Source organism: Gossypium arboreum, chromosome 10 (assembly GCF_025698485.1).
Source record: "Gossypium arboreum isolate Shixiya-1 chromosome 10, ASM2569848v2, whole genome shotgun sequence".
NCBI lineage: Eukaryota > Viridiplantae > Streptophyta > Magnoliopsida > Malvales > Malvaceae > Gossypium > Gossypium arboreum.
The window spans coordinates 119,184,026-119,256,114 of NC_069079.1; the positions used below are offsets into that span (position 1 = coordinate 119,184,026).

The following is a 72,089-nucleotide window of genomic DNA, read 5'->3' on the forward strand; positions in this document are numbered from 1 at the left end:
GATTCATTTCGATCATAGCATCCTAATCTTTGACATAAGCATAAATACATGAAACTGACTCTGCAGGTCATGTCCCTAGAATCAGTAAATTTACAGATCTTATCACCCTAAGCAGTAGGGAAACAGATCGAGGATAATGAGCTTTAACCCCCTAAGCAGTAGGGTAACAAGCCAAATTTACAGGCCTTAACCCCCTAAGTAATAGGGTACTAGGCTGAAAATTACAGATCTGGTCTCCCTGAAGTTGCAGTGGAACAGATCGAATCCAGCGAATCTTGTCTTCCTGAAGTTGCAGTGAAGCAGATTGAAAATTTACAGATCTTAACCCCCTAAGCAGTAGGGAAACAGATTGAAGATGATGAGACCTTAAACCCCTAAGCAGTAGGGTAACAGGCTAAATTCCAGATCTTATCTCCCTAAGCAGTAGCGGAGCAGATCGAAGACGAAGAACCTTAAACCCCTAAGCAAGTAGGGTAACAGTTGAATTGCGATCTTATCTCCTAAGCAAGAGTGGAGCAGATCAAGACGAAGAACCTTAAACCCCTAAGCAGTAGGGTAACAAGTTGAATTGCAGATCTTATCTCCCTAAGCAGTAGTGGAGCAGATCGAAGACGAAGAACCTTAAACCCCTAAGTAGTAGGGTAACAGGTTGAATTGCAGATCTTATCTCCCTAAGCAGTAGTGGAGCAGATCGAAGACGAAGAACCTTAAACCCCTAAGCAGTAGGATAACAGGTTGAATTGCAGATCTTACCCCCTAAGCAGTAGGGAAACAGATGGAAGATGACGAGACCTTAAACCCCTAAGCTGTAGGGTAACAGGCTAAATTCCAAAACTTATCTCCCTAAGCAGTAGTGGAGCAGATCGAAGACGAAGAACCTTAAACCCCTAAGCAGTAGGGTAACAGGTTGAATTGCAGATCTTATCTCCCTAAGCAATAGTGGAGCAGATCAAAGACGAAGAACCTTAAACCCCTAAGCAGTAGGGTAACAGGTTGAATTGCAGATCTTATCTCCCTAAGCAGTAGTGGAGCAGATCGAAGATGAAGAACCTTAAACCCCTAAGTAGTAGGGTAACAGGTTGAATTACAGATCTTATCTCCCTAACCAGTAGTGGAGCAGATCGAAGACGAAGAACCTTAAACCCCTAAGCAGTAGGATAACAGGTTGAATTGCAGATCTTACCCCCTAAGCAGTAGGGAAACAGATTGAAGATGACGAGACCTTGAACCCCTAAGCAGTAGGGTAACAGACTAAATTCCAGATCTTATGTGACAGCCCAAAATTGAACCTAGTCGGAATGTGGTTTCGGTACCACAAAACTGAGGCATAAAAATAATTTAAAATTTATTTTGATGCCTATAATATGTGTGTGCTCATGTGTGACATTTTTTTTGGTGATTGATTTAGTGTTATAAAGGTGAATTTCACTAGAAAGGACTTAGTAGTGAACTTTGAAAGTATGATGGGGAAATGTGTGATGACTAATTAAAGCATGCATGCAAAACAATGGACTTGCATGTCAAATTTCCCCCCCAATAGCTAGTGGCCGGCCATGGCAAGAGTGGATGGGTAAAACATGTCATGAAACATGTTTTGTTGGTGCATTAGGGTGAAATAATAAAATAAAGAGCATGGGCAAAGAAAGAAAAAAAAATGGTCTCATCCATGCTTCCCCCCCCCCTTGGCCGTGAGTTGAGAGAAAGGAAAAGAAAAAAATTTGGTTCATCCATTCTCATTTTCTTTGGGCTGAAAATTCTAAGAAGGAAGGAAATTTTGCTCCATTTTTAGTTTAGAAGAGATCTAGAAGGAGATTTGGCTATACTTGCATCAAGATTAAGGTATGTTGAGGTTGTGTCATGAGATTCATGCTTGTTTTGGTTGCTAACTTGATGTGCATGTTAGCCATGGTTCAAATCCTTGCTATGCCATGAAAAATGGTATTTGGCCAAGGTTGATATTGTGTTAAAGCCATTGCATGTTAAATGTGAAGCTTGTTGATGATGCATGTAATGATGGATTGACTACTCTTGAAATTTCTTTTTAGTATTCTTGAGTAGGACATTGAATTCTTTGTTTAACCATGACCGAAGTTGAAAGAGTATGGTTGTGATGTATTCGGCCATGGTGCATTCATGAGCATGATTTATGCTTGTTACTTGATTGGTAAAAATTTGTGTTTGGATGGGTATGAACCCCTTGAGATTCGGCCTTGCACATGATGTATTGGCATGACATATATACTATTTCAAGGTATATATTTGCTTGTGATGATGTTTCGGTTATGAAGTACATGAGAGATGTTTATTGAGCTACAATATGTAATGCGTTAGTTAGTAAAATGCATGCTGTTTTTGTGTGGTATTAAGTGCATAATTGGCCTCAACATGGACATGCATATTCGGCCACATGAGGGGAAATTGGTGTGCATGCATTCGGTTAGAGGCAAGCATATTGATGCCTATTCTTGGCTTAGAAAATTCGCTAAGAGGAATATTAACTAATGTGTTGAGTTCGATTCGTGATTTCGTACATATGCGACTTTGATGCCTAATGAGCATATATATTGGCTAGGTATCTTGAATTCCTCTTCGATGCTCAAATGATAAAACCAATTTATTTGTTAAATTAAGCTCAAGAGCAAAGGGAGCTAAATCCGATAAGGGAAGGAAAAGTCGTCGAATAGCCGTCGAAATCGTTCGACCACGTCCGAGGTAAGTTTTCGAGTATCGAACTTAGATTTTGATTCGATTGAATGAAGTAATAAGCAATCGAATTTGTGCCTTTGTATGTGGCCATTGAGCGAAATGATATTTTGCTAAGTGAATTGTGCATAAAAGTTGTGTTATGAAATTGAAACAAAGATGTGTATGAATGTTCGAGTGATATCCGGCTAAGCCCGAAAGCAATTGTGCAATTGTGATATCGGGCTAAGCCCAAGGCAATTGTGCGAGTTATGATATCCGGGCTAAGCCCAAGGCAATTGTGCAAATTGTGATATCCGGTTAAGTCCCAAGGCCTTTGTGCGGGTTACCATAACCGGCTATGTCCCGGCGTTTGAACGAGTAGCTATATCCGGATAAACTCCAAGGTATGTGATTCAAGAACTTTGAACTTGCTGGAAAATTTTCAGTTAATGCACTTGTGAAATTCCCAACAACAAGGTATGTTTTGTGTGTGCTTCGACACTATGAGTAAGTGCGTATGAATATTCGCCTAATGATAAATGAGCTATCGGCATTAACTAGGCCGTTATTTGTGTATGAATATAAGAGCTGGGATTGTGAAGTAAGCATGTCTTTGAGAAATTGTGCATATGAATTATTGTTTAGCTACTTGAATGCTATGCTTTGGTTGTGTGTATATTATGGCTCAAAACTTACTAAGCATAAATTGCTTACTCCGCTTTCTTTGTTTCTCTGCTTATAGATTTTGCTCGTTAGCGATCGGATTCGGGATCATAGAAGTTGAAGTCAACCACACTATCAACGCCCTTTTGGTACTCCTTTAGTTGAGTTTTGGATATGGCATGTATAGGACTACCCTCGGTTGTTTTTAAGTACCTTGTGATGTATATGTGTGCGGCCATGCGAAAATGGTTCATAAAAGTGGAGTATGGAATTTGACCATATGTGGTTTGTAATTATATTTGGTTTCATGATGTGATTATGGTTTGGAATGAGAGAGTTGGTCACATGATCAGCCATTGGAATGGCTAAATATGATCATATGTTGGACCTAAGTATGACTAGACTATAGTTGGTCCATGGGAACTACATTATAGGTAAAGCCTACCTTAAAAACAGATGCTGCCAGATGCAGTGACGTGGATGTGGAAAATCACCAAAATTTGTAGGAACGGTGTTAAATAGTGAATAAATTATGTGATCGAACCTTGACGAGCCTATTTTCATATGAAAGTAACGAAACAATCATATGAACAGTATACCGAGAGATATTAAAGTTCTCGTGAGACAGGGCCAGAACGGTTTCTGGGTCCCCTGTCGCAACTTTGAAAATTTACCATAAATTATCCAGAATGAATTAGAAGTCATGCCTTATATTTTCAGATTCCTTTTTGAGTCTAGTTTCATTAGAAACAAACGGCATCAGTATTGAAACCCTGTACAGAGAGATATTTAAGTTGTAACGCGCGAAGGTCAGTGTAGTCGACCCCTGTAATATGGGTGACTTTAACTAATAAACTGTACCAATTGGCCCAACCAAAAATTCTATAAATAAATCCATGGATGGATATATGAGTCTAAATTCAGGGAAAATTTACGGAATCAGTTTCCGAGTTGTGAAACTCGAGATATGCTTTTTAAGGCGATAGCGACGCAGTTTTCCAGCTTGCCTGGAAATGTCAAATTGGTCGGTGCCATAAGTGGTTTTGGCTTGTTAACCCCTCGTGTCCGGCACAACGCAACAGTCTCGGGTTCGGGTGTTACAATTTTATTGGTATCGAGCTACGGTTTAGTCGATCCTAGGACTACCGTGATATGTTTGGGGTCTAGCTATACATGCCATTAAGTGATAATTGATAGTGTGGTGATTTCGACATTTTGAAATTTGTGTTTGTTTATAGCCATGGATCCCGATCCCAACCGAGCAATAGCTGATGATGTGGAGAGTGTGGCACCTGCTCCCGCAAGGGACAGCGCCAAGGACTCTCAACCTATTGCTAGCAATCCGAATGATGAGGCTAAGCAAGCCTTCTATAGCGTGATGAATGATTGGTTCAACCAATACCTTCAACTAACACTACTGTTCCACAACCTCCATTCCCGACTAATGCAACCCAAGACCTACAATACCTCCGAATCGACCAAATAAGGTCAAGTAAGCCCCAATGATGAATTCAAAACATGGGGCTACTGAATTTAAAGCTACGGATAGCGACGATGCCGAGCAAGCTGAATTTTGGTTGGACAACACTATCCGGTGCTCGATGAGCTATCATGTACACCGATGAATGCTTAAACTATCTCCTTGCTACGCGATTCGCCTACTATTGGTGGAGTACTCGACTTCACAGCCTAGGAGCACGTAACTTGGGAGTTCTTTCTAACCGAGTTCAAAGAAGTATATCACCGAGATTTATGGATCAAAACGGAAGGAATTTCTTGAACTTAAACAAGGTTCCATGTCGGTTACCGACTACGAACGAAAATTTGTGAGGCTTAGCAGTGCAGCGAATACATTTCTTCGTAAGTCGTGATGTGTAAACGCTCAAGATGGACCGAATGATGATATAAAGTCTGTATGTTGGCCTTTTGAAATCCGAGAGTTTGTGGCTCTTGTCGAGCGAGCGTGCAAAGCCGAGGAGCTCAAGATGGAGAAAAGAAAAGTGAAGTGGGAGCAAGGGAGTGTCGTAAGAGGTCTTCGGGAAGCCCTTCCCACACATCAAAGAAATTTAGAGATGGCTTAGGCCGGTCTAGAGACACTTCGGGCTTTTCTAGACGAGACCGCGATCGACCCCTATGGGCACGCAAGTCACTTCGATCGCCAAGGTTGGCAATGATCGTCGAGATGTAACGGAGTGCCAATATTGTGGCAAATGGCATTCGGGAGTTGTATATTCCGTGACCGCCTCGTTACAAGTGCGGATCACCGATCATTTCATTAAGGATTGCTCGAGTTTATCTGAACAAAACGTAAATCAAAGTGGGAACCCGGTGCTACCACAACTCGAGGTAGGCCACCTAGAAATATGGGCAATGCTAGTGGCGGTCGAGAGGATCTAGAGATGCTACCATCGATCCGAGGCTCGTGCTCTCTGCTAGGACTTATGCCATACGCCAGACGTGAGGATGCTTCCTCGTCGATGTTATTACCGGTACTTTTACTCTCCTTTACACTAATGTGATTGCTTTGATTGACCCCGGTCCTACTCATTCTTATATATGTGAAACCTTAGCATCCAAAGAAGACTTTGCCCATTGAGTCTCTCGAGTTTGTAATTCGTGTCAAACCCTTGGGTCATTACGTGCTTGTCAACAAAGTGTGTAAGAAAAGTCCCTAGTATTCCGAGGTTCTTGTTTTCCCACGGACTTGATGCTTTTGCCGCTCGATTTAATTCGACGTTATTCTTGGTTTGGATTGGTTGACCATGCACGATGCGGTTGTAAATTGCAAAAGCAAGACTATTGATCCGAGGTGCGCAAATAACGAGATAATTCGGGATGAGTCTACGGACTTAAAGGGTTGCCACCGTAATATCAGCAATGTTGGCCCGTAAATACGTAAGAAAGGGTGCGAAGCATACCTTGCGTATGTTCTAGATGACAAGGAGTTAGAAAAGAAACCCGAATCTGTGCTAGTGGTTTGTGAATACCGGATGTTTTCCTCAAGAATTGCCGGATTACCACCGCTCGGAAATAGAGTTTGGCATCAAATTGGTACCGGTACCACCCTAATTTCGATAGCTCCGTGATCGTATGGCACCAACGGAATTAAAGGAGTTGAAAGCTCGCTTGCAAGAATTGGTGGATAAAGGTTTTGCTCGCGCCTGAATTTTTCACCTTGGGGTGCACCAAAGTGTTGTTTGTGAAAAGAAGGATGGAACCATGAGGTCAGTGATCGACTATCGTCGACCTTAATAAAGCGACGATAAAGAACAAATATCCGCTATCACAGATCAATAATTTGTTCGATCAACTGAAGGAGCCTCGGTGTTCTCGAAAATAGATTTGAGATCGGGCTATTATCGCCATGAATTCGAGTTTCGGACGTACCCAAGATTGCCTTCAGAACGAGATATGGTCACTACGAATTCCTAGTGATGCCGTTTGGGCTTACTAATCTCCCTGCGGTATTTATGGATTTAATGAATCGGATCTTCAGACCATATTTAGATCGGTTCGTAGTCGTGTTCATTGATGACATCTTGGTCTATTCAAGAAATGAGACCGAACATGCTTGAACACCGAGGTTAGTGCTGCAAATTTTACTTAATAAGCAATTATATGCTAAGTTCAGCAAGTGTGAGTTCGGTTAAGAGAGGTTAGCTTCTGGGCATGTGATATCTACATCGGTATTCGAGTCGACTGAACAAAATTTCAGCCATACTTAACCGGAAGCCTCCGAGAAATATTACCGAGGTTCGAGCTTTTGGGGCTGGCCGGTTATTACCGACGATTTGTAAAGGTTTCTCAACGATAGCCACGCCAATGACGGCTTACTCCAAAAGGATGTTAAGTTCGAATGGACGGAGAAATGTCGAAAAGTTTCGATCAACTGAAAACTTATTTGATCAAGCCCCAATTCTAGTGCAACCCGAATCGGGCAAAGAGTTTGTCATTTATAGTGACGCATCCCTACTTGGGTTGGGTTGTGTATTGATGCAAGAAGGGCGAGTTGTGGCCTATGCGTCGAGACAATTAAAGCCACATGAGAAAAAAATTATCCGACCCATGATCTCGAATTGGCTGCCATCGTATTTGCCTTAAAGATATGGCGACATTACTTATTTGGTGAGAAGTGCCATGTGTATTCGGATCACAAAAGTCTCAAATATTTGATGACCCAAAGAGACTTAAATCTGCGACAAAGACATTGGCTCGAGTTGTTAAAAGATTATGAGCTCGTAGTTGATTATCACCCGGGAAAGGCGAATGTGGTTGCGGATGCCTTAAGTCGTAAATCATTATTCGCTTTACGAGCGATGAATGTGCACTTGTCTGTTCGATCCGACAATGTGTTAGTAGCCGAATTGAAAGCCAAACCATTATTGATACATCAAATTCGTGAAGCTCAGAAAGTCGACGACGAGTTGGCTGCAAAACGGGCTGAGTGTGTTCCGAACAAGGACTCGGAGTTTCAAATCAATGATGACGATTGTTTGAGGTTCAAAAGTCGTCTGTGTGTTCCAAAGAATTCAGAACTTATTTCGATAATTCTGAACGAAGCCTATTGTAGCCGAATGGCAATCCACCCGGGGAGTACGAAGATGTACAACGATTTGAAACGTCGGTTTTGGTGGCATGGTATGAAACGAGACATCTCCGACTTTGTTTCGAGAGGTTTAATATGTCAACAAGTAAAAGCGGAACATCAAGTGCCTTCAGGATTACTTCAGCCGATCACGATACCCGAGTGGAAATGGGATCGAGTCACCATGGACTTTGTATCCGGACTGCCATTGTCAGCGAGTAAGAAGGATGCGGTTTGGGTCGTGGTAGATAGATTGACTAAGTCGGCTCACTTTGTCCCCGTACGTACGGATTTTTCAATGGACAAACTAGCCGAATTGTACGTTTCTCAGATTGTGAGATTGCACGGGGTGCCTATTTCCATCGTGTCGGAAAGAGATCCGAGATTTACCTCGCGATTTTGGAAAAAAAAAATTGCAAGAAGCTTTGGGTACCAAGTTGCATTTCAGCACCGCCTTTCACCCCCAAACCGATGGTCAATCCGAGCGGATAATTCAGATACTTGAGGATATGTTGAGATGTTGCATCCTCGAGTTTAGTGGTTCATGGGAACGGTATTTGCCGTTGATTGAATTCGCTTACAACAACAGCTTTCAATCAAGTATTAAGATGGCACCCTACGAGGCTTTGTACAGTCGTAAATGCCGTACACCATTGTTTTGGACTGAGCTCGGTGAAAGCAAAATTTTCGGGGTGGATTTGATTAGAGATGTTGAACAGAAAGTGAAAGTAATCCGTGAAAGTTTGAAGATAGCCTCCGATCGTCAGCAGTCGTACGCGGATCTAAAGCGTAAAGACATCGAGCATCAGGTGGGAGATAAAGTGTTTCTCAAGGTTTCACCTTGGAAAAAGATACTCAGATTCGGCCGTAAGGGCAAGTTGAGCCCGAGGTTCATTGGGCCATATGAGATATCCGAAGCGAAGTCGGTCCAAGTGGCATATCGTCTGATTTTGCCCCCGAACTTGAAAAGATTCACGATGTCTTTCATGTTTCGATGCTTCGACGCTATAGATCCGATCCATCGCACGTGATTAGTCCATCAGAGGTTGAAATTCAAGCCAATATGAGTTATGAGGAAGAACCGATTCGTATCCCGCACGTGAAGTGAAAGAGTGGCGAAACAAGCGGGTTCCGCTAGTGAAAGTGTTATGGCTCAAACACGGGATAGAAGAAGCTACTTGGGAAACCGAGAACTCTATGAAAGAGCGATACCCAACCCTATTTACCGGTAAGATTTTCGGGACGAAAATTTCTTAAGTGGGGGAGAGTTGTGACAGCCCAAAATTGACCCTAGTCGGAATGTGGTTTCGGTACCACAAAACCGAGGCATAAAAATAATTTAAAATTTATTTTGATGCCTATAATATGTGTGTGCTCATGTGTGACATTTTTTGGTGATTGATTTAGTGTTATAAAGGTGAATTTCACTAGAAAGGACTTAGTAGTGAACTTTGAAAGTATGATGGGGAAATGTGTGATGACTAATTAAAGCATGCATGCAAAACAATGGACTTGCATGTCAAATTCCCCAATAGCTAGTGGCCGGCCATGGCAAGAGTGGATGGGCAAAACATGTCATGAAACATGTTTTGTTGGTGCATTAGGGTGAAATAATAAAATAAAGAGCATGGGCAAAGAAAGAAAAAAATGGTCTCATCCATGCTTCCCCTTGGCCGTGAGTTGAGAGAAAGGAAAAGAAAAAATTTGGTTCATCCATTCTCATTTTCTTTGGGCTGAAAATTCTAAGAAGGAAGGAAATTTTGCTCCATTTTTAGTTCGTAAGAGATCTAGAAGGAGATTTGGCTATACTTGCATCAAGATTAAGGTATGTTGAGGTTGTGTCATGAGATTCATGCTTGTTTTGGTTGCTAACTTGATGTGCATGTTAGCCATGGTTCAAATCCTTGCTATGCCATGAAAAATGGTATTTGGCCAAGGTTGATATTGTGTTAAAGCCATTGCATGTTAAATGTGAAGCTTGTTGATGATGCATGTAATGATGGATTGACTACTCTTGAAATTTCTTTTTAGTATTCTTGAGTAGGACATTGAATTCTTTGTTTAACCATGACCAAGTTGAAAGAGTATGGTTGTGATGTATTCGCCATGGTGCATTCATGAGCATGATTTATGCTTGTTACTTGATTGGTAAAATTTGTGTTTGGATGGGTATGAACCCCTTGAGATTCGCCTTGCACCTATATGTGTATACATGTTTGCACATGATGTATTGGCATGACATATATACTATTTCAAGGTATATATTTGATTGTGATGATGTTTCGGTTATGAAGTACATGAGAGATGTGTATTGAGCTACAATATGTAATGCGTTAGTTAGTAAAATGCATGCTGTTTTGTGTGGTATTAAGTGCATAATTGGCCTCAACATGGACATGCATATTCGGCCACATGAGGGGAAATTGGTGTGCATGCATTCGGTTAGAGGCAAGCATATTGATGCCTATTCTTGGCTTAGAAAATTCGCTAAGAGGAATATTAACTAATATGTTGAGTTCGATTCGTGATTTCGTACATATGCGACTTTGATGCCTAATGAGCATATATATTGGCTAGGTATCTTGAATTCTCTTCGATGCTCAAATGATAAAACCAATTTATTTGTTAAATTAAGCTCAAGAGCAAAGGGAGCTAAATCCGATAAGGGAAGGAAAAGTCGTCGAATAGCCGTCGAATCGTTCGACCACGTCCCGAGGTAAGTTTTCGAGTATCGAAACTTAGATTTTGATTCGATTGAATGAAGTAATAAGCAATCGAATTTGTGCCTTTGTATGTGGCCATTGAGCCGAAATGATATTTTTGCTAAGTGAATTGTGCATAAAAGTTGTGTTATGAAATTGAAACAAAGATGTGTATGAATGTTCGAGTGATATCCGGGCTAAGCCCAAGGCAATTGTGCAATTGTGATATCGGGCTAAGCCCAAGGCAATTGTGCGAAGTTATGATATCCGGCTAAGCCCAAGGCAATTGTGCAAATTGTGATATCCGGTTAAGTCCCAAGGCCTTTGTGCGGGTTACCATAACCGGCTATGTCCCAAGGCGTTTGAACGAGTAGCTATATCTGGATAAACTCAAGGTATGTGATTCGAGAACTTTGAACTTGCTGGAAAATTTTCAGTTAATGCACTTGTGAAATTCCCAACAACAAGGTATGTTTTGTGTGTGCTTCGCACACTATGAGTAAGTGCGTATGAATATTCGCTCTAATGATAAATGAGCTATCGGCATTAACTAGGCCGTTATTTGTGTATGAATATAAGAGTTGGGATTGTGAAGTAAGCATGTCTTTGAGAAATTGTGCATATGAATTATTGTTTAGCTACTTGAATGCTATGCTTTGGTTGTGTGTATATTATGGCTCAAACTTACTAAGCATAAATTGCTTACTCCGCTTCTTTGTTTCTCTGCTTATAGATTTTGCTCGTTAGCGATCGGATTCGGGATCATAGAAGTTGAAGTCAACCACACTATCAAAGCCCTTTTTGGTACTCCTTTAGTTGAGTTTTGGATATGGCATGTATAGGACTACCCTCGGTTGTTTTTAAGTACCTTGTGATGTATATGTGTGCGGCCATGCGAAAATGGTTCATAAAAGTGGAGTATGGAATTTGACCATATGTGGTTTGTAATTATATTTGGTTTCATGATGTGATTATGGTTTGGAATGAGAGAGTTGGTCACATGATCAGCCATTGGAATGGCTAAATATGATCATATGTTGGACCTAAGTATGACTAGACTATAGTTGGTCCATGGGAACTACATTATAGGTAAAGCTTACCTTAAAAACAGATGCTGCCAGATGCAGTGACGTGGATGTGGAAAATCACCAAAATTTGTAGGAATGGTGTTAAATAGTGAATAAATTATGCGATCGAACCTTGACGAGTCTATTTTCATATGAAAGTAACGAAATGATCATATGAACAGTATACCGAGAGATATTAAAGTTCTCGTGAGACAGGGCCAGAACGGTTTTTGGGTCCCCTGTTGCGACTTTGAAAATTTACGATAAATTATCCAGAATGAATTAGAAGTCATTCCTTATATTTACAGATTCCTTTTTGAGTCTAGTTTCATTAGAAACAAACAGAATCAGAATTGAAACCCTGTACAGAGAGATATTCAAGTTGTAACGCGCGAAGGTCAGTGTAGTCGACCCCTGTAACATGGGTGACTTTAACTAATAAACTGTACCAATTGGCCCAACCAAAAATTCTAGAAATAAATTCATGGATGGATATATGAGTCTAAATTTAGGGAAAATTTACGGAATCAGTTTCCGAGTTGTGAAACTCGAGATATACTTTTTAAGGCGACAGCGACGCAGTTTTCCAGCTTGCCTGGAAATGTCAAATTGGTCGGTGCCATAAGTGGTTTTGGCTTGTTAACCCCTCGTGTCCGACACCGGCAACAGTCTCGGGTTCGGGGTGTTACATCTTATCTCCCTAAGCAGTAGTGAAGCAGATCGAAGACGAAGAACCTTAAACCCCTAAGCAGTAGGGTAACAGGTTGAATTGCAGATCTTATCTCCCTAAGCAATAGTGGAGCAGATCGAAGACGAAGAACCTTAAACCCCTAAGCAGTAGGGTAATAGGTTGAATTGCAGATCTTATCTCCCTAAGCAATAGTGGAGCAGATCGAAGACGAAGAACCTTAAACCCCTAAGCAGTAGGGTAACAGGTTGAAATACAGATCTTATCTCCCAAAGCAGTAGTGGAGCAGATCGAAGACGAAGAACCTTAAACCCCTAAGTAGTACGGTAACAGGTTGAATTGCAGATCTTATCTCCCTAAGCAGTAGTAGAGCAGATCGAAGACGAAGAATCTTAAACCCCTAAGCAGTAGGATAACAGGTTGAATTTCAGATCTTATCTCCCTAAGCAATAGTGGAGCAGATCGAAGACGAAGAACCTTAAACCCCTAAGCAGTAGGGTAACAGGCTAAATTCCAGATCTTATCTCCCTAAGCAGTAGTGGAGCAGATCGAAGACGAAGAACCTTAAACCCCTAAGCAGTAGGGTAACAGGTTGAATTTCAGATCTTATCTCCCTAAGCAATAGTGGAGCAGATCGAAGACGAAGAACCTTAAACCCCTAAGCAGTAGGGTAACAGGTTGAATTGCAGATCTTATCTCCCTAAGCAATAGTGGAGCAGATCGAAGACGAAGAACCTTAAACCCCTAAGCAGTAGGGTAACAGGTTGAATTGCAGATCTTATCTCCCTAAGCAGTAGTGGAGCAGATCGAAGACGAAGAACCTTAAACCCCTAAGCAGTAGAATAACAGGTTGAATTGCAGATCTTATCTCCCTAAGCAGTAGTGGAGCAGACCGAAGACGAAGAACCTTAAACCCCTAAGCAGTAGGGTAACAGGTTGAGTTTACAGATCTAAAACCCTAAGTAGTAGGGAAACAGATCAAAGATGACAAGCCTTAATAGGCTGAAAATCAAATATCTTCTCCCTGAAATGGTGTTGGAGCAGCTAAAAGCCACGGCAAATCTTTTTGAAGTTTCAGCGGAATTGATTGAAGTCCCATGTCTTATCTCCATAGAGTTGCAGTGGGGCAGATTAAAACAAACCTTGCCTTCTTGAAGTTGCAGTGGAACAGTGAAGTGAAGCGAAGCAACAAGAGTGGAATAAAGCTACCTAGGGAAAAAGGGGTGCTAAACAAGTCTAGACACGATGAGACCAGGCAAAAATTGGTCTTTCTTAAGTCTTTGCTCTGTTCTCGTTACACGACAACAAACAAAGAGGGGCAGCTGTACAAGCCCAATTTTTGGGCCCAAAACCCTCTAACCCGTTTGACCCAAACCCAACCCAAACCTTTAAAGCAAAATAGCAAAAGTTTCAAACCCTAGGTGCGCCGCACCTAGGGTCTTCTGACTCCAACCACTGCCTCAGTGCTAGTGGCACTACCACCGCCGTTTGTCTGCCATACAAAGAAGAAAATATAGTAAATATGTAGATGATAAGCATGTAAATGGCTATTTAAAAGCAAAAATCAAAAACCTTTGGGAGGCACGAAGACACTTTGATGAAATAATAAGCAATATTAGACAAATTTTTTTGAAGAATCACAGCAAAAACAGAGCAATCGGAGACTGAACCGAAGGTTTATCTCTATTTCTTTTCGTTTTTCTTTTTTTGAATCCATTCGTACATATAATTTTCACCCTATTTTAAAGCAGTATATATACTAAACACAAACATATAGAAAACACACAAAAAAAGGAGAAAATTTTACCTTTTTCGAAATTCCTACCACGTGCACGGTGGCCGTGGCGGCGGCCAGCGCCACGGCGATCGGACCGACGTCCCTCCCGGCCGAAATCGCTCTGACCTCCCTCTCCTCTTCCTCTCTTTTTTTCCTCACTGGTCTCAAATGAATTTTTAAAAAAATTAGCTTTATAGGGGACCAAACGCACTGCTTTGGTCCCCCTGCTTAATGATAAACGACGTAGTTTTGGACGCGGGTCGGATCGACCGACCGCACTCAAGGTAGGATCCGCGTTTTTTGAGCGAAAGGGCTATTTGCAATTGGCCCTTTCGCATTTTTATATTTCACAATCAAGTCATTCGGTGTTTATAAATTGACCCCAAATCCATTACACTTTTCAATTTAGTCCCCTTCCAACGGTGTCGTTTCAAGTGTTTGGATAAATTACTTATTTGATCCCCATAGTTTAACGCGCTCTAGTTAGTCCCTTCTCCTTTAATTTCTTTCAAAATTCGCCCCAAAGATTTGGTTTTAATCCAATCTCATCCCTTTTCATCTATTTTTTTACCTTAAATTTCATATTATTTTTACTGCTTAATTCAATTTTAAATATTAATTGTTATATATATAATATTGTTATCATTGTTGTTTTATTATTATTATATTATATTTAACTATATATATACACTTTTCGTTTGTTTCTACTATTATATACATATAGTATATATTCTTTAATATTAATATTAGTTCACATATTTCATTACGTATATGTATATATAGGTATTTTTGTGTATATGGTATTATTTTCATGTATTCATTTATTTATATCATTTTTAAAAAAATAATTATATTAAGTATATACTTGTAAATATCGTATATTCATATATTTCCTGTTATTTCATACAAATCTCTTTACATTATTCATCATATATCTCTTTCATTTCTATATGTTTTAGATATCATAACATTTATATACTTTTCTTGCATTATGTCACATATACATTTTTATCTTTACTGTTGTGATTATTAGGATATGTTTTAGTATTTATGAATATATCTTCAATACATATACATACGCGTATATATTATTATTATTAGTTTTTGATCTCATTGTCTTGTTAATACATTTGTGTCATATATACATACTTTTAATATTTATTTGTATATTATACTTCACATTATGCCCATGTAAATTAATATTATATCATGCATATCATTTTGTTATAGTTTTTTATATTGTAAATATCATATTATGATCTATCATGTATATTACGTATGTCATGTATATGTATTATGTGTATATTTTGTTTGTATTACACGATATGTTATGTATATACATTCGATATTATCGTATATTTATTTTCCCATATATTTATGTAATGTTTTATTATTATCATTATTTTTGCATTTTTAATATAATTACTAATATACCCTTCATTGTTATCATTATTGCATTATTACCTTTATTGTTATAACCCTTTTATATGTAATTACCTATATGCGATTGTTTTATACTAACTAATTTAATATATATATATACGTATTTTAGCGTATTTGTATCACTTATATATATCGTTATTCTCATTATTATCGTTTCGTCACCTATTTATTTATACCTTTGTAAATTCTTTCAAACCTTAAATCATTCATTATTTGTATCATCATAATTATTACTAACATATACATACTATGTAATTTTATTACGTATGCATTTTTATATATACTATACATATGTATCTTTTAATATGGTGCTATTATTATATATACATATATATACATATATATCTATATATATATATATTTTTTTCCTTTATATATTTCTCATTACTACGTGTATACCCTAATACACATATGTATATACTTTTATATCGTTATCATCGCCATAATTGACATTTCATTTTGCCATTATTTATTTATTTATCTATTTGCTTGCGTATTCGACCATTTCACTCCCCTCACGCATTAGTCTATATTTGCGTATTACTAACCTTGCTTTTATGTCATCTTTTTATAATTGCTTGTTATTGTCATTCATTGTTACACGTTAATTATGATCGGTTTTTATGTATTACTATGAATCACGTTATGTTTTTACTCAATACCTTAAAATAATTCTTTCATAAAAGTGATATTCTATATTTGGTGATTCGAGATACTCGTGCCCTAACTTACTGGGTTTCGATTTTTCTCATTAATCTAAATAACAGAATACTCTTTTAAATTGCTATACGAGTCTAAAAAAGCTTATTTTCGGGGTTTCGAGGTGTGGTGCCCTAACTTACCGGGTATGACATTTTGATATCTCGAAATAAGATCTTTTGCAAATAAAGGCAATGTTTGGGGTTCAGAAATTCGAGGAAACGTGCCCAAACTTACTGGGTTTCGATTTTCCTCGTCCACCCTAACTAACCGAATATCCTTTAAAAGAGGTTAAAATACATCGATTTTAAATAAAAGGCAAGCTCATTCTCAAAAGTTCGAGATGTCGTATCCTAACTCACTGGATATGACGCATCGTTGCCTCGAGACGAGAATGTCTTTAACATTTTAATGTTTTACAAAGAAGGATCGTATTTCAAAGTCTTTCAAGTTTTTTATTTTTCGACACTAAGGCACTAATTAATCAACTAGGTACCAATTTTTTGGCCGTATCGAGGGTGCTAATCCTTCCTCGTGCGTAATCGACTCCCGAACTCATTTTCTGATTTTCGTAGACCAGATATTATCGTTTTAGTGAATCTTAACTTTTAAAGATGATTAATTTGAGGTGACCCGATCACATCTCATCAAAAAGGATTGGTGGCGACTCCCGTTTTTTCGTTTCCATTTTTCAAAATCTAAGTCGATTCCCCTTTTTTTCAAAAAAAATGGTTACGACATCCACAATCGAAACTACCATTTCAAACTTGCTCAAACTGAGTATTCGACCAAAATGACAGAAGGCGTTTGACCATTACCAACCAACCTCAGCTAGTTTTTAAATCTGAGCACTCAAACACTTACCAAGTAAAGAACCGGTTCCCCGAAGTCTCAACTCATTGGAGGGTTACCTGTCACAATGTCCTCTCCTAAACAAAACCAAACAACAAGTTCATCACAAACCCTGCCAACATCAACCGAATCAAAGAAACATCTCAACAATTCCCAAAATCAACTTACTAAAAATAACACATACAAATATACTTACAAAAACTATGAAACTTTACTGAATCTCTAAAACTCACACACCAACGGTAAGCAAAAAGGTGCTAGCACGACACTAAGGAAATCTGGCATCTGGATGACAGCAAGTGAGAAATTAAAGGTGTTAACGTACGGGAAAAAGAAAAGAAAAGGGAAAGATAGCCAGAAGAGCAAAAAGTAAATTTAGCAATAAGAATTAAGAAAAAGAAAACAGAAGGCAAAAGAAAGAAAGAAAAGACAAGAAAGAAACATAACGTGTGAAAGAGGGAGGAAGGGACGACAGAAGTGGAAGAATTTGTAGAATACTTCTCAACTCTAAAAAAAAAAAAAAAAAAAAACAAAAACATAATATTCCAACAACCCAGATTAACTACTATCCTATCAGATTAACCGAAGTTTGAGTTTAACCCAATTTCTAACAATGTGAGCGGCACAAATAGGGAGAAAAAATATTTTCACTTTTGCACGCAAAAAGATTCAAATTTGGGACATATAGGTAAACTAAGCATTACAACTAAACCAACAAATTTATTCTTATCAGTAAATTTTTAAAATCAAAGATAATCTTATGAACCAAATCAGATATGGAAACAAAATTAATAAAGAAATTCCTAACGAAACAGAATACATTTTTAAAGCTTTTTAATGTTTATAATTAATAAATTTTTAAGTTTTTCTAATCAATAATTTTTTTGCTTATAAAATAAAATAATAAATATGTAATTATTTTTAAAAAACATCAACTAGTTCTTTTAATATATTTTTCTTTATATACAATATTTCTATCTTTAACAAATATATTTACAATTTGTAATGCCCGAAAAAAGAAATTTAATGCATATATATGTAACTAAATAAGAATTTTAATTATATTTAAAAAACATATATAATTATGATAAATTACTATTTCAATAATTAATTCTAAAAAAAACTTAAAAGTATATATATCATTCACTAACTATTTATAATTCTAGTGTTGGTACAAAATCTAATATTATGCTGCAAGTTAAAGAAAAAAATCTTAGGAAAATAGAAAAAGTTAAATAGTAGAGTTCACATTAATAAGACCTTTAACGATTAAATACCACCAAAAAGAAATTTAATGCGTGTAGGATAATAATATACAATTGATATTTTAATTAAAGATTATTTGGTTTAGTAAAATATGAATAATAAATTTAATCATTTTATTGAAATAATATTTTAATTATTAAATGATATATAGAAAGTTAATTTAATCTCATAACTATGGCTGTTAAAATAAAATATAAAACTGGATTTTTCTATAAACTTGGTTGTTACAGCAAAATCTTGTTATAACAGTGACTATAATAGCGAGTTAACAGATATTATTTTTTTAATATAATTTATAGGATAAATTACACTAATAGTTACCTAACTATTAATGTATTTCTATTTTAAGCATCTAACTCCAAAAAATTCAATTTAACTATTAACATTATCAACATTTAATATTTTAATCAGAACTTTGTTTACTTTGACAAAGACTAAATTATTTTTAATCCTATAGTACAAGGACCTTTTGAATATTTATTCCACTTATTTTTATCTGCAAGTGTCAAATTGTTGTGACAATTCTAATTTGCTGAGAAACATACAAAGAACTCGAATGAATAAGAACACAATCCATAGTAATTAGAAAAAGCTCAATTTTATTGTATAAAAACTGAATACCAAGGCATGGTATTTAAACACAATCTGTCAACTGATAACTAATTATAACAACCTTAACTACCAACCTCTAACTGCTAACTGCTATAACAGTTTCTATTCCTTAACATACTGTTTTTAAATCTTTCCTTTAATGGAAGAGATGGAAGCTTTGATTCTTCCCCATTCAGCCTCAACACTCTTCTCCTCCTCCTCAACATTCTTGGCTTCGGCCTCGTACTTAGCCATCTTCTTTTCCATTTCCTTTACTTCAGCCAACATGTTATCCCTTTTCTTTTCTGCTTCTTTAACTTGTACCCGGAGGGCAGCAAGTTTTTTCTCTACCTCTGATTCGAACTCCTTATATTTGATTCGATTACGATCCAATTTATTCTTAACCATCAAGTTATCAGATTCCTTCCCAGTAAGGGAATTCTTGTCCTGCGATACTTTCGCTGCTCGGTCAGCTAGTTTTTTCAGGCTCTTCTCTATGGCCAACAACTTTTGTTTTTGCTCAACTGTAAGGGTGGTAGAGGAACCACCAAAACTAGCTAGTATCTTGAATGCATGCGTAAGGGAAGAAAGCTTCCCTGAATTGGAAAAAATAACCGGGGTCATATTCAAGGCCTTTTCTACGTTAGCCAGTGCTTCCTTTACTTCTTTTGGAGAAATATTAGTGTTGGAGCTCAAAAACTTTGACTCTAAGCTAGTGAAGAATGTGTTGATATCTTCCTCCTTAGGTACAGTAGCCTGAAATGGCGGAAAAGCAATTATAGTGATACACTGATACATACATAAATGCATTAATATTAACAGCTAATTTGGTTGACTTACATCAGTCTTATAAGTGACAACGTAAGCTTCAATCAAGCATACATCATTGAGGAGATAGCCTCGTTCAGGTTTGCGTAATTCAGTAAGAGATAACAATGAACGGAAGCCCCATGTAGTCTTTTTTGCCTCGAACTTTAACGCAATGCCTGCCAAAAGCGAGACCAAACACTTGAGTAAACAAGGAAATGACTGGTTCTAAGAAAAAAGGAGGGCATAGATAACATATTTGACATCTGGATCTTCGACTGCCAAAACCTGAAACAAGCTGAGCTATTGGTCAACAATGGGAGATAATACGACCATTCTAAATTCTAAGTTTCCTCTGTAACCCCCCAAAAAAAAAAAAACTCTAGTGGCTCTGTTCCAATTTACTTTGTCATTGAAACAACATAAGAGATGTTAGCTCTAGTCTATTTCTATGGAAAGCACAAGCATTCACCACTGAGCGAGAGGGCCCAGGTGAAATGCGCAGCCCCCAAAGCATACCTCGTGTTTTGGAATTTTTACGATCCAATCGGTCGATGACTGCAATTCTGAAATGGGCATGTCTAGTCCATTTGGAAGCCAAATTGGCTGAACCTGCAAAATGTAAATAAATTGACAAAAAACCCACTGTGTCGCCCTTTGGGTAGATCCAAAGTTGCCTGCCAAATAAGTTTGCAAATCCAAGTCATGCATGGGAGTAAAACAGCAAATTAAAACATAACAAAAAAGAACAAAAATCCAAGTTACCAGTTGTTGCCATCAACCGTGAAAATTTCAGAGCAGTACTTTCCGTCTTTCATACTAGAGAAATTCTCAATCCTCCATGTCACCTTCGCTACTTGTCCATTGACACCCAAACGGTTACTAGGAACATCACTCAAAACTTCTATCTTCCATGTCACCTCCATAGGCTTGCTTAGACTTGCTATCCACTACACTCAAAATTTCAGTTAAAAAAAACAGGGTTTTAGACAATGCAGGGTTTATGATAAAAAAAAATAAAAGCTATGAAGATATATAAATACCTTCCATTATGAGATAATGTGGAGGTAGAAGATGCTACCTGGGAAGATTCAAGATTTCTTCTCCTCTCCTTCTTTGATTCATATATTCAGGCTTGTTGACTTAAAGTCTTGTTCCTTCTTTTTTAAACACGTCATTGCTTACGCTACTTAACCTTTAAGCAATTAGCCCCTATATTACTAATTTAGTTTCTATGCTTTAATTGTTATACTTTTTAATTTTTGAAATTTTAGTATTTTATAAAATTTTCTCGGATTGTCAAAAAGTTCGGTTTCAGGACTATATTTCTATAAATAGATATAGTAAATATTTTAGAGTTATAATAGATGTGAATCGAATTTTAAATAAATAATTGTATTAAATTAATGATTAATCCAGAAGTAGAGACTAAATTATAATAAAGGTCAAAGTTATATGGCTTAGAGATGAAAAAAGACTAAACTGATCCCTATCTTAATGTAAATTATGAGGAAATTGAAAATTAATTATTGGGTAAGGACCATTGCTTATTCTTTTTATCTTAAGTGCATGAATCTAAATTTTGCAGAAATGGAGAGGAGTCGGCGCCTTCTTTTCGTGCAAAAAAGCCTTTACTATAACATAACAGTAGTTACATACGTGAATGATGAGTCACCAAAAGGTCACATGGGAAAAAATTATTTTTAAATATTTTTATAATTTTAATGTTTTATATTTTGCACACATTCGAGAGAATATTAATAAATGATTATCTAGATTCAAATAAACTTAAACAATCATCTGTCCAAGTTTATTCTAGATAAAATTTTAAAAAAAATTTTTAAAATAAATTATTAACATAGAATGTCATATGTCATTTCATGGTAGTTTCTATAAATCATATTAGTACAATTAATGGTCAAAACTGTCACATCTCAAAATATAGGAGTTAGATTAATCGGGTTACAAAATTATGGGGTTGAAACGAATATTAAAATTAAGGTAAAAATTAATTAATTAAATTATTAAGATAATATAATTAAGTTTTATTAGAACAAAACTTGATTACGAGATTTAATTTGAAAATAATGAATTTTAATTGAGTTAGGACCTAATTAGAAAAGAGGTAAAATAAAATATTAATAGTAAGTCTTGACTATGTATATTAATAATTATATACGAACTAAAATAGGAGAGTATAAAAAAACTATAATAGTTAAATAAACTAGAAAAATATTGAGTAATTATATAAACTAATAGAGAATAGTAAAGTTTAGCTCCAAATAGATATGCACAATTAATTGACTAAAATAAATAAGAAATAAGATATAATTTAAGTGATAAAATACTCTCCCTTAGCCAAGCTTTGAAAAATTGCAGTCATGCCCTAAACTTTAAAAAATTATAGTAATGCCCCAAATAGAATTAAAATTCCACTTTTTAAATCTTTTATTCTAATTTGAAATTAATCTTTTTTAAATAAATTCAAATAGAAATAGAAATCCATTTTTTTTATCTTCTAATCGTGATAGAATTTATTCTCCTTCCCTCTATTTATTCTCTATTTTTCCTTCAAAACTCATATTGCAAAATTCTTTCAAATTCTTGGGTTGTTCCTTTTTCTCTCTTCTATTGTTAAATCGATTTTCAATCAAGGAATTCAAAATCTTCAAAATCATCCCTCTTTTCTCGAGTAGATCATTCGTCTCTCCAAAGCTAAGGTTTTTAAGTCTTCAAACCAGGTGTGGGATCTAATGTGATTAATTGTAGTATTAGGAAATTAAAAGAGTTGTTATGTGAACTGTATAATATGCGAACCTAGAGGAAATATAAATATCATGCGAACACTATAGGAATTGTAACGTGAGTATGTAGAGATTATATGTGAACCCTTAAAAATTATATGCGATATTTAATTACTTAATAGGTGAATTATACATATTTAGTTATGCGAACCCTATACATGCTATGTGTGACCTCTATATATGATGTATGCGAACCCTTGTATATGCGTTATTGTTATTCTTTTTACACGCATCAAATATATGTGTGTATATGTGAGATTGATTGAATGCATGATTACATGTCATTTGATGATAAGTTGTGACAGTAAATGTGTTAAATAAGCATAGTATCAATTTTTTTATAATAAGTATGATATGATTGGGAATGGAGGACGGAGGAGTTCCTTTGGAGACAATGGCAATTTAAGTCCACACCGAAAGTTAGTACTACACGAAGTAGGAGACAATGTCATCCAAAACGGATAAGGTAGGATGATAGGCTAAAAAGCCACCAAACTAGGCTAACTGGGATGATAGTTTATGTGTATAGCCATCTAAACTGGATAAGACGAGATGGTCGTTTTAAAACACCATCAAAACTAGATCAAACTAGGGTGGTAGTAATAGCCATCATCACAGATGACCAGTGAACGACCATCATTGAAAATCAAATCCGAGATGGTTAGTTGTTGTTATGTGTTATGTGAGATGGTGTGTCGAGTAATGCTCTAGAGCGGTTTGGATGGACGGATGAGAAATTAAAACATAAATGTGCATCATAATTATATTCTGTATATGTATTGATTTATTATATGTTTCTCTTATTATTCCCTAATTATTATTATGCTATGAATTAAATACTTTACTGTACAGTTGATTATATATAACGATTTAAGATTAGTCTCACACTGAGCCGTTGTAAGCTCATTCACCCTTTTCCTTACATATTAGGTAATGTAGAAAATAAGATTCAAATCAGCATCAGAGGACCTTCGGATTAGCAAGTCATTTTTTTAATTAAGTTCTACTATTAAGTTTTCTTAAAATTTCCCTTAATCAATTATTTTTAGGAATTGTTAGTTTTTAATTTTATGCATGACATTTAAATATTACTACTAGTATTTGCATGTCATTCAGTTTAAAAACTATTATTTGTTTTCCACTGCTTTATAAAGTACTCATAATAATTTTCTTAAAAGCCTTTTCATCATTTTGTTTAAATCCTCACATTAATATTATTGTAATTGAATTTCTAAAAAGTTCAATTCAAACTAAAGAATGTTTTTCCTAAAAACTAAAGAGTGATTTTCAATCAAATGGACCTAAGTAAAAAGAATGGTTTTACGAGATCACTTCGGTGATCGAATGTAACGCCTTTGACTTAGCCGAAACTCCTAGGCCGGGTCAGAGGTGTTACATAAATTATATACTAATGTTTATCATTAAAAAAATGACTTAGTTGATTTTTTTTATCATTAAGGACTCAATAAGGTACACATTTTTTTTAAAAGGTTCAATTAATTTTTACAATTTTTTTTATTAAGGGTCAAGCCTTTTGTTTGGTAAACTACACTTATAGTCACCCAATTATTGATAAATTTCTTTTTCAGATACCCAATTATGAAAGTTACAAAATAATTACCCAATTATTCAATTTTATCTTCCTCTTCTTTTTTGTCACCGACCATTAGATGACTAATGAAAATATGACATGGTAGCTTTTAAATTGGCATAATTCCAACTTTAACTCTCAATATTTATGCATTATATCAATTTAGTCTTGATTCTAAAAATATTAACCTTAATGTTTACACATTATGTAATTTGATATTGAGTATTGATACAAATAATATCCAAATACCAAATTCTTCCTCTATAGAACTTTTGCAAAGAAAAAAAACCTCTTGGAAAAATCAAAGAAAAAACATGTTCTTCTTTCACTTTCGTACAAATTTCTTCCAAAAATTCCAAACCTAATCTTTTAAAAATAGCACGCACAATACTTTTGTGCTTACAAGCAAAAGTTTTAACACTAAAAAACCAAAGTATATATTTTATTCAATACAAACTCTTTTTTTTTTTTTAAAGATCCACCGTAATAATGAGAAAATTTTCTGCATATACGCACAAATCAGTCAATAATATCATAATCGGATGAATTAACCCATGTTGGCTTACCAATGGGATGCCCAAATGTGTTACAAAATTTCGCCTTAGACAATGATCCAACAAGAGAAATAATTGAAATTTTTGTATCCAATGTATTCATAGCATTATTTATTAGAAATAAATTTTCTAACTTTTTTTTTATTTTACTTTTCTTGGTGATCCTTTAACCTAAAAAGCTAAAAAAAAAATCTATCAACTAAATTTGATCGGAAATATACCAAAAATGGGAACTCCAAAAGGTCTAAGATAATTTTTTTTTTATCTTTTCTCATTCTTATAAATTTAACCCTCGATGTCACAAATAAAAGTAAAACTAAAAAAAAAAAAGACCAAATTACTTAATGTGTAAATGTTGAGGGTTAATTTTTTAGAATCAAGCTTAAATTGACACTATTATAAATGTTGAGGGTTAAAGTTGTTATATACCAATCTTAAAAGCTAATGAGTTATCTTTCGTTAGTAATTTAATGACCAATGACCAAATAAAATTTACTAATGATTAGGTGACTACTAGTGGAGTTTACTGCTTTTTTTTTTTAAACAACTTATTGCTTAAGCGGTTAAATATTATTATTACGCCCCATATTGTTCATAAATTATTAATTTAGTCTCTTGTATTTTAATTTTTGAACTTTTTCAGAATTTGAAATTTTAAACTTATTATATTTATTAAGTTAAATTTTATTATTTCTAAACTTTTGTGCAATAAATATATTATTACATACTTATTGACATTTCAAGTTACTATTTCAGCATAACACTCATAAAATGGTCACGTTATTTTAGTTTACAAATTTAGTGAATGTTGTTTAAATTATTACTGAAATTTCAAAATTAATCTCAAAATTCTCTCAAAGTCATTATTTCCCCTCAATCTACAAACCCTAATCCCATTCTAACTACTCTCAGATTTTACTACAATTCAGTTATTGTGTAAGTGTTTATTTTGGAAAATATATGTTGGTATAGATAGCTTAGATTTGATGATGTTAAAAAATAACTCCCTTTAATTTTAGGATAAACTATCAAAATAGTTACTTTTATTTGTCTAATATTATATTTTAGGCACTTACGTTTGAAATATTACATTTTAGTCACGTTATCGTATTTTAACGTTTTAGTCACTGAGTGTTAATTGTTGTTAATGGTATAACAATAAGCTGATATGACACGTTAAATCATCATTTCAAATGAAAATTTTAGGTTAAATTATACAACTGGTTCCAATATTTTTTTTCGTTTTGAGCAATTTAATATTTTTCTTTTAAACTTGTTTTTTTTCATTCTCTTTTCTTTCTCCCTCTGTTCTCCTCCCTTCTCTATTTCTTTTAATGTAATTTTTTTATTTGAATAGACTGGCATTTATTGAAGCACATGGCTCAAGTGAAATAAAGCAAAAGTCACAACAAAATTAAATAGAAAAGATAGAAGCAGCAGCAAACTAACGGCTAAAAACAATGAAGCCGCACCTAGGAAAACAAAACAACAAAAGCATAGAAAATAAAACCACTTTCAACCAAAACCAAAGCGATTCACTTCCAAATACCAGCCAAAAATTTCCTTCACATTTTGTATCTGAAACGTTTCCGAGAATAGCGCAGATGAGGAAAAACCAGCAACTTTGAGACAAACCATAGAGATTCAAAGAACCTTCTCCATCTTCAAAGCCACAAAAACCTAGCAAGAAACTTGATAACTCTGGATCCAGGCCGTCCGGTCCCTTTCCACCAATATCCTGACTGATTCCGGAACTCCATCATCCCAAAATCAAGAGATTTGTCTTCTTCTTCCTTCCAAAGCCAAAGTATGTGCTGCTCCATTCACCAACCGGGGAACAAAAAGGTAAGATACTTTTTTCCAAAAAAATTTCCAATAATCGATCTATCCTCCCTCTTTATCTTGAGCTTTTTGATAACCAATAGTGAATCCCCCTCTACAAGCAGCCGTCAAAAACCCATTTTGATCACGAAGAGGATAGCCCTTTCACACGCCCTCGCTTCAGCCACAAAAGCGTCGACAACGTCTTCGAACAGATAAGTTTCTGCCCCTACCACTTCTCCTTTTGAATCCCTAGCCAGTACTACTGTTGTAGAAGTTCTGGAGTCAACTTTAAAAGTTGCGTCAAAATTGATTTTAATAAAACCAATTTCTGGGGGGTTCCATCGTTCTGTTTCCGGAGATCTATAAAAAACTCTCAAATTCTCTTGGCTTAGGTAGATTTCATGACCATAACCTCGAATGAATCCAAGTAGTTCCTGCAAAGAAAATTTAACTCCTTCATAAATCAACTTGTTCCGTCTATACCATAGGGCCCATATAGAAATTGCAATAAGTTGTCTGTTATGATTATCAGCTATAGAGAAAGTATTAACAAAACGACTTTTGCAGCTCGAAAAGCCATCATCAGGAGCAATCTTGATTTTGAGAGAAGCCCAGATCTGCTGTAAGATACCACAAGACCACAGCAGATGGTCAGAATCTTCAGGAGCTGCCTTACAAATGGGGCAGTTGACTTCAACCTTTAAACTTCTTTTAAGCAAATTACAGTAATGGGGTAAAAAATTATTAAACAGTCTCCATAAATGTATTTTTATCTTTGCTGGGATGTTCAAAGACCAAAAAGATATGTAAAAATCCTTATAGGCCTCGACATTAGAGGAAGTGTATGTAGAGTTATGTAATAGTTTTGTAACAAGGACCCGATACCTGCTCTTCACAGAATACTCCCCAGTGCCTTCATGTTTCCAGACCAGCATATCCTCCGAGTTAGCCTCAGAAAGCAGAATAGAAAAAATACGAGCTGCATGATCTTCATCAACAATATTATAAATCAGATCCTTGTTCCAGGTATTGGTCTCAGACTCAATCAACTGATTTACTGTCGTCCAGTTTGGATTAATTTGTTGAGCTGATATTCTGTTATTTCCTGCTCTAGGTAACCAGGGGTCATTCCAAATATTTATGCTAGCACCATTACCAATTCTCCACAGAATTCCTTTGTCAATCAGGTCCCAAACACTGCAAATGCTTCTCTAGGTAAACAATGGGTAAGAGCCAATTTTTGCTGATAATATATTTGAAAAAGGGTAATAACGGGATTTTAAAACTTTTGCTAAAAGACAATTGGGCTGGGATAAAAGACGCCAAACCTGTTTTGCTAATAAGGCTTTATTAAACAAAACTAGATTTTTAAAACCCAACCCATTAGCATTTTTCAGTTTGCACAAAGCACCCCAATTACTCCAATGAATACCCTTAAGCGATTTGTTATTGGACCACCAAAACTTATTCATTACGCCTTTAAGTTTTCCACATAACATTTTCGGTAGAGCAAAACATTGCATAACGTAACCTGGTATACTTTGTAAAACTGACTTAACAAAAACTTCCTTTCCTCCCATAGATAAGTAACGCAAACTCCATCCTTCAATTCGTTTTCTAAACCAGTTTACAAAATTGGTAAAAGGCCGCTTCTTTTTCCGTCCTACCATCATAGGTATCCCTAAATACTTTTCCGAATTGGAAGCCACCCGAACACCTAGTAAATTAGTAATAGATTCTTTGACATTTGTATCTACATTAGCTCCAAAATAGATGAGTGATTTATCAAAATTCACCCTCTGACCCGAAACCATCTCATACTCCTAAATAGTATCTTGAACCACCATAGCTCCCTCGTTTGATGCGTCTCCAAATAGAATACAATCATCCGCAAAGAACAAATGTTTAATCGACAATCTTTCTCTTCTAATAGGGGCACCCCTCATCAGGCCTTTATTTTTTGCTTCATTAAGTAGCGTAGAAAAACCCTCCGCACAAATCAAAAAGAGATAAGGGCTGAGAGGGTCTCCTTGTCATAAGCCTCTTGAAGGTGAAAACCACTCACTGTCTGATCCATTAAGCCTCACAAAATAGGAAACAGAACAAATACATAGCATTATGAGAACAATCCAGTCTTCGTGAAAACCCAAATGCATCATCATTCCAACCAAAAAATCCCATTCAACTCGATCGTACGTTTTACTCATATCGAGTTTAAGCGCAAAGTGTCCTTTTTTTTCCTTTCTTTTTCATCTTCAATGAATGAAGGACCTCGTAAGCAATTAGCACATTATCCGATATATGTCTTCCTGGGAAAAAATCGCATTGGGCTTCATTAATACAATTTTCCAATATTGCACTCATACGATTCACCAAGACTTTCGCGATAATTTTGTAAACTATGTTACACAGACTTATTGGTCTAAATTGTGAAAGGTTTTTGGATTTTCGACTTTAGAAATCAAAATAATACGTGTTTTATTAATCTCACCTATTTCAGTTTCTCCATTCAAAATAGACAAACAGTAGCTAATAATGTCAGTACCAAGAATATGCCAGTACCTTTGAAAAAAGATTACTGGGAATCCATCAATTCCGGGGGCTTTCAAAGGCTCCTTCAATTTGACAGCTTGAGTAATCTCCTCCTTAGTAAAATTCTGTAGCTGCTTCTCATTCATATCTGCAGTAATTCTTTTTTCAACTAACTCAAATAGGCGTTCATCCGTACCCGTTTCTAAAGCTGAAAAAAGATTACCAAAAAAATCCAAAGTAAGCTTCAGCATCTCATTATTCGTGGTAGTCCTTGTGCCGTTCTTCCCTTCCAAGCCCTTAATTTGTCCACGAATTTGTCGTTGAACAGCTACTTTATGGAAATAACTGGTGTTTCAATCTCCATTTTTTAACCAATTGACGCAAGTTCGTTGCTCCCAAAAAATTTCCTCCTGATCAGCCTCCAAATTAAGACCCATTTGGACATCTACAATTTCAGCTAGTATTTCATCAGTTGGATCCCGAGTATAGAGACTATTTAGTCGCTCTTCTAATTCTGCGTGGTTCTTCTTTTGCTTTCTACTTCTGGATTTTTCCCATCTCTAGATCTGCTGTCCCATTCTCTCTAGCCTGTCTGGAACACTTCTTGAAGAATCAGCCCAATATCTCTTAACCTTCTGCTCAAATAAATTCTCAAAGCACCACTTGGCCTCAAACCGTAAAATTTTGTCTTTATTACATAACTCACTCCTTTGTCTTCCCATAGTATCCAGTAGTATAGGACAATGATCTGAAAAAGAGTGGCTCAAATGTTCTAGCTGGTAGCTTGGATAAAGATTCACCCAATTCAAAGATACAACTTCCCGATCCAGCCTCTCCCTTATGTTTGTAGCCAAAAACCTTCCACACTTCCATGTAAACCACCTTTCAATATAACCTAGATCGTTAAGTCCACAATCTTCCAGCGTCATTTGGAATTCATTCATTTGATGTTCAGCTCTCAGTCGACCCCCTTTTTTTCAACAGAGTTTGTGATTTCATTAAAATCCCCCAACACAACCCAATGTGTCATTTGATCGTGACTCAGACGTCTAAGTAAATCCCAAGATTCAACTCTGCTCCTTTCATCCGGATTCCCATAAAACCCCGTTAATCTCCAAACTGCATCACATTCATTATCACACACCTCAACATCAATATGAAAAGAAGTAAAATTTTTGAGTCGGATCAATGAATTTCCTTTCCAACCCAGAGATAGTCCTCCTTTTGAGCCCAACGCTCCAATATCAATTCCATTTTCAAACTCGCATTTCAATCTAACTACTTCCATTCTTTTATAACTTAATTTTGTTTTTATAAGAAACAAAATTTGGGGATTAATAGATCTCAACTTGTTTTTTAGCCTCTTAATAGTTCGTGATCTTCCTAAACCACGAACGTTCCAACTTAATATTTTCATTGCATTCAGCTGCTCTGTTCACTAAAGCTAGCCGTTAAATCAGAAAAACCTACTTCAACATTATTACTCACGGTAATTAATGAACCATCCACTACCATTTACCATTTTTTTCTTTCCAAAATAATTAAAGGATCATTCTCCACCTCCAATATCATATCATTGGGCCCACTTTTAAAACCACTATCATGCAATTCTTCACTGCCCAGATTTTGCCAACTATCAATCCCTTTTATAAAATCTTTTGATTGGAATTCAAATGAATTAAATTGGGATTTGAAAAAATTTTCCACGAATCCCCCCTTAAATTGCGCCTAGTGTTAATCTCCCAATTACTGCTCTGATTGATACTTTCCATATTTCCATTATTCCATTACGATCCATCAGCTGCACGGAGCCACCTGCTCACCATCATGTTACGTCGCCGCACCAGTGCCCTCAATGAAATATCCCAGCCGAATACAATTTTGGATGGTTCAATATGAAGTCGAAGAGGGTAATAACTTTCTCCATGCCCTAGATTTCCACAAATAAAACAAAATAAGCTCAGTTTTTCATATTGAAAGCGAGCATACACCGTCTTCGATTTTCCAATCTGGATTTTTTTCTTTCTTTTCAACGGAGAAGATACATCTAAACAAACCCGAATGCGCATAAAATTTTTTAAGCTCAGAGTCGGAATAGAAGAATCATATTCTAAAAATTTTCCCAAAAATTCACCAAATTGCCTGGCTATTATTTCAGTCATCATTCCTGGGGGCAACTCATGTATTTGAACCCAGAATTCTGTAAAATTCAGAACTATGGCTGACGGATCTTCTTCACTTTTGACTTGTTGCAGGATAAGCAAATGGTTATTGAAAAACCAAAGAGTACCCGCAAGCACTCTTTACATATCAACATCATGAAAGAATTGGAAAAGGTATCGTTTTTCTCCAAGATCTAAGATACATATCCCTCCTATAGGATGCCACAAATCAGCCATTGTGTTACGTAGCGAGGGAAAATGGACCACACTATCAGTTAAACATCTCCCCACCAAATAGAGCTGGTAACTCCTTTCTACTACTGTTGCTTCCTCTTGGAACGCTTCTTCCTCTTCATCAATTAATCGTAGATTGGCTATCTCTTTTTCCATCTGAACTCTCCAGGAACCAGAAACAAAAGGGAAACCAAAGCAAGAATACGATTAAAGAATGAGAAGTAGTTTTTTTTCTTTTTCTTTTTTCTGGAAAAATATGATAAAACCGTGTCAATAGACAGACAGAGAAACCGTGTCAATAGACAAACTTAATGTAAATTTTTTCATCTTTTCCATTTGTTAAAACTATTCCTTATACTTTTTTTTTGAACAATTTAATTCTTTCTTTTTATTTCTTTATTTTCCTTTTATTTTTCCCCTTTATTTTTATCTTTTCTCATATTCTTCACTACAAAAACATAATATTTATTCACCAAACAAACCAAGTCGTTGTTTCATTCACATGATTCCTAAATTAAATTTCACTGAAATCAAATATCAAAATCTCGATTTAAATATAACCTAATTTTGAAACTAAAATTGGATCTAACTAATCAATATAAAAAAATCATACCCTTAATCAAATCTAAGCATAAATTGAATTCTTTATATTCAAAACAAATTTTTTCTATTTCCAAACTTTTTCAAAATTGTGTAGATTATTCATTTCCTTTACTTTTATTTTTGAAGAATAACTATTACCCATAGTGATTAGCTGTGTTTTGTAAACTCATTAAATAAGAACAACCATAAGAAGGTTGATACTTTGTTTTGTAGAAATGTTATTGGTTCAACAAAAAATACCATCCGTAATGGAAGGTTCACGATCGAATTGATTGATGACTGCAAGTCCAAATTGGGCATTTCTACTCCATCCACAAGGCAAAGTAGCTGAATCTGCAACTTCTAATAAAATTGACAAAAAATCCACTTTGTTCCCCTTCGGGTAGATGCTAAGTCGCCTGCCAAATAAGTTTGCAAATCTAAGTTCGGTATATAAAATGCAAACAAAAACATACCCAACAAGAAAAAGATCAGAATTACCATTTGTTTCCATCAACAGTGAAATTTTCAGAAGAGAGCATTCCGTCTTTAATACTGGAGAAATTCTCGATCCTCCATGTGACCTTCGTTATTTGTCCATTAACACCCGGAGACTTGGACTGACTATGAACTGCACTCAAAATTTCAACCCTCCATGTGACCTTCGTTATTAGTCCATTAACATCCATAGACTTCAATTTTCGGTAAAAAAACAGGGGTTAGACCGTTCCTCGTAGGATTAGAGAATTTGGGAAACCAAAACAAAATGGAGGGGTGAAGATTTTAAATTGAAGCCGTATATATTTATTAATCCCCGCTCAAAATCCTAACATATGCCCTCAATATGTGCCTAAAAGAGATATACAATATATTTAGATATATAATATCCCATAATTTCATCCTAACATCTTATTTTTTAAACTTAAAATTTTAGAGTTGTGTTTTTAAATTTATATAAAATATGCTTTCCGCAAATATTGAAATGTTAAGTGTTGAAAATTAAATGATGAAAAATTAAGTAGGGATAAATATCAAAACTAGATATAGAGATGCTCATGGATCGGGTTGAGTTGGCTTTGGGTTGAGCCTAAGTATGATATTAACATATTTTGTGCTTGCCCAATCCCAGCTCGACCCTGAATATAGGCTTAAAATTTTACCTAAACTTGCCCGTGTTTATAAAAGACTAACCTAAGCCCATTTTAGGCCCCGCTAATTTTTTAAAATTTTTAAAAATATTTATATTATATTACTTTAATATTTAATAACTTTATACATTTTATATATTTTTATTTATTGAAATTTTTATATAATCATCTTAACATTGTTTTAATGTTTATATTAGAGTAGTATTATATATTTAATATAAGTTTATTTTTTTTGTAACACCCCAAATTCGGACTATATGTTATGTCCAAATATGGTAATGTTACAATAAAAGGGTTTTGAAAACAGTGCAAATTCATTGAAGCCTGGTAACCCATTCCGTTTATACAACTTTTATTGAAAACGTTTTATTAATTAATTTATTTTGCCAAAGCACTAATTACAGCAGAAGACTAATGAAATCATTATATTTTGAAAGTCCAGTTCGTATTTTCAGAAAACCCTTGTTTGAGTAAAACTGTCGTTTTTCCTAAAATGTTTTGTCAAACGAAACCAAAACCAACAGTTAAAAACCATACAGTCCACAGAGTGGTCACCACTGGGTCTCCGCCGCACCGATCTACCTAAGTTTGTGGATTACCTGAACAGAACAGACAAACAGATGTGAGTTTATGTAAACTCAATGTGTAACCTAACAAAAATAGGCATGCTTTACAAACAGATATCACATACACGGTCAAATTTAGATTCGGACTCGGACTACAATCCTTTATAGATACAAATATAGATACAGATAAACAGAACCAGATATAGTGAGTCCTACCTCCATCCTCTACACACCATCTCTGACTTTCCCATCATACCATGTGGGGTTAAAAACACCCACTCACCCCTACATACCATATAATGTCAATGCGACACATTCAAATAATATGTAGTCAAGCTGCCAGAATATAGGCGGAATGTCGCCATACAGATCACTTACTCTACATATACAAATCCCACCCCACACATAATTACAGATTACAGATACAAAAATTTCATGTTTACCATGCTCATATACAAATATCAATTATATAATTATAATAAAATAACCAGACATGCACAACAGTGTCATACTCAGAGCAGAATATCAGACTATCAGATCACATAGTTTTAGGGTTTGGTTAGCCCTTACCGACCCTACAGTAGGCCCACAGTCGATTAGAACAACCCGTGCGACTCTAGGCAAAAAATTAGAAATATGGGCCCACTCGCCTAGATTGGCCTTACCCGTGTGGCCCACATGGCCTGGCCCAAAACCCACACACATGTGTGACATACCCGTGTGGGCCCACATGCCCAACCTGGCCTAGACCATGTGGCTTACACGACCACACCAGCACCACCACACGGCCGTGTCTAGAGCATGACCGCACATTCGTCAAACACATGACCATGTCTCGCACACGGCCAGCCACACGACCAGCCACATGCTCGTGTGGCGTCGACAGTGTGGTTTTTTGGCTTTCGCCGAAGCTCGATTTTCTACGTAAGGGGTACACATATGGTACATTTTCGACGCGAAACCACTTCCAAGACCACCAACACCTAAAAATAGAGTACCCAAATCCTTCAGCAACCAATTTACTAGTCTAACACGATTAACCAAAAACACAAAAACTAACTCACCGCTAACAAAAACAACCACGACCTCGAATTAAGCCACTACAGTGCAATCTTCTGCCTCACAACCTTCACTTAAACACATATTTTATCTATTAAACACCAAATAATGGTTGCCAAAACCACCGCTATCATCTCAGAACCAACCGTAGTAATAAACAGAGTTCTACTTACCAAATCAGAAGGAAAACCTACAATTCCAACAACACGATTGTAGAATTTGGAAACCCAAAGTACCAATTGTTGCCATCAACCGTGAAAATTTCAAAGCAGTGCTTTCTATCTTTCATACTGGAGAAATTCTCAATCCTCCATGTCACCTTCACTACTTGTCCATTGACACCTAAACGCTTACTACGAACATCACTCAAAACTTTTTTCTACCATGTCACCTCCATAGGCTTGCTTAGACTTGCTATCCACTACACTCAAACTATCAGTTAAAAAAAAGGGCTTTAGACAATGCAGGGTTTATGATAAAAAAAAGAAGAAGCTATAGAGATATACAAATACCTTCCATTATGAGATAATGTGGAGGTAGAAGATGCTATCTAGGAAGATTCAAGATTTCTTCTCCTCTCCTTCTTTGATTCATATATTCAGGCTTGTTGACTTAAAGTCTTGTTCTTTCTTTTTTAAACACGTCATTGCTTATGCTACTTAACCTTTAAGGAGTTAGCCCCTATATTACTAATTTAATCCCTATGCTTTGCTTTTCTACTTTTTCAAATTTTAAAATTTTAAATCCTCCATTATGAATACCTGGGAACAAGGCGAAGCCAGAACAATTTTTAGGGAAGGCCGAATGAAATTTTAATTTTTTATAGTCTATATCTTTATAATGTTTAAAGGATTAAATTAAATTTTTATAATTTTAAGGGGCCAAAGTACAATTTTAACTTTACTAATTTAAAATTTTAAAAAAATTTAGAGGGCTTAAATGATAATTTTTCATTCTAGGGGGCCGGAGCCCATGCCTCCCTTCTCTCTCTAGAATCGCTTCTGCCTAGGAAGATATATAAATACCTTCCACTATGAGATAATGTGGAGGTAGATGATGCTATCTGGGAAGATTCAAGGTTTCTTCTCCTCTCCTTTGATTCATATATTCAGGCTTGTTGACTAACAAGTATTCTTTTACGCTACTTAACCTTTAAGCAATTAGCCCCTATATTACTAATTTAGTCCCTATGCTTTAATTTTTGTACTTTTTCAGTTTTTAAAATTTTAGTATTTTATAAAATTTTCTCGGGTTGTCAGAAAGTTCGATTTCAGGACTATGTTTCTAAAAACAGATTTTAGAGTTATATTAGAAGTGAATCGAATTTTGGATAAATAATTGTATTAAATTAGTGATTAATCTAGAGGTAGAGACTAAATTGTAATAAGGGTCAAAGTTGTATCGCTTAGAGATTAAAAAGGACTAAATTATAAGTAGAAGCTATCTATCTATCTATATATATTAATATTTCTATCAAAATAAAACATATTATATCAAATTTTTACTTTAAATGAAACGAGCTTGTTTTATATTATCATCACCGTAAAAATAAAATTAATTTCTACGTTTAAAATAAAAATATTTATAACTTATAAAAATCCATCCGCACTTAGTCTAAACTGATCCCTATCTTAATGTAAATTATGAGGAAATTGAAAATTAATTATTGGGTAGGGACCATTGCTTATTCTTTTCAACTTACGTACATGAATCTAAATTTTGCAGAAATGGAGAAGAGTTGAGGCCTTCTTTTCGTGGAAAAAAGCCTTTACTATAACATAACAGTAGTTACATACGTGAATGATGAGTCACCAAAAGGTCACATGTGAAAAAATTATTTTTTAAATATTTTTATAATTTTTAATATTTTATATGTTGCACATATTCAGAATGAATATTGATAAATGATTATCCAGATTCAAATGAACTTGGACAACCATATGTCCAAGTTTATTGTAGATGAAATTTTAAAAAATATTTTTTAAAATAAATTATTAACATAGTATGCCATATGTCATCTTGCGGTAGCTTCTATAAATCACATTAGCATAATTAATGGTCAAAACTGTCGCACCCAAAATATAGGGAGTTAGATTAATTGGGTTACAAAATTATGAGGTTGAAACGAATATTAAAATTAGGAAAAATTAATTAATTAAATTATTAAGATAACATAATAAGGTTTTATTAGAATAAAATCTGATTACGAGGTTTAATTTAGAAATAATGAGCTTTAATTGAGTTAAGACCTAATTGGAAAAGAGGTAAAATAAAATATTAATAGTAAGTATTGACTATGTGTATTAATAATTATACATGAACTAAAATAGGAGAGTATAAAAAAAAACTATGATAGTTAAATAAACTAGAAAAAAATTGAGTAATTATATAAACTAATAGAGAATATTTAAGTTGAACCCCAAATAGATACGTAGAATTAAATGACTAAAATAAATAAGAAATAAGATATAGTTTAAGTGATAAAATACTATCTTCTATACCTAGTAGTCTTAGGTTCAAATCTTATATTTTCCTTTAATTTTGAAAAATTGACAATCCGCCAGCAAGAAGGAATAAGAATAATTAAGCATAAAAATAAAATAAAAATTGGGCAATAGTGTTGAAAAGTCAAATTAAAAAAAAATGGGTGTTGAAAAGTCAAAATTGGGAGGTGCAAGTGGCACCGAAAGAAAAAAGTGATAGGCAAGTTGTTTAAAGTTGAATGGGATAATTGCAATTTTGGTCCCTAATTTTTTAGGCCATTTGCAAGTTAGTCCCTGAACCTCAACTATAAATAGGCCTAACCATTTCTCATTTCAACCATCCCAACCAATCTTTCTCTCTTAGTTTTCTCTCTTCTCCCATTTGAGAATTCTTAAAGAATTCTATTTGTTTGTAATATTTTGAAGATAGTAAAGTTATCATCTGGTGTTAGTGCCCGAGGACGTAGGTATAATTTACCGAACCTCGTTAAAACTCTTGTGCTCTTTTTGTCCTATTCTCTTTCAATATTTGAGGGTATAATAGTAGTATTTAATTGTGCTATTAAATTACGTTAGAAGGAATATTCTGACTAAGGAAAGACTTGGTATTTAAGAGATCCTTGTGATCCACCTCTTCCCCGGAATTGAACTTTGTGTGATTTTTAGTACAATAATTTACACGCTTCCAACCCTATTGGAACAACAAGTGGTATCAAGAGCCAAGGTTAATCGTAGTATGCTCTGTGGTTGCGCTTTAAACCGATCTTCCACATCAGAAAAGATTTCCTTAGGTATATTGAAAGATTATGGAGAAAACGGTCGGTGTAGGAGCTTCAACATCGTCCATATGGACAAGACCGACAATTGCAAATGCAAGATTGGCCGTGGAGATCTTTGATGGCACGGACCATTTTGGTATGTGGCAAAGTGAGGTTCTAGATGCCCTTTTCAGCAGGTCTAGACATTGCCATTGATGAAGAGAAACCAGATAATGTACAGAGAAAGATTGGAAGGCGATCAATCGGTTGGCATGTGGCACAATTCGATCATGCCTTTCTCGAGAGCAGAGGTATGCTTTTTCAAAGGAGACTTCTGCAAATAAGTTGTGGGTGGCACTTGAAGAAAAATTTTTGAAGAAAAACAGTCAAAATAAGCTCCACTTAAAGAAAAGACTGTTTCGCTTCACATACGTCCCAAGTACCACAATGAATGATCACATCACCAAATTTAATCAGTTAGTCACTGATTTGCTGAATATGGATGAGACATTCAAAGATGAAGATTTGGCTTTGATGCTGTTGGGGTCACTTCCTGAGGAGTTTGAGTTCCTAGAAACTACTCTACTTCATGGCAGAGTGATACATCTCGAGCGAAGTCCTTATCTGATTATGAACAAAGAAAAATAGGACAGAACACAAGAGTTTTAACGAGGTTGATGAAATTATACCTCGTCCTCGGGCACTAACACCGATGATAACTTTACTATCTTCAAAATATTACAAACAAATAGAATTCCTTAAGAATTCTCAAATGGGAGAAGAGAAAACTAAGAGAAAGATTGGTTGGGATGGTTGAAATGAGAAATGGTTAGGCCTATTTATAGTTGAGGTTCAGGGACTAACTTGCAAATGGCCTAAAAATTAGGGACCAAAATTGCAATTATCCCATTCAACTTTAAACAACTTGCCTATCACTTTTTCTTTGATTGCCACTTGCACTCCTAATTTTGACTTTTCAACACCCATTTTTTTTTAATTTGACTTTTCAACAATCTTCACCTTGAAGATTTGATTAGATAATCACATCTTCACATACTTCAACAACTCAAATTCGATAAAGCTATCTTTGTAGTGCCTCCAAATGCGCCTTGAGCACCTTCAGTGTATGGCGCCGAGAGCGCATTTGGAGGCACTACAAAAGATAGCTTTATCGAATTTGGGAGTTGAAGGAGTATGTGAAGATGTGATTATCCTAATCAAATCTTCAAGGTGGAGATTGTTGAAAAGTCAAATTAAAAAAAATGGGTGTTGAAAAGTCAAATTGGGAGGTGCAAGAGGCAATCAAAGAAAAAGTGATAGGCAAGTTGTTTAAAGTTGAATGGGATAATTGTAATTTTGGTCCCTAATTTTTAGGCCATTTGCAAGTTAGTCCCTAACCTCAACTATAAATAGGCCTAACCATTTCTCATTTCAACCATCCCAACCAATCTTTCTCTCTTAGTTTTCTCTTCTCCCATTTGAGAATTCTTAAGGAATTCTATTTGTTTATAATATTTTGAAGATAGTAAAGTTATCATCCGGTGTTAGTGCCCGAGGACGTAGGTATAATTTACCGAACCTCGTTAAAACTCTTGTGTTCTTTTTGTCCTATTTTTCTTTCAATATTTGAGGGTATAATAGTAGTATTTAATTGTGCTATTAAATTACGTTAGAAGGAATATTCTGACTAAGGAAAGATTTGGTATTTAAGAGATCCTTGTGATCCACCTCTCTTCCCTGGGAATTGAACTTTGTGTGATTTTTTAGTACAATAATTTACACGCTTCCGACCCTATTGGAACAACAAATAGCCCATTGGTTAAGGCACTAACCTTCTTGTTCATCAAACTTGTGTTTGAGTTGTATCTTCCTTTTTGCTCTGCTTTTAGTTCAGCCAAGCTTTGAAAAATTGTAGTCACGCCTCAAACTTTAAAAAATTTATAGTAATGCCCCAAATAGAATTAAAATTCCATTTTTTTTAATCTTTTTATTCTAATTTGAAATTAATCTTTTTTTTAAATAAATTCAAATAGAAATAGAAATCCTTTTTTTTATCTTCTAATCCTAATAGATTTTATCCTCCTTCCCTCTATTTATTCTTTATTTTTCCTTCAAAACTCATATTGCAAAGTTCTTTCAAATTCTTGGGTTCTTCCTTTTTCTCTTCTATTGTTAAATCAGTTTTCAATCAAGGAATTCAAAATCTTCAAAATCATCCCTCTTTTCTCGAGTAGATCATCCGTCTTTCCAAAGCTAAGGTTTTTAAGTATTCAAATCAGGTGTGGGATCTAGTGTGATTAATTGTAGTGTTAGGAAATTAAAAGAGTTGTCACGTGAACTGTATAATAAGAGAACCTAGAGGAGATATAAATATCATGCGAACACTATAGGCATTGTAACGTGAGTACGTAGAGATTATATGTGAACCCTTAGAAATTATATGCGATATTTAATTACTTAATAGGTGAATTATACATATTTAGTTATGCGAACCCTATACATGCTATGTGTGATCTCTATGTATGTTTTATGCGAACCCTTGTATATGCGTTACTGTTATTCTTTTTACACGCATCAAATATATGTGTGTGTATGTGAGATTGATTGAATGCATGATTAAATGTCATTTGATGATAAGTTGTGACAGTAAATATGTTAAATAAGCATAGTATCAAATTTTTATAATAAGTATGATATGATTGGGAATGGAGGACGGAGGAGTTCCTTTAGAGACAATGGCAATTTAAGTCCATATCGAAAGTCAGTACTACACGAAGTAGGCGGCAATCTCATCCAAAACGGATAAGGTGGGATGTAGGCTAAAAAGCCACCAAACTAGACCAACTAGGATGATACTTTATGTGTAAAGCCATCTAAACCGGATAGGACGGGATGGTCGTTTTAAAACACCATCAAAACTAGATCAAACTATGGTGGTAGTAATAGTCATCGTCACAGATGACCAGTGAACGACCATCATCAAAAATCAAATCCAAGATGGTTAGTTATTGTTATGTGTTATGTGAGATGGTGTGTCGAGCAATGCTCGAGAGAAGTTTGGATGGATGAGTGGGAAATTAAAACATTAAATTAAAACATAAATATGACCACTTCCTCCACATATACAAATCCCACCCCATACATAATTAGAGATTACAAGTACAAAAATTTCATGTTTAACATGCACATATACAAATATCAAATATATAATTATAATAGAATAACCAGACATGCACAACAGTGTCATACTCAGAAAAAAATATCAGACTATCAAATCACATAGTTTTAGGGTTTGATTAGCCCTTACCGACCCTACGGTAGGCCCACAGTCGATTAGAACGAGCTGTGTGACCCTAGGAAAAATTTCAAAAATATGGACCCATATGCCCGAATTGGCCTTACTCGTGTGGCCCACACGGCCTGGCCCAAAACCCACACGCCCGTGTGACATGCATGTGTGGCTCAGACATCCAACCTATCCTAGCCCGTGTGGCTCACAGGACCATACTAGCACCACCACACGGCCGTGTCTAGGGCACGGCCACACCTTCGTCAAACACACGGCTATGTCTCGCACACGGCCAATCACACAGCCAGGCACACTCCTGTATGGCGTCGATAGTGTGGTTTTTTGGCTTTCGCTAAAGCTCGATTTTCTATGTAATAGGTACACACCTGATACGTTTTCGACGTGAAACCACTTCCAAGACCACCCACACCTAAAAACAGAATACCCAAATCCTTCAACAACCAATTTACTAGTCTAACACGATTAACCAAAAACACAAAAACTGACTCACTGCTAACAAAAATAACTACGACCTCAAATTAAGTCGTTACAGTGTAATCTTTCGCCTCACAACCTTCACTTAAACGCAGATTTTATCGATTAAACACCAAATAATAGTTGCCAAAAACACCGTTATCATCTCATAACCAACCGTAGCAATAAACAAAGTTCTACTTACTGAATCAGAAGGAAAGCCCGACAATTCCAGCAACACGATTGAACAATAGATTGATAAGCCGAATCGAAGAAGAATAAAGAAAATGTTTGCAAAGAAGGAGAAAAGAAAATATCAGAAAAGAAAAAAAAAGAAGAAATTTTGACGTCAGATTTTTTTGAGAGAGAAAAACAAATTTTTGAAAAAAACAAAGACAAAATAAAAATAAAAAATGATAATTCCCCACTATTCTCTCATGCACAACCACCTACTTACACTGACTCCCAATCTCATCCATATATGAATTAACAGATAATTTTATATAAGCCCACTTAACAAAGGTAAGGCTAGGATTAGAAAAATAACAAAATTTGGCAAAGGTGAGACTTGAACCCAAGACCTCACACACATACCTAAAACACTTAACCACTGAAGTATATACACCTTTATGTCAAATATTTACAAAAATAGAAATAAATTATTCAGGGCTTTACATTTTTAATGTGTTCTAAATTACATAATATATAAAAGTAACATAATATAAAGTATTGTAACCTTAAAAACGGGTTAGGTCAAACCAGGCTTGGGCTTGAAATCAAGCCTTGAATATTCAAACCCGAGCCTGACCCATATTTTAAATTGGCCTATTTTTTTTGCCTAAGCTCATTTTTCGGACCTAATATTTTTACCCAAATTTCGGACGGCCCTTCGAGTATAGGCGAATAGCCTAACCCATGAACAGGTCTAACTATACATAAACTATGGTTTAACGTGCAATTGTGTACATGAACTTTTGTTTTGTGCAATTTTATACATGAAATTTTGATTTGATTCAATTCTTGTAAATTATTAACACAATTATTGACATAACATCATTTTATGTTTATATATTGCATACCTAAATAATTATATTTATTAAATATAAAAATAAATTGATATATTTATTTCCTTAAATGTGTATGATTAAATCAAAATTAAAATTTTAAGTATACATTTGAACCACAATTAAAGTTTCACGTATATAATCGCACCAAATTAAAATTCATGTATACAATTGCACGTTAAATTAATATTCATGTGTAATTTTGAGATTTATCCCAATTAAGTTTTAAATTTAAGTTATAAATTCATTTTGAATATTAATTAAAATTAAAATAGAATATAATTAGATTGTTTAATAAATATAAATTATGAATTTTTTTTTTAACATTTTTACCTTTATTTTTAACAAACTTGTAGTTATTTTAAATAAAGTCAAATTTAAATGTGAAGTTCTAAAGAATACTATAATTATTAAAAGATTCTCTATTAAGTGATAAGTAGATACTTATTTTCTTATCATTTTCCTTTCTTTTCTAAGAAAAGAATTTCTATAAGGTGATTTTTATTATATATTATCAAAAGCATTTAACAAAAATATTAAATTACTGTCAATTGAGTCTTAGCTCAATTGACAGGAGCATTATTGCCAATACAAGAGAACGTGGGTTTGAATGCACTAAATTGCATTATCCTCCTATTTATAGGTTGAGGAGAAGCTATGGGTAGTTTTAGACATTCTATTAAAAAAAAACAAATATGATCAGAACCTATAATGAAATTGTTTAAAAATAATTAAATCACCAACAATATTAGGCTCTGTTTGGTTTAAAGAAATAGAGATAGTTTTAGTTTTCATATTCTTTTAGAAATTTGATAACAAACATAGTTGGTTGAAAATTATAAAAATACTTTTTTGCAAAATAAAGATATGTGCAAATTAGAAAACAATAAAAAGTTGTTTCATTCACTAAAAAGAGATTGAGCATTCGATTGAAACGATTTAAACAAGTCCGAGTTAGCCATGTTGACAAGTCTTATTTTATCTGTTAAATATGACTCCTATTTTCAGTCAAATTTGAAAAATAGTCTTTCAGTTAAACTCTGTTTACTTGTTTCAATCAAACACTGATTAGTTTAGATTATTTTACTATTATTTGACTTATGAACTTAGCCTATAAGTAGGCTCTTTTACAACCTTAGAAAAATACACCCATTAGAGATTAGAACTCATAACACATTTAGAGAATTTTGTGTTTACGTTTTGTGGGTTCTTTGTTTTCGAGTTTTCGGGGTTTAGTTTTTATCTCCATCTTTTGTACTCTTCGTTCTTTTGCCATTATAGTAAAATTATCTTTGCCCGTGGTTTTTTATCCTCTTTGGATGGGTTTTTCCACGTTAAATTTGTGTGTTCAATTTCTCAATTTATTTTGCTATTTTCTTATTCTTTGCTTAGTCGGGTCGAAATCTTAACAAGTGGTATCAGAGCTAGTTCAATTTTCATAGATTAGCCCGTTCAGAGATGGTAACAACAAGGTTTGAAATTGAGAAGTTCGATGGTGAGACAAATTTCAATCTGTGGCAAGTTCGGATGATGGCAATTCTAGTTCAATCAGGCTTGAAAAAGGTTGTTATCGGGAAAAAGCCTGAGAATCTAAATAAAACAGAATGGGAAGAGCTTGATGAAAAGGCTTTATCTGCAATCCAGTTGTGCCTCACGAATACGGTATTGCAGGAGGTATTGATGGAGAAGACCTCATCTGCCTTGTGGAAAAGGTTAGAAACTCTTTATGCGACTAAGTCTTTGGCTAACCGTTTAGTGTTGAAACAACGTCTATTTACGTTTCGCATGAACGAAGGTGAGCTTCTTAGAGATCACATCAGTCAATTCATTACTCTTTTAAATGATTTAAAGAATGTTGAGGTTCATATTGACGATGGAGATCAGGCTATGCTATTATTGTGCTCTTTACCCCCTTCATACAAGTCTTTCAGGGAAACCCTGATTTATGGTAGAGACAAACTCTCGTTCAAATATGTGAAGGGGCATTTGTTGAATAGAGACAAACTCGACAATGAGCTTCATTTGGATAGCAAGACAGATAGGCAAGCTTCCGTTTTGGTAGCATCAAAGAAACGAGATAAAAGGTGTCACTATTGTAAAAAGTTAGGTCACGTCAAAGCAGATTGTTATAAACTGCGAAATAAAAAAGCTGCTGAGGGTAACGAGGAAGATGTAGCCGGTGCTAATTGGGCCAATGAAAATGGGGATGATTTCTTGTTAGTGTCAACAAGTGATAGCACCAAGCTCACGTCCGAGTGGATCCTAGATTCAGGATGTTCTTTCCACATGTGTCCCAATAGAGAATGGTTCTCCACATACAGTTCGATTGAAGGTGGAGTTGTGCGCATGGGAAATGATTCATCTAGTAAGGTAATTGGTATTGGTACTGTTAAAATTAAGATGCACGATGGGATGATTAGGACACTCTCAGATGTAAGATATGTACCTGATTTACGAAAGAATCTCATCTCCTTAAGTATTTTAGACTTGAAAGGATGCAAAATCAACATCGAGTCGAGCAGTATTAAAGTATCTCGTGGAGCTCTCATTTTGTTAAAAGGTAAAAGAACCGGCAGTCTTTATATTCTGGAAGGTTATACAGTGACCGGTGAAATCGGACGTCCCTCGTCCGTTACGGAGTTGAAGTCAACTTGTTTGGAGCAGAGGCAACTTGGTCATAAGAGGGAAAAATGTATGACTGTTTCGTTGAAGAGAGGTTCTCTTTTAGATGCAGGTTTTGAAAATTTAGGACACTGTGTTCATGAAAATCAAACCCGAGTTAGTTTTGATTTGGCAGTGTACAAGTCAAAGGCTAGAAGTCTTCTAGTTTCTAAGCACAAATTCGACTCAGTTAATTCTCTGCATAGTTCAAGATAGGCTCGTGGCGGGCTTTGGCAAAGATGGCGTTGTGGAAATATGAGTCAAGGTGGAGATTTGTTAAATATGACTCCTATTTTCAGTCAAATTTGAAAAATAGTCTTTCAGTTAAACTCTGTTTACTTGTTTCAATCAAACACTGATTAGTTTAGATTATTTTACTATTATTTGACTTATGAATTTAGCCTATAAATAGGCTCTTTTACAACCTTAGAAAAATACACCCATTAGAGATTAGAACTCATAACACATTTAGAGAATTTTGTGTTTACGTTTTGTGGGTTCTTTATTTTCGGGTTTTCGGGGTTTAGTTTTTATCTCCATCTTTTGTACTCTTCGTTCTTTTGCCATTATAGTAAAATTATCTTTGCCCGTGGTTTTTTATCCTCTTTGGAGTGGTTTTTTCACGTTAAATTTGTGTGTTTAATTTCTCAATTTATTCTGCTATTTTCTTGTTCGTTGCTTAATCGGGTCAAAATCCTAACATTATCATAATTAAATTTGAAATATTTTTCGTATTGAGTCGAGAGGAATAAAATTCAAATCAAGTGAAGTCAAATAAATTTATTTGGGTTAAATTAAGAAAATAAAATTCACCGTATTGAAATTTTGTTGATAAATTTGATTTCATAATGGGTAAGCTGTCAAAATAATTACTTTTGTTTGTCTTAGGTTACATTTTAGTCACTTATGTTTGAAAATTTATGCTTTAGTCACTTACGTTATCGTGTTGCAACATTTTAGTTACTGAGCGTTAATTGTCGTTAACGGTGTAACGGCAAGCTGGCGTGGCACGTTAAATCATCATTTCAAACGAAAATTTTAAGTTAAATTATACAATTGGTCCCCTTTTTTTTTCATTTTGAACAATTTAATTTTTTCCTTTTATGTTCTTTAAACTTTCATTTTTTTCTTTATTTTACATTCTCTTCTCTTTCTCTATTTGTTTTTCTCCTTCTCCATTTCTTTTGACGTAGTTTTTCTATGTTTTCCATTTGTTAAAACTAGTCTCTATACTTTTTTCTTTTGAATAATTTAATTTTTTCTTTTTATTTCTTTATTTATTTTTCTTTTCTTCTTCCCTTTATTTTTCTCTTCTTATATTCTTCACAAAGAAAAACATAATCTTTGCCCACCAAATAAACTAAGTCATTATTTCTTTCACATGATTCCTAAATTGAATTTCATACAAAACCAAATATCAGTCATTCTTAATCAAATATAAAAATTGAAACTAAATTTGGATCTAACTAATCAATATAAAAATCATATCCTTAATCAAATCTAAACATAAATTGAATTCTTTATATTCAAAATATTTTTTTCCATTTCCAGACTTTTACAAAATCGTATAGATTATTCATTTCCTTTTATTTTATTTTATTTTATGACGAATAAAATTACACAAACAATAAAATTGATATAAACCTTCTTGGATATTCCCAAGCAAGCTTGATTGGAAGTCGAACATGGATGAACTGAAGAGAGAAAGGGAGAATGGAACCAAATTGGTTTGGGTAAAGTTGAGGCTAGGTTTCTTATGGTGGTCGTTTAAGTCATTGAGAGTATAGAGCTCATTTGAAGAATTCATGAAACAACGTAGTTTCGAGAGGACGAGAATGTTGTAGGTACGATAGATAAGGTGGTTGTGGGGGTTGGTTAAGAGGTCAAGGGAACGGACTCAGGAAACTTGATTGAGGGTGGACTGCCATAAGTCACAACTAGCGAGGTCTTCGAGTAAGGCGAGCTTGTGGACTAGGTCACTTATAGCGAATGAATTAATTACTGCAGTGAACACTTTGGTTTCAACCAAAAAATAAAAAGAATGTGTTCATGTCTTCCTTGACAAGCTTTTCAAGTTTAATGGCCTAAAATGGTGGAAAGGAAAAGCAATAATATATATATATATATATATATATATATATATATTAATTTTAACAAGGCATAATGATTTATTTGACCTTCAATTTTCTTAAAAAAAATTATTTTAGCCTTCCATTTAATTTTTTTATTACTCTTAGCTCTAAAATTTGCATTATTTGTTAAATCACCTCAAACTAAACGAAAAAATTAATGTTTGCTAGCTTTGCTAATGTGACACACAAGTGGATGCTACATAATCAACTAATTAATTTTTTTAATTTTAAAGAAAAATAAAAATTATTTTAAAATTTTAAAATTAGTAAAGAAGTATAAAATTTATAAAAATAAATAAAAATTTAATTTTTTTAAATGTTCACCCCTCCCCTACACTAAGTAGGATGTTATTTTTCTATTTAAAATAAACCTATACAACTCTACAAGGGTTCTACCTTCTCTCCCTATAAAAAAATGGCACTAGTAGAGTTATTCATAGAACTTTTGAAAGATTGTTATTCTGTCGAAAAATAGAGAGAGAGTTTATTCTCAAATTTTAAATATATTTTTCCAGAATATCAATTTTACCACTTTCTATTAAGAAGATAAAATTTCTGTTTTCATCCCAAAATTAGATAAATTTTTTTATAGTTCTGTGTTTCGATTCAATTGGTCCGAGCCACACTAGAATTAGTTCATGGTATGAGAACAGCGGAGAAGATCGTTTGATTGAAAGCAAGGAACAACGAATGTCCGCTAAGCCAAAAACATAGGTATGAATTCAATTAAGGTTTATTGCATAAATATCACAAACTGGGTCGATTTTCAAAATTTTAATTTTTTGCTGTGCAAGAAAACTATTTTCAAACCGAGATTTTTCCAATAATAACCACTGCCAATTGGGAGCCCTAGTTATACTTTAACCCATGACCGTATAACCACTGTGAACTTGGAGCCCAAGTTGCAATGCGATGGGCTTCTAAGGTGATGGTTCAATCCCTACACGATAGATGAAATGTGTGGGTCTCCGAGCGCCACCACATCATTGTGAACTCAAACACATCTTAAAATTATCACAATATCTCCCTCAAACACAAATACAAATAAATCTTTCCATCTCAAAATTTCAACACTTAACCAAAATAATAACTTAAAAGATATTTTTTTTTCCGAGGGACAATGGGCAAGAGAGTTGATAGAGTAGGGGGTAAACCCTCTTTATATATATAGGAAACTAGGGGGAATAAATGTAACACCCCAAATCTGGCCTAGACGTTATGGCCGAATCCGAAGGTGTCACAAGGTAGGGGTTTTGAAAATGGAGTTGTCTTGTCAGAACGTTCACATTTTTAATCAAAAACACCATTTAATTAGCTCATTTGACAAAAACTTATTACAACGGAAGCCTTAAAACAATTATATTTTGAAAATATAGTCGTGTTTTAGAAAAACCTTTGTTTACGTATAAATTTTTACTTTTAAATAAAAATGTTTTGCTGAAGCATGCAATTCATCAAACATATATAACCAAAACTAACAGTTATACGACCATAAACTCCGGAGAGTCCCAAAAATTACAAACTTTCTAAATGAATACCAAAAACATAAATAAAACCATAAGTTACTAAGTTTAAATAATTTACAGTCGTGCGGTCACCGTTGAGTCTCTACCACACCGATCTGCCTAAGTCTGTGGATTACCTGACAAAACATACAATAGATGTGAGTTTATGAAAACTTAGTGTGTAACCCATCAGAATTAAGGATACAAGCATACAGTATATACACAGCCAAAAACACATATAGTTCCAGATTCAGAATCAATCCAGATCTGGATTTAGATTACAAATACAAATATGCATAAATCTTACCCCCATCCCTTACACACCATCTCCGACCATCCCATCATACCATATGGGGTTCAAAACACCCACCCATCCCTACAGACCATATTGTGCCATTAAGAAACATATCAGAATATATGCAGCCAAGCTGCTAGAATATAGGCGATTAACGCCGAACAGAATACTTTCTCCATATATATAAATCCCACCCCAATAACAGATACAAAATAACAAATTAAACATGCTCAACATGCTTATATATAGATAACGGAATAAACAAACATGCATAGCATTATCATACCCAGAACAGAATATCAGACTATCAGATCTACAGTTTTAGGGTTTGGTTAGCCCTTACTGACCCTACGGTAGGTCCACAGTCAATCGGAGTTACTTGTACGACCCTAGGGAAAATTTCATAAAAATGGGCCCACATGCCCGTGTGGTTTGCTCATGTGGGCCCATACGCCCAGATTGGCTTTGCTCATGTGGCCCACATGATCTGGCCCAAATTCTACACGCCCGTGTGACAAGCTATGTGGGCCCATACGCCCAACTTGGCTTAGCCCGTGTGGCCTACACGGTCACACTCATGCCACTACACAGTCATGTGCTGCGCACGGCCATGCCTTCGTCGACCACACGGTCATGTCTCGCACATGGTGATCCACACGGGCAACCACAAGCCTATGTGCCATCGACAGAATCATTTTTTGGCTTCTGTCAAAGCCTCATTTTCTGCTTTTCGGGTACACACCTGGTATCAATTTGATTCTACAGTAAACACGAATCACTCTGAAACGTAAGAAACAGTAATTAATTAACCACTTATCAATCAATTAACGAATCAACTCTTAATCCTGAAATAACTCAAGAAACTTACCGTTAACTGAAAAACAAGTAACAACACGATTCAAACCGTCAGAGTGACTCTCCTTCACCACCGCCTTCTCCTACACATAAATTGGCAGAAGTCAATCCTTAACTACTCACGATTTTGCTAAACAACAGATATACCTAAACCTTCGTTAGGAAAAAAAACTTACAGAATACCCAAAACTACACTTACCAATCGAACGAAGAATGAAAAAATTCTTAAAACGCAAGAATTCAACAACAGTTTTGTAGAATTGGAAAAAGAACAAAATTTAGAAAACAAATGGGAGAAGAACTGACTTCAATTTTTCTGGAAAGAGAGGAAAAAATTTGAAAAAAAGAAAATAAAAAATAAAAATAAAAGATAATATCAGATTAACTTTCAAATCCCTCATATCTCTCCCACTAACCCCTCAATCTCAACCAGTACAGAATTCAATCTCAATCCAACCACTCTCAGTCTACTGTAGCAAAAATAAACTCCCTTACTCACATAAATATTAGAACATGAAACCATTAGTATACCAACCCCCTTACCACTCAAACCAATAGGCTTATTCTAATATGAGTTAACAAACAATTTAATAAAAGCCCACTGAACAAGACTAAGGCTTGGATCCAAAAATAACAAAATTGACAAAAGTGAGACTTGAACACAAGACCTCTCACACACTCTCAGAATATTTAATCATTGAAGCAGATTCACAATTGTGACAGATAGTTACAAAATCAAAAATAAATTATTCAGGGCGTTACAAGAAATTAAAAGAAAAAATAAATTATATAGAACCCATGATTGTTCGAGATTCCTAAGATAAGATGTTTGAAAATATCCCGAGCTTCTTGGATGCTAAATTTTTTTTCACGGTTTAGGGTTGAAAATGTGAGGGAAGGAAACGTCTCCTATAGGAAGCGTTTTCAATTGAGGTGGTAGTAGGGACGCTGAAAGCACACCATGTAGAATCGTTTTTAGTTGAGGTGGCTACCAGACAGCCTAAAAGTGCATCCTACAAGGTGCGCTATCAACATCTCTACTACCAACTCAGCTAAAAATGCCTCATGTAGGAGGCATTTTCTTTCCTCACATTTTTAACTCCCTGAACCCTAACCCTAAACTAGAGATTCTTTGTAACACCCTAATCCCAAATACAGAGTACCCAAAGACTAAGGCGCTACATCGAGTTACCGGAACAACCCAATAAAAGTTTCAAATAATTTAAAACATTGAAATACATTTTATAGAAGAGAAAATACTATATATAGTTGTACTAAAATAGTAATAAAAGTAGTTATACAAAATATGTGGAGCTCCAATGTCATCGTGTATCAAAATAGAAAAAATAACCAAAATGATAAATGAGTTACAGACCTACAAAATACAAGTAAAGCCTTAGGAATGCAATGCCTACTAATAGATAAGGTACTGTACTCTATATACATGATGCTGGAAGTCCCTTGTCAATGATGTTCCTCATACACAAACAAAAGTCTACTAATTTGAACATGAAGACAATTTGAAGGTTGAGCTTTACAGGCTCAGTGGTACACAACTAATCTACCATACTTCAAGCAAGTCATAAATATAAGCATGCAAATCAAATATATACATAGAAGCATGACATGAGTATCGAATAATCAAATCATAAGTCATTCAATCTATATAACCAAATCACTTGCATATCAAACTTGTAAACTTGTTAGGTTGGACATGTGTTCAAATAATTAGGTATCCAGATAGTCCTACGCCACTCATGGCTACTAGTCAAATAATCCCGAGTGTCCGTAGGGTTATCCCGAGCGTCATTCATGGCCGCTAGTTAGGTTAGAACCCGAAGGTTGAGCACAAATAAAGCATCAAACATATAATCACAAACATACAACCATAACATTCGAGTCTCATACTCATTTCAACTTGTTTATCATTCTAGCTAAAATATTAACTAATGAAATATGACAGTCTGTTGCTTTGACATTCTGACCTTTGCTCATTTAAAAATTAACAACTCTTAATATATAACTCTAAATCGAGCTTTAAACGAAACTAGACTTCTGTATAAAGCTCACTTCCTATTTTATCTTATGAAAATTTTTTGTGATTTTTTTTTCAAAGCTACTGCTAAATCTGTTTTATAAGAATTTTGCTGCCAGATTTTTATAACCTTTCAACACTCAAAAATTCATATCTTTTAAAATACAAATCAAAATCAATCTTTGTTTATTCTAAAGAAAAATTAGACCGTCTCATATTTACAACTATGTATAGATCACTTCCTAATTATTTTTATGAAATTTATGACAAATTTTCAAACTTACTGATAATGTAATAATTTGTTTCTGGAAGATTTCACAAGTAAGTTTTTAGCTTCATTTTAATAATCCAAACATGATTTCCACCCAAAGACATACAACATGCATACATTATCACACAAGCATCATATTTATGACTTATCAAGAAGCATAGGAGTGTTAGAGGGTACTACCTTGATGGAAGAACACCAACAAAGATTCTTGTCTAGCTCTTCACCACTTTGCCTTTACCCTTCGCTTTACAATATTCACCGCCCTCTTTAACTAATAACCATGCACCACACAAGATTTCCCACATAAATAAGGGTTTATATGATACAAAAATATATACTTTAAATAAAAATATGAGAAGATGGGTATAGACTTCCCTCAAACTCAAACCCTCTCAAACACTTAATAACCTCCACCCTCTTCCTTAAAAAGCATAGATTTTTTCCATGAAACTTTAAAATATTAGATCAAGACTTTTACCTTGTTTGAAATTTGGAGGATGAAAATGGTGAGAAAACTCACTCAAATCTCTCTCCCTCTACACAGCTTGCTAAGGAAAATAGATGGAAGAAAAAGAAAAGGGGGAAGAAATCTAGAAAGAAGTGTGTAGAAGCTATGAAAATGAAGAAAAAAAAAGAGAAAAAAATAAAATAATTATAATATAGGGAAAATGGGGACAAATCAACTTTATCCCTCACCTCAATCTGCCGAACAATCTTTTCCCATTAATTGGGAGAAGATTTTTATTCAAAAACAGTAAAATCACCATATTAGTCATCCATCTTCCCTCCACTTCACACAAGCTTCTCAACAATCTTAATTTCTTCTAAAAAGGTCCAAAATTCACCCAAATTAATTCCAACAAAACCCGATCCTTGAATAAATTTATCCATCACCAATTCGAGTCAACACTCAGACGTTGACTTAATAATTTGGGCCATTACATTCTTGGGCCAAAAAATCTTGAATAAAATTCAAACATCACTTCTCAATTTTTTTTTTCAAAAAACACTTCTAACAAGAAGCGTTTTTTAAAAACTAATCAAACTTTTCAAGAAAACGCTTCTTGTTAGAAGTGTTTTTTAGACTTGTCATGTCCAATCTTTTCCAACATTTTGAAGTTATGTTTGATATCTAGGGGTAGTATATCAAATAAAATAAATACATTCTGTGTAGAGGTTCTATACTGAAATTTTGAGCAGATTATTTTCATAAGGAGATTTGCATAAGAAGTAAATTATTTATGTTAAAAATTTGAGTTTCAAAAATCGATCCAACAAAGTAAATTAGTTCAAGTAAGTGTCTTTGTTTGAATTTGGATAATGCTTATAATGTTTTGATTTTAAACATGTGAAACAAATTGTTTGGTTGAAGATGAGTAGACAAAATAGAGTCGTTATTTATTAAAATGGTTAAATTTGTGACACTGAAATTGGGGTCATTTTTTATAAAAATTTTTTTTTGATATTTTTCCAAGTCGCGCAAGAATAAACATCGTGCCATGTGTACCTCACAGATAAATGAGCGAACACATCCTAACCTTTTCAAGCACACTCCAATGAGAAGTAAAATATATATTATTATAAAAAATATTGATAGTTTTCTAAGTCACACAAGAATTAACAACGTGCCATATGTTTGTAACAAATTATATGCGCACGTGTACACAATCGTTCAAGTAATAAATAAGTAAAATGAGTTATCGTCTCCTTAGGGACTGTGTATGTTAATCAATTAATTGCAAAATTATAAATTACAATTTGATATAAAAACTCAATAATTTTGGATATTGATGATTAAATTAACTAAATGCAAAAAGTGATCCCTAATGCAATTTTTAACTAAGTATGCAAATGATCTAAATGTATGAATGAATGGATTTAGCAAAAAAAAAAATTCAACATAAAATAGGCTAGGATAATTATATTAATCAACTCAATTCATTTTCATCATGCTTAATAATGTTCGGAAAACATTCCATGGCAACTCGATTGTTCATGAGTTTAGAAACGAAATTAAATCCTCATTAGGTTTCAAAATCTTACCACTTCGTAATACAACTACCTTGCAATGTTCCTTACCCAAACTTTTTAGATTTTTTGTATCGCTCGGCAAGGCTCCTTGAGGTATATTACGAAGCTTAGTAGCTAACTAACCCATCTGGTTCTCCAGATTTTTCAGTGTTGATGTTTGACTTTGGATCAAAGCTTCATTTTTTGCCATGTACGCTTTCAACAAGTCCTCTAAACTATTTGATGACTCAACTTGAGGTGGTTTTAGAGCTTGTTGGTTAAACCCTTGGGATTTATTGGGTCTATGTTGTATATGGTTGTTTGGTTAATTTCCTTGGTTACTTTAGGAAAAGTTCGGATGATTCCACTGTAGAAGCCCAAATTGCCCGGGCCCAATTATATGAAAACCCAACCAAACCTCTAAACCCACTAAAACCCTTAACCCATGACCCATTTACATCTACCCAAACCCAATTCAAAAGCCCATTAAGCCCCCCCAAAAAAAAAACCTAACCCAAAAAAAAACAAAGAAAAAAGAAAAGAAAAACTTACCCCAAAAAAAACTAACCCCCAAAAAAAAAGAAGAAAAAAAGAAAAATCTAACAAAAAGATAAAAAACCTAGCCACCTAACCACTTTCCCACTTGCCCCATTTTTCCTCCCATTGTCTACCACCACCACCTACAAAATAGAAAAAAAATAGAAAATCATGTAAAAGATGGCTATAAAAGCCATTCAAAAATCATGTAAAAAAAGGAGAAGGGAGGATTTTACAAAGATTGAAGAAGAAAAAACACAAAATCCTTCAAATTTTGAACACAAAAGAAACATCAATAAAAGGTTGCATTTTTTCTTTTTTCCTCTTCTTTCAATCTCTTTTCTTTCTTTTTTTGTGTTGTTTTTTTTCTTTCTTTATATATACATATATTGTTAAAAAATTATTTATTTTTTCCTACCACCCACGGTGGCACGACATGGTTTGTGATTTGGCATGGCGACGATCGATCGACCGTGACCGCCCCCTTGGCCGGATTTCTTTCCCACTTCCTTCTCTCTTCCTCTCTCTTCTTTTCATTTATTTTTCAGATTTACCTTGGATTTCATATTATTTTGCTACTTAATTTAGCTTTAAATATTAATCATGTTATATATGTAATATTGTTATCACTATTATTTTTATATATTGTTATTATTATATTATATTTAGCTATTTATATATATATTTTCTTTATGTTTCGTTTCTTACTATTATATGCATATATATCTATTATTATATTTATTATTAATATTGTTAGCATTAGTACTTTTACTTAATGTGTATATAGGTATACATGTACATATTATTAGCTTTTTATCATATGTGTATATTGTATATATTATATTTATATTATATATATATATTCTTAATGTTATTAGTTGTATACTTCTTGTATATTTCCATGTATATATTTTATATTGTCTCATGTACATACTCAAATACTATTATATATATAATGTATTTTTAATACCATATCATGTATATATTATTATATTTATTTTATCCCTATTATATTTATTATTAATATTAGTACACATATTTTATTATAGGAGTATATATATTCTTTTCTTTATATAGTATTATTTTCATATATCGTTATATTTATTATTATACTTATCATTTTTCTCTATTGTTACTTACTATTTTGTTTTAAATTATTATGTATTATTTGGTATATATGCCTTTTATTATTACTCTTATTATCATTATTAGTACATGTCCATTATATATGTAGATATTTTAATACATATAAGTACATATTCATGTAGTGTCGTTAGTATATATATATATAAAATATATTTTTCTCATTATTAATATTTCTAATATATGTTGTATATTTTCATTTTGGTATGTCATGTATATATATATATATATATGTATATGTATGTTTTATGTATATATTGTTATTTTCTATTGTCATTATGAATATATTATTTTTCTTATTATATTGGTAGTGCATCATTTCTATTTTTGTAAATATTAATATTGTTGTTTTAATATTCTCAATTTTAACATTTCATTATTAATTGCATCGTTGTTTTGTATTATTTACTTAATTCTTATTTTAAATAATGTTTTACTCATAATTTTAATTTCAATAAATAAGGCAACATGCCGATTTAATATTAAGTCATCGATTTCATCGCTATGTTGGGTGAATATCAATCGACTCGTGTTAAAACGGTACGTCCTTCTCAAAAGAAAACGAAACTTGAAATTTCTCGTGTTTTGATCGAATCACGATTCAATGTTACTTTGAACTTGCAATTTTGAAAATTAAGACAATACTTGTTTAATAAGATACCAATTTTGGGCGTCGCGAGGTGCTAATACCTTCCTCACAGAATCGACTCCTAACCCAACTTTACTTTGGCTTTTGACGAGACCTAAATTCGCCTTCATTTTTGTGCAAGAATAAGTTTTCTTTTCTAAAAGGATGATTTATTAGGTGTCCGGTCACACCTTAAAAAAGATCGGTGGCGACTCCTTTGTTAATAAAATCGAAAGTTGGTTTTCAAATGTTTAATAAATCGCCACAATTAGCGACCAAGCGAAACTAAAATTTTTTTACGTCGCATACCGGCGACTCCATCGGGATAAAATGAGCGAGTCGAGTCGAATTAAACACGTTTTGTCAAAATTTTCAAATTTCCTTGTTCAAAGTAAATATTTGGTCGTGATCCAAAATCTCGCTTTCAAAATTCATGCATTTGTATCGTGTTGTAAATATTTCTTCTAACTTGTTATTTGGTTGTTTTTCAGTTTTCAATTTTTATGGTTTTAATTTTGGTTTAGTTTCTTTAAGTAAAACGTAAAGGTTTATGAGTTTTTCCCCACACACCATGCACTTGCATTTTCGCATAACATGAGCTCTTTACCCGGGCCCCGTCCGTTTAAGTGAAAGTAAACGCTACGCCTTCGTGAGTTAACTCGTCCCTCCGCACAGGCTAGTGAATACTTTCGGTTACATATGACTTATGCTTTCGTGAGTTAACTTGTCCTCCGCATAGGCATAAATAAATGTAATCCTCGAATTGAACTCGTGAGCTCGTGATGGGTTATGACCGAGGCTTCGTGCTAATCTTAGCAGATGATAGTACGAGCAATTCGAAAATTGCCTAGAACCGAGATCGCATATAATGAACCATACGAGCTATCCAATTAGAGCCATGCCGAACCTCTCGTCCGCTTATAGTCACCAAAATAAGTACACGGGAAAATGCCTTTACCTTTCATTTACATCGCTTATGCAAAATAATTGGATTGGGTAGTTTAGTTTGTTTTTAAATTATATTTGTTGTGTTTACTAACCAAGTTTGTTTGTTTTATTTTCATCATGCATCATAGGCATCATATTAGGAAGGTGTTGATTAAAGGTTGGTTGCCAAAAACGGGTTTCGATGGAGGAGTCAATTACACAAATAACCGAGAAGAATGCCGTGGTTCGGACCGGTCTCTAAAAACTCGAGAGAAAAGGGGATAGTCTAGTGAAAGGGTGTGTCGCCAATTTGTCCGAACATATAACTGTAAATGTTCGCCAAAATAACTTTGAGGACTTGGTTCAATTTGGAATCGGGGGATTCGACACTAGAGACGTTTTCACCGAGAGGTATGGAGATATAGCTCACCGATCACCATCCGTAGACGAACAGTTGATTCAAGCCATGGTTCGGTTCGGGACCCAAATTATCGTTGTTTCACCTTCAATCAAGAAGACATGACTCCAACCATAGAAGAGTATGTCGCTTTACTCCAAGATCGACAATGTACAATTCGCAAAATATATGTGAAGGAGCCTAAGCCGATGACCTTCAAGAAAAAGTTAGTGAGACCGACAGACATGACCGATGCATGGGCTGAAAAATGATGAAGAAGAAGAACGAAACCATTTGCATTCCATGGTCCTCCCTACGAGATTTGACTCGAACCATCCCGACATCATCAAAAGGGTAAATCTATTCGCTGGCCATTTATGGTCCGGTTATTTTCCCAAAGATTCTCGGACATCTCGAGTGGCGAGTTGATTTCTTCGAAAGGTTAAAACAAGGAATCAACCCCGTCCCAACCATCCTAGCCGAGACCTTCGTGTCCCCGAGTAGTTGTCGAAGAAAAGGAGAGGGACGATTTATCGGATGCTTGTAGCTGCTCAATGTTTGATTTTAAGTCACTTCGGAAGGTAGAGCGCACTCCATTCCATATGTTTTCTAAAACATTCTCCCGCTAGAAGCTTTCCTCAAGAAAGAATGGTCAAGGAAGTTATTGAGCAACATTGGGTATCGCCTTTCGAACTTTCACAGAGGATATAACATGGAGAGCACCGATCCGTCCTTCAAGGTCTTTGCTATACAAATGTGGAAGCCAAGATTGGGTACCTTTACTTGGGTTATGGGGAGGAGTTGGATATGCTCCGCTATTGGTCCAAAGGCAATTTTCTTGCGACAATTCCTCCCCGAACCGGAGGATTAGCACAGCTTTGAGTTCGCTTTCACGGGTGAAGGATATATGAAGAGAGTCCGAGACACCGCAAAATCTTGGAAGGAAATTCATTTCATGGAATTAGCCTTGTATGCTTGATACCCTTACCCAAGATTACAACGTATGGAGGAAGCAACGGGTGAATAGTCAAGAAATCTCGACAACAAACCACCCCATCCGTAATCCTTTCTCAAGGAAATGCCGTCCGAGCTAGAAATGGCAAGACAAGAATTGAGCGAGAAAAGGCCAAGATGTCTCGAGACCTTAGTGCCCTTCAAGAAGAAAACTATCAATCAAGATTGAAATTCAAAGGTTGAAAGATCCAGAATCGAAAAGGTACAAAGAGAAGCCGAGATTGTGAGAAACGACTTAAGGGACCTTCATTTGGAAAATAAGAAATTAAGAAACACTATAAAGAATAGCGGGTTGGGCAAGTCGACAAAGCAGAATGGAAGGAAGAAATTAGCAATATCAAGAGAGGAATGGAGTTTTGGAAGGAAAAGCAAAGAAAGAGGAGGGAAAAGGTCAAGCGCTTTGATAGAGTTAAGAAGGAAGAACGCCGAGTATGAAATAGCGATCGCAGAATTGGCGAAAAGTCATTCGAACATCAAGAATTAAAAGGAAAACACGAGATCTAGAAAATATGCCGCAATCTCATCAACAACAATTAGATAACCTTCAAGGCTCTAGAAGAAAAGAGTGAGCAATACGATAGGGACATTCACGCGTATGAAGGAACTCTCAAGGAAAAGGAAATGCAACTCGGCTTCTTGATCAATGAAATTCGCAAAGCGGCTATGCAAGTTGTTCAATTATCAGATGAAGCCGAAGTTCTCAGTTACCAATTCTCTCCGAGCCAAAGATCGAACATATTAGAGTTTTTAGAGCAAGTGAAGAAACAAGGCAATGTGGCTAGGAAATTTGTGTAACCATTGAAAAATGGAAACTTTGTGTAATAGGCTATGTTGATCAATGAAATGCCTAAATATGGGGCTACCTTGAAATTAACACCAATTTTGCATTCCTTGCATAATTGACATGTTAACATTTTGACATTCGTACATTCATTCATGCATTCATCCATACATTGCATATCCCATACTCGGTCATTGAAGACAAAATATATGATTCGCAGCTTGTAATACCACAAGATCGGAACCACGCTATCAAGATAAAACGCTACCGACAAGCTAGAGTGATGGAAGTCAATTCAATGAGAGAATTGAAAGGATGGAAAGGACTCAAAAGAATTACAAGAGCAACCGGCCAAATCACAACAAGAGACGAGAGACCTAATGATGAGATCTCGAGAAGAATCACTCGAGCAAAGAGATCAAATGGCCAAAATGATGGAGATGATGTCACTCTAGTTAAAGGGAAAGGACCCATGCGAGCCCTCGACATTGAAGAATCTCGATCAAGAATTCACCACGATCAGATCCACTCTATCCCCGTGATTCACTCCACCATTCGCATATACAACACAAAGAGGGTGCACTCAAGGGAACCCACGGCTTGGAACATCGACCTATGCCACCGCTCCACCCGCTAATTTGGGGAAGGAATATTCGCGTCAAACCTGGGGCTAGTCCTGCCGATCCACTAGTTCCAGATCTGGATGACCCAAAGAGAGGTAGCCAAGTTGAAATCGGATAACAATGACGCAAAATATAGGAGTCTAGAGGAAAGACTCAAAGCGATAGAAGGCAATCAAGTCTTCTCCGCACTAGGTGCCAAAGAGCTCGATTTGGTACCCGATCCGATTTTGCCCCAAAGTTTAAAGTACCGATTTTGAGAAGTATGATGGGACAAGATGTCCAAAGGCGCATTTGGTCATGTTTTGTCGAAAAATGACCGGTTATGTGAACGAGGATAAACTACTCATACATTGCTTTCAAGATAGTCTAACAGGTCGACTCTCCAAAGGGTATAATCAACTTAGTAGAGAAAAGATTCGATCCTGAAAGACTTGGCGTCGACATTTTGCGATCAAGACAAGCATGTATCGGAGATGGTGCCGAACCGTATGACCTTGCAAATGATGGAGAAGAAACCAGCAGAATCCTTTAGACAATATGCGCAAAGATGGAGAGATATCTCGCCCAAATGGAGCCTCCATCGACTAAGACCGAGATAATGATCCTTTTCATCAATACTCAAAGCACCGTTCTATGACAAGTTGATGGGAAGTGCTACGAAGGATTTTTCGGATATCGTAATATCCGTGAACTCATAGAGAATGCCGTCAAGAGCGGCGAATGGAAGGATCAAGGCTCAAGAAAAGCAAAGACCAGAAGGAAGAAAGAGCCGAAGCCCACATGGTGGGAACTGGAGTCATTACATTCCCAATTCAGTATTCTAACCAACCCCGACCTCGAAATTATCCACCCCAATTTCCATTACCCTCCTCAAACACCTTACTACTAAGCATCACATCCGTCCTACCTCAGATACGCCATGAATAACCAAAGGCCCGTCACCACATTTCCACAAAACACTCGCCCACTCAAAGCCAACCCAGAATCGAACCAAGACCAACAAGGCCTAATCTCGAGAGATGACAATTCACCCCTATTCTCGTGTCATATGGGGAACTGTACCCAAAACTTCGGAGAAACAATTGATATCTCCCCATTACATGGCCTCCTTAAACTTCCATACCCAAATGGTACGATCCAAATGCTAGTTGCGCCTACCATGCGGGGAACCAGGGCATTCTCTCGAGAATTGTTTTGCTTTCAAAAGGAGAGTTCAAGGGCTCATCGATGCGGGCATTTTGCGATTCGATGGTACTTGCAAGAAGACCGGAATCCATTCCCAAACCACACCAAGGGAATGTGAGCGCAGAGAGAGGAGGATAAACAACAAAATAGAAGATGGGTTTCGAGGTACGAACACCTCTGCAGAGAATCTGGGAGATACTAAGTGAGAAAGGGTTGCTCTGTCGCTTTCAACGAGTATCCAAAGGAGAAGATGCAAAGGTCACGCTTTTGCAAGCTCCATGGTATTGGGGAGCATAACATTCATCTGTATGGAATTGAAGTTTATTGCAAAGTATGATGGACAATAAGGAGATTGGGATTTTTGTAAAGCCAAAGAGGCCGACAAGGAGAAATATGTGCCTCGACAATCAATCATCGGGTTTCCCATATAAGCGCCGAATCCGATCGTTAATAATCTATTATGACGCAAAAAGGAGCCGTGAAACCAAAATGATAATTGAAGTACCATCTCCTTTCCCTATAAGGACAATAAAACAAGACTGTGGAAGTACGATGCCAACATCGTTACACCAAGGTGAAAAGCTTGAAGTCACAATCAAGACATTGGGGAAGTAGGTCATTTTACCCGCAGTGGGCGGTGCTATTCTAAAGAAGTTGAACCGATAAAGAAAAGTAGCGACTTGAAACAAAAAGGGAAAGCAAGTGATGCACGAAGTCGAGGTCGAGCATGAAATTCCACCCGCACAAGAAACTAAAAGCACGTGAATGAGGAAGAAGCTCAAGAATTCTTGAAATTTATTAAGCACAATGAGTATAGTGTGGTGGAACAATTGAGCAAGCAACCAAGACGAATCTCGCCTCTATCTCTATCATTAAATTCTGAGCCACATCTAATGCTTTATTGAAGGTGTTAAATCAAGCTTATGTGGCCAACAACATATCTGTCGAAAAGCTTGGTAGATGGGTAAACAATCTGAATGCGACAATTTCATCTCTTTTATTGATGATGAGATACCGCCAAATGGTAGAGGCTCGGTGAAAGCGCGCATATCACGACTCATTGCAAGGGCTATATAATACCGAACGTACTCATCGATAATGGGTCAAGATTAAACGTCATGCCATTGGCCACGCTTTCCGAATACCGATGGATTTGTCCTACTTAAGGCCCCTGTCATTCCATGGTAAGGGCATTCGACGGACAAGGCGCCAAGTCATGGGAAAGATCGAAATCCCTTTGGAAGTGGGCCTTACATCTATGAGGTCGAGTTCCAAGTCATGGACATTACACCCTCTTATAACGCCTTTTGGGAAGACCTTGATCCATTCTGCTGAGCGGTTCCATCATCCCTCCATCAAAAGTTGAAATTTATCATGGATGGTCGTTTGGTCACGATCGAGGTGAAGAAGACATTGTCGCATCTATCTCTGCTGATCGCCATACCGGAAGTAAGTAAGGACGCAGTGGAATGTTCCTTTCGATCCCTCGAATTCGTCAATGCCACTTTCATCGCTGAAGGAAACAAAATTCCGATGCCAAAACTGTCGGAAAATACCAGAATGGGTGTCAAGTTGACTGTAGGAAGAGGAGCTCGTGCGAGAAGAGGTTTAGGGAGACATCTACAAGGAATAGTTAGGGCTTTAAGGCCAGTGCACCACAAGGCCCGATACGGTTTGGGGTTCCAACGACATGCGCCAAAGAAGAAGACAGTGGAAGAAGGATCAAGAGAGAAGAATTGCAAGAACTTTAGGCCGAGAACCGAATGGGAACCGATAGAGTACCCTCATTTGTCAAAAATATTTACATCTGCATGGAATGTTGTACCGGACAAGATGATCCACGAAACATGTCAGGTTAATTGAAAGGGTTTTCGAATGTCGATATAAGTGTCATCGACAAAGAAGTTGGTGCAAGTAAAGATGTCTCGAGGATACACCTTTGCCCTCCTGGTTTTATGTTGAACAATTAGACTACTGAGGAGCTTCTTGTAGTTTATAAGTCTTCAGAGTAATGCTAAACATTAACCTTCTATTGTGTCCTTAGATATAATAGAATTCTTTTGTAAGAGCTTTCATTCGCTCTTTATCATTTAAACAAATATCGATGAAGATGCATTTTGTCACGATTTTTCGCGTTATCACTAATTTCATGATCATTCTCTCATTTCATAGCCTATCTTTACATTTGCCTTATTACCATGACATAACATTTTGTTTGTTGTTTCCAATACTTGGATGTCCCCCTATAGCTTCCTTTTCCATTTCAACTTTCGTGTGCTCGATATTGACGACATGAATAAGCCCGCTTCTTAATCTTGAAATCGATTTTGAGAAGGTTGTTTGCTTAGGAGAATTTGAAGTCAAGAAAATGTCAAGATTATGTCTCGCCTCTGAATTGTTAAGAATGGTGGAGCAAGAGGATAAACAGATTCTCGCCTCATGAAGAATCAGGAAACAATAAATTTGGGCAATCAAGAGAGGAAACAAGAAGTGAAGATTGGGACTTCTATTTCAGAGAGTACCGCATAGTTTGATCACTTTACTCATGAATACAAAGATGTTTTCGCATGGTCATACCAGACATGCCAGGCTAGATGAAGATTTAGTGGTCCATAAGCTCCCATTAAAGCCGTAATGCAAGCCCATCCAACAAAAATTAAGACGGATGAGACCAAATGTTGTTGAAGATAAAAGAGGAAGTCAAAAGCGCTTGACGCGGCTTCCTACAATCTTCCAAATATCCGAATGGGTGGCTAACATAGTCCCGGTACCAAAGAAAGATGGAAAAGTACGAATGTGCGTGGATTACATGACCGAATCGAGCAAGCCCAAAAGATAATTTTCCTTGCCACATATTGACACGTTGGTGGACAACACAAAGAAAACATTCATTGTTTTCTTTCATGGACGGATTCTCGGGGTATAATCGGATCAAGATGGCCCCGAGGATATGGAGAAAACTACCTTCATAACAATGTGGGGAACGTTTTGCTACAAGGTGATGCCATTCGGTTTAAAGAATCTTTGGGCAACATATCGAGGGCTATGGTAACGTTATTCCATGACATGATGCACAAAGAAATAGAGGTCTACGTCGACGACATGATTGCTAAATCCCGAGGGAAGAAGAGCATGTGGTGAACCTCAAGAAGTTGTTCGAGAGGTCGAGAAAGTTTCACTAAAGCTTAATCCACCAAATGTACATTCGGGGCTACCTCGGGAAAGTTGCTAGGCTTCATTGTCGATAAAAAGAGGTATTGAGGTTGATCCAGATAAAATAAAAGCCATCCAAGAATTACCACCTCAACAAGCACGCAAAAGGAAGTTAGAGGATTTTAGGAGATTAAACTACATTGCCCGATTTATCGCTCAACTTACCAACCAATGCGACCCAATCTTTCGCTTCTTCAAAACATAACCCGGAGAATGGAACGAAGAATGCCGGTGGCCTTTGATAAGATAAAACAATATTTGTCTAGTCCTCCAGTGTTAGTACCGCCAACCCCGAAGACCTTTGATATTGTATTTGACGTGTTCGAAAGTTCAATGGGTTGCATCTTGGGCAACACGACGAGTCGGGAAAAAAAGAAAAGCGATCTACTACCTCAAAGAAAAGTTCATCAATATGAGGCAAAATATTCATCCATTGAGAAATATTGTTGCGCTCTGGTTTGGGTAGCTCGGAGACTCGCACAATATATGTTGTATCACACGACATGGCTAATTTCAAAGTGGACCCAATAAAATACATGATGGAATCGCCGCACTATCGGGAAGAATGGCGCGATGGCGATCCTCCTTCGAATATGACATTGCCTATGTAAATCGAAGTCGATAAAAGGGAGCGCAATAGTGACTTCTTAGCAACTCGAACGACGAGAGAATATGAGTCTTTAAGATTCGATTTCCCGACGAAGACTTAATGTGTATCACGTAAATAGAATCCGAGTCATCAAAAGAGAAGTCATGGAAGATGTGCTTTGATGGTGCGTCAAATGCTCTAGGGCATGGAATTGGAGTAATCTGGTATCACCAGATGGGAATCATTATCCGCTCACCGCAAGGCTGAACTTCTTCGTACCAATAATATCGCGAGAATATGAGGCCTATATCATGGGGCTTCGATGCGACTATCGAACGAAACATCGAGATCTTGGAGGTGTACGGGGACTCAAATTTCTAGTGATTTACCAAATTGTGGAGAGTGGGAAGTGAGGATTCAAAATTGATTAAGTACAACAATTTAGTGGTCGGATTAATCAAGGAATTCAAAGAAATAACTTTTCATTACTTCCCACGAGAAGAGAACCAATGGCGGATGCCTTGGCCACTTTGGCTTCAATGTTCAAAGCAAGTAAAGAAGTAGAAATAATGCCCTCAAAATGAGCATATATGAGGTCCCCGCACAATTGTTGTAGCATTGAGAAAGAGGCGACGGACGACCATGGTTCTACGATATCTTAGAATATATCAAGAATCAAAGCTATCCCGAATAAGCAAATGAGAACGACAAAAGAACAATCGGAAGAATGGCGGTGGATTCGTTCTTGATGGGGATATCCTCATATAAAGAGGAAAGGATCAAGTACTTTTGAGATGCGTGGATGATGTTGAAGCCGAAAGATACTTGAAGATGTCCATGAAGGAATCATGGGACACATGCCAATGGTTTCAAGATGGCGTAAAGATTATGAGACTCGGTTACTCTTGGTTGACGATGGAAAGCGATCGCATTAGTTTTTCCGAAAATGCCACAAATGTCAAATCTACGGCGATAAAATTCATGTAGCCCTTCGCCCTTCACGCCATGACTTCTCCGTGGCCTTTTTCTATGTGGGGCATGGATGTTATAGGGCCAATTTCTCCAAAAGCATCCAATGGACATCGATTCATTTTGTGGTTATCGATTACTTCACAAAATGGATAGAAGCCGCTTCATTTGCCAATGTGACGAGGATCGCAGCTTGCAAGTTTTTGAAAAAGGAAATCATTTGCGGTATGGTTTGCTGAAAGAATCATTTCAGATAATGCCATGAATCAACAATAAAATGATGAAAGAAGTGTGCGAGGTTCCAAATAAAGCATCATAATTCCTCGCCTATCGCCTAAAGATGAACGGGTCATTGAAGCACTAACAAGAACATTAAGAGGATCATTGGGAAAATGATGAGACATATAAAGATTGGCACGAGAAACTTCCATTTGCTTTGTTTGCATATCGCACATCCAGACGAACATCTACGGAGCAACTCCTTCTCTCTAGTCTATGGAATGGAAGTCGTGCTACCCATCGAGGTTGAGATCCCTCTCTGCGAGTATTGATGGAATCGAGTTAGAAGAAGCGAGAATGGATTCGAGCTAGATATGATCAGTTGAACCTCATTGAAGAAAAACGCCTAAAGGCAATTTGTCACGGGCAAATGTACCAAAAGAGAATGATCGCAACCCATAACAAGAAGGTACGACCAAGAGAATTCCACGAAGGAGAACTCGTCTTTGAGAAAAATTCTCCCAATACAAAAAGATCTGCGAGGAAATGGGCACCAAACTGGGAAGGACCGACGTCAGAAAAAGGCATTCTCGGAGGAGCTTTGATCCTTACCGAGATGGATGGGAAAGAGTTGTCGAATCCAAAGAACTCGGATGCGATGAAGAAATATTATGCTTAAGATGAAAACTCGAAAAGGGCATCTAAAAAAAAAAAAAAAGAGGAAGGGATCGAGTGAAAACCCGAAAAGGCGCTTTGGTTAAACATAAAAGATTAGAATAAAAACCCAAGAGGCGTTCTAATGGAACAAATATTCGGTTTACAAGGCAAGGCGTTCTAAAGCATACGACAAACAAAGAGACTACGATTTTGAAGCATCTCTGAAAGCTCAAATCTTCTACGCAAGGAGCCATACTCTAAAAGATTCTTGATTAAGGAACGTGAAGAGTTCATGTGTCGAATATCTAAAGCATTTGTATCCATTGAATACGACCCTTTCTTTCTTTTTGACATTTTTTGTACTTTCATCAGTTAACTCTCTTTGTTTGCCACAGTTGAAATAAAGGAATATGAGATATCATTTTTGTCCCTACCTGACCATTTTCATGCATATCATTAGGTGTTTATTTACATGATAAATGGTGAAATGATATGCCCTAAACAAAAGAAAGGTTAAGCATTACCTGGATGAAAATTTAATAAGCGCAAGAGTCTCAAAGTAGGAACAAAGTTCAATCGGGGACAAAAGAGTGACATCGAGGAACGTCGATTACTCGTGAAGCTCAAGACATGTACATGGCGTAAAGAGGAAGTAAAGAGTCAAGTAATGCGACCATCACAAGAATAGAGACGGAAAAGACATACGACGAACATACTTAAAGAGCGCATAATCATATAGGCATAAAGGCATTTAAGACAAACATGTGCATAACATGATAGCATCATGCATGGTATATACAGTACTCCAATGAGCAAGAAATCTGGAATGAGAGTCGCATTGAATCAAATGAAAAGACACTTGAATTCTCTGAAATGACAGGTTTTGACATTTTTAATGTTCAATTTCGTCCTCCAATTTTGTTTTTTTCCAAAATCAACTCATATTATGAGAAGTGAGTTGAGCCTCGAGGCACTGTTGAGGTATTTCCAATTCCTTTTTAATTCATGTTTTCCAAGAAAATCAGCTCATATTGCGAGAGGTGAGTTGAGCCTCAAGACACGTTGAGGTAATTTCAATTTATGTTTCAAAAAGCAGCTCATATTGCGAGAGGTGAGTTGAGCCTCGGGGCACGCTGAGGTATTTTCAATTTCTACTTTTTAATTCATGTTTTCCAAGAAAATCAGCTCATATTGCGAGAGGTGAGTTGAGCCTCAAGACACGTTGAGGTAATTTCAATTTATGTTTCAAAAATCAACTCATATTGCGAGAAGTGAGTTGAGCCTCAGGGCACGCTGAGGTATTTTCAATTTCTGCTTTTTAGTTCATGTTTCCAAGAAAATCAACTCATATTGCGAGAGGTGAGTTGAGCCTCAAGACACGTTGGGGTAATTTCAATTTATGTTTCAAAAATCAACTCATATTGCGAGAAGTGAGTTGAGCCTCAGGGCACGCTGAGGTATTTTCAATTCGCTTTTAGTTCATGTTTCCAAGAAAATCAACTCATATTATGCGAGAGGTGAGTTGAGCCTCAAGACACGTTAGGGTAATTTCAATTCATGTTTCAAAAATCAACTCATATTAGAGAAGTGAGTTGAACCTTGGGGCACGCCGAGGTAATTTCAATTCCATTAAATCTAAAATCAACTCATATTGCGAGAAGTGAGTTGAACCTTGGGGCACGCCGAGGTAATTTCAATTCCCATTAAATCTAAAATCGACTCATATTGCGAGAGGTGAGTTGAGCCTTGCACACGCCAAGGTATTTTCAAATTCTATCTTAAAGAGTCAATTCATATTACGAGAGGTGAGTTGAGTCTTTTAATTTCTATTTTCAATTTCTGTCTTTTTTGTTTTTTTCAAAGATCAACTCATATTGCGAGAGGTGAGTTGAGCCTTTAATTTTCGTTTTTCGAAATCTACTTTTCGAATTATTAACTCATGTTGCGAGAGGTGAGTTGAGCCTTTTAATTTCTACGTTTCAAAAATCAACCCATATTGCGAGAAATGAGTTGAGCCTCGCTTCACTTGATGAGGTATTTTCAACTTTTGTTTTTGATGTCCGCTTTTAAAGAGTCAATTCATATTGCAAAAATGAGTTGAGCTCGGGATCACATGCCGAGTAGAGAATAAAGATTGAAGCTGATTGAAGACGCCGATTCGCCTCCTTAAAGTTGCAAAGGAGTTGATCGAGGCATCGATCTTGCCTTTTTGGAGTCGCAGAAGAGAAGACCAAAACCTTATCTCACCGGCGATAGAAGAGCATATTGAAATTGTAGATCTTATCTTTACGAGTTACAGATGAAGCGGATCGAAGCCACAAATCTCATATCCTTGAAGTTACATTGGAACAGATTGAAGCTACAAGGCATATCTCCGAATTTGCGATGAGATTGAACCAAAGCTACAAGATGCGGTGGACTGAAAAGAGACTAACTAAACAAGAAGAGTTCCAAATCAAGTCAAGACCTAGCAAGACCGGCAAGTTTGGTCTTCCTTGAAAGTCTTTGCTCTATTATCGTTGCGACAATGAGCAAAGAGGGCAATGTAGAAGCCCAAATTGCCCGGGCCCAATTATATGAAAACCCAACCAAACCTCTAAACCCACTAAAACCCTTAACCCATGACCCATTTACATCTACCCAAACCCAATTCAAAAGCCCATTAAGCCCCCCAAAAAAAAACCTAACCCAAAAAAAAAACAAAGAAAAAAAAAAAAGAAAAACTTACCCCAAAAAAACCTAACCCCCCAAAAAAAAAGAAGAAAAAAGAAAAAACCTAACAAAAAAAGATAAAAAAACCTAGCCACCTAACCACTTTCCCACTTGCCCCATTTTTCCTCCCATTGTCTACCACCACCACCTACAAAATAGAAAAAAAATAGAAAATCATGTAAAAGATGGCTATAAAAGCCATTCAAAAATCATGTAAAAAAGGAGAAGGAGGATTTTACAAAGATTGAAGAAGAAAAAAACACAAAAATCCCTTCAAATTTTGAACACAAAAGAAACATCAATAAAAGGTTGCATTTTTTCTTTTTCCTCTTCTTTCGAATCTCTTTTCTTTCTTTTTTTGTGTTGTTTTTTTTCTTTCTTTATATATACATATATTGTTAAAAAATTATTTACCTTTTCCTACCACCGCCCACGGTGGTACGATGGTCGATGATTGGCGATGGACCGACGATCGACCGTGTGCCCCCCTGGCCGGATTTCTTTCCCACTTCCTTCTCTCTTCCCTCTCTCTTTTTCATTTATTTTCAGATTTACCTTGGATTTCATATTATTTTGCTACTTAATTTAGCTTTAAATATTAATCATGTTATATATGTAATATTGTTATCACTATTATTTTTATATATTGTTATTATTATATTATATTTAGCTATTTATATATATATTTTCTTTATGTTTCGTTTCTTACTATTATATGCATATATATCTATTATTATATTTATTATTAATATTGTTAGCATTAGTACTTTTACTTAATGTGTATGTAGGTATACATGTACATATTATTAGCTTTTTATCATATGTGTATATTGTATATATTATATTTATATTATATATATATATTCTTAATGTTATTAGTTGTATACTTCTTGTATATTTCCATGTATATATTTTATATTGTCTCATGTACATACTCTGAAATACTATTATATATATACGTATTTTTAATACCATATCATGTATATATTATTATATTTATTTTATCCTATTATATTTATTATTAATATTAGTACACATATTTTATTATAGGAGTATATATATTCTTTTCTTTATATAGTATTATTTTCATATATCGTTATATTTATTATTATACTTATCATTTTTCTCTATTGTTACTTACTATTTTGTTTTAAATTATTATGTATTATTTGGTATATATCGTCTTTTATTATTACTCTTATTATCATTATTAGTACATGTCCATTATATATGTAGATATTTTAATACATATAAGTACATATTCATGTAGTGTCGTTAGCATATATATATATAAAATATATTTTTCTGTTATTAATATTTCTAATATATGTTGTATATTTTCATTTTGGTATGTCATGTATATATATATATATATATGTATATGTATGTTTTATGTATATATTGTTATTTTCTATTGTCATTATGAATATATTATTTTTCTTATTATATTGGTAGTGCATCATTTCTATTTTTGTAAATATTAATATTGTTGTTTTAATATTCTCGGTTTAACATTTCATTATTAATTGCATCGTTGTTTTGTATTATTTACTTAATTCTTATTTTAAATAATGTTTTACTCATAATTTTTAATTTCAATAAATAAGGCAACATGCCGATTTAATATTAAGTCATCGATTTCATCGCTATGTTGGGTGAATATCAATCGACTCGTGTTAAAACGGTACGTCCTTCTCAAAAGAAAACGAAACTTGAAATTTCTCGTGTTTTGATCGAATCACGATTCAATGTTACTTTGAACTTGCAATTTTGAAAATTAAG

General features: G+C 35.3%; 2 protein-coding genes across 4 annotated transcripts; both read right to left on the bottom strand.

The window, feature by feature from the left end:
- Window positions 1–19,006: 19,006 nt before the first annotated feature.
- LOC108489170 (MATH domain and coiled-coil domain-containing protein At3g58270-like) lies at window positions 19,007–21,041 on the bottom strand. Of its 3 annotated transcripts, none has more exons than XM_053019655.1 (5): window positions 20,907–21,041; window positions 20,591–20,775; window positions 20,345–20,502; window positions 19,859–20,004; window positions 19,007–19,774 (listed from the first exon to the last, which is right to left on the bottom strand). In XM_053019655.1, exons 2-5 carry the CDS (start codon window positions 20,749–20,751, stop codon window positions 19,163–19,165), a joined length of 1,077 nt encoding a protein of 358 aa, XP_052875615.1. In that variant the 5' UTR covers window positions 20,752–20,775; window positions 20,907–21,041; the 3' UTR covers window positions 19,007–19,162. The 3 variants fall into 3 exon arrangements, with proteins under 3 accessions (XP_052875615.1, XP_017648983.1, XP_017648984.1); XM_017793494.2 differs by having other exon boundaries at window positions 20,869–21,024; XM_017793495.2 differs by lacking the exon at window positions 20,907–21,041 and having other exon boundaries at window positions 20,591–20,846.
- An 11,142-nt stretch (window positions 21,042–32,183) lies between these two features.
- LOC128281443 (MATH domain and coiled-coil domain-containing protein At3g58250-like) lies at window positions 32,184–32,954 on the bottom strand. Its single transcript, XM_053019656.1, has 2 exons — window positions 32,610–32,954; window positions 32,184–32,527 (listed from the first exon to the last, which is right to left on the bottom strand). Exons 1-2 carry the CDS (start codon window positions 32,795–32,797, stop codon window positions 32,356–32,358), a joined length of 360 nt encoding a protein of 119 aa, XP_052875616.1. The 5' UTR covers window positions 32,798–32,954; the 3' UTR covers window positions 32,184–32,355.
- Window positions 32,955–72,089: the final 39,135 nt, after the last annotated feature.

Bases quoted from the DNA above. Each gene is read 5' to 3' on its own strand.
- LOC128281443 (XM_053019656.1), bottom strand. From the start codon at position 32,797: ATGGATGTTAATGGACTAATAACGAAGGTCACATGGAGGGTTGAAATT. The intron at 32,528-32,609 runs GTAATTCTGATC...CTTATTTGGCAG, and splicing joins ACTGTTGATGGAAACAAATG to GCGACTTAGCATCTACCCGA.
- LOC108489170 (XM_053019655.1), bottom strand. From the start codon at position 20,751: ATGGAGGTGACATGGAAGATAGAAGTTTTGAGTGATGTTCCTAGTAAC. The intron at 20,503-20,590 runs GTAACTTGGATT...CTTATTTGGCAG, and splicing joins ACGGTTGATGGCAACAACTG to GCAACTTTGGATCTACCCAA. The intron at 20,005-20,344 runs GTATGCTTTGGG...CGCTTTTGGCAG, and splicing joins TAAAAATTCCAAAACACGAG to GCATTGCGTTAAAGTTCGAG.